This window comes from Curcuma longa, chromosome 7, assembly GCF_044706935.1.
Source record: "Curcuma longa cultivar G26 ecotype Majalengka, Jawa Barat chromosome 7, ITB_CL_G26_1.1, whole genome shotgun sequence".
Taxonomy (NCBI): Eukaryota; Viridiplantae; Streptophyta; class Magnoliopsida; order Zingiberales; family Zingiberaceae; genus Curcuma; species Curcuma longa.
In genome coordinates this window covers 7,222,030-7,281,560 of record NC_133867.1, presented here as the reverse complement: position 1 = coordinate 7,281,560, position 59,531 = coordinate 7,222,030, and the positions used below count along the sequence as shown (strand labels likewise).

The 59,531-nt window shown below is 38.2% G+C and overlaps 9 protein-coding genes and 1 pseudogene across 11 annotated transcripts; 6 read left to right on the top strand and 4 right to left on the bottom strand.

Moving 5' to 3' along the window:
- The first annotated feature begins 9,032 nt into the window (after nucleotides 1-9,032).
- LOC141831856 (9-cis-epoxycarotenoid dioxygenase, chloroplastic-like) lies at nucleotides 9,033-11,338 on the top strand. Its single transcript, XM_074719263.1, has one exon. The coding sequence runs from the start codon at nucleotides 9,087-9,089 to the stop codon at nucleotides 10,923-10,925; it is 1,839 nt and encodes a 612-aa protein (XP_074575364.1). The 5' UTR covers nucleotides 9,033-9,086; the 3' UTR covers nucleotides 10,926-11,338.
- Nucleotides 11,339-21,433: 10,095 nt separating this feature from the next.
- LOC141832050 (dnaJ protein homolog) lies at nucleotides 21,434-23,960 on the top strand. The gene is made up of 6 exons (XM_074719520.1): nucleotides 21,434-21,731; nucleotides 22,334-22,499; nucleotides 22,575-22,719; nucleotides 22,799-23,075; nucleotides 23,169-23,367; nucleotides 23,459-23,960. The coding sequence occupies exons 1-6, from the start codon at nucleotides 21,582-21,584 to the stop codon at nucleotides 23,770-23,772; spliced, it is 1,251 nt and encodes a 416-aa protein (XP_074575621.1). The 5' UTR covers nucleotides 21,434-21,581; the 3' UTR covers nucleotides 23,773-23,960.
- Nucleotides 23,961-26,679: 2,719 nt separating this feature from the next.
- Nucleotides 26,680-28,864, top strand: LOC141832561 (protein YABBY 2-like). Its single transcript, XM_074720051.1, has 6 exons — nucleotides 26,680-26,755; nucleotides 27,853-27,984; nucleotides 28,146-28,251; nucleotides 28,412-28,460; nucleotides 28,547-28,622; nucleotides 28,778-28,864. Exons 1-6 carry the CDS (start codon nucleotides 26,684-26,686, stop codon nucleotides 28,862-28,864), a joined length of 522 nt encoding a protein of 173 aa, XP_074576152.1. The 5' UTR covers nucleotides 26,680-26,683.
- A 268-nt stretch (nucleotides 28,865-29,132) lies between these two features.
- LOC141832303 (uncharacterized) lies at nucleotides 29,133-32,330 on the bottom strand. The gene is made up of 2 exons (XM_074719794.1): nucleotides 31,921-32,330; nucleotides 29,133-29,719 (listed from the first exon to the last, which is right to left on the bottom strand). The coding sequence occupies exons 1-2, from the start codon at nucleotides 32,260-32,262 to the stop codon at nucleotides 29,246-29,248; spliced, it is 816 nt and encodes a 271-aa protein (XP_074575895.1). The 5' UTR covers nucleotides 32,263-32,330; the 3' UTR covers nucleotides 29,133-29,245.
- Nucleotides 32,331-32,482: 152 nt separating this feature from the next.
- Nucleotides 32,483-33,762, bottom strand: LOC141832365 (uncharacterized; annotated as a pseudogene).
- A 149-nt stretch (nucleotides 33,763-33,911) lies between these two features.
- LOC141832258 (putative carboxylesterase 8) lies at nucleotides 33,912-35,266 on the bottom strand. The gene is given in 2 exon segments (XM_074719753.1): nucleotides 33,912-34,296; nucleotides 34,299-35,266. Coding segments are annotated over 2 exon segments (999 nt in total). The 5' UTR covers nucleotides 35,146-35,266; the 3' UTR covers nucleotides 33,912-34,144.
- A 996-nt stretch (nucleotides 35,267-36,262) lies between these two features.
- On the bottom strand, nucleotides 36,263-41,533 carry LOC141831614 (5-methyltetrahydropteroyltriglutamate--homocysteine methyltransferase 1-like). Its single transcript, XM_074719006.1, has 13 exons — nucleotides 41,463-41,533; nucleotides 39,934-40,287; nucleotides 39,764-39,851; nucleotides 39,387-39,514; nucleotides 39,122-39,313; nucleotides 38,841-39,043; nucleotides 38,594-38,757; nucleotides 38,240-38,320; nucleotides 38,001-38,167; nucleotides 37,808-37,913; nucleotides 37,442-37,692; nucleotides 37,158-37,359; nucleotides 36,263-36,883 (listed from the first exon to the last, which is right to left on the bottom strand). Exons 2-13 carry the CDS (start codon nucleotides 40,281-40,283, stop codon nucleotides 36,515-36,517), a joined length of 2,301 nt encoding a protein of 766 aa, XP_074575107.1. The 5' UTR covers nucleotides 40,284-40,287; nucleotides 41,463-41,533; the 3' UTR covers nucleotides 36,263-36,514.
- A 2,594-nt stretch (nucleotides 41,534-44,127) lies between these two features.
- On the top strand, nucleotides 44,128-47,512 carry LOC141831572 (autophagy-related protein 8C-like). Of its 2 annotated transcripts, none has more exons than XM_074718957.1 (6): nucleotides 44,128-44,253; nucleotides 44,361-44,416; nucleotides 45,182-45,237; nucleotides 45,322-45,374; nucleotides 47,038-47,156; nucleotides 47,248-47,512. In XM_074718957.1, the coding sequence occupies exons 2-6, from the start codon at nucleotides 44,380-44,382 to the stop codon at nucleotides 47,340-47,342; spliced, it is 360 nt and encodes a 119-aa protein (XP_074575058.1). In that variant the 5' UTR covers nucleotides 44,128-44,253; nucleotides 44,361-44,379; the 3' UTR covers nucleotides 47,343-47,512. The 2 variants fall into 2 exon arrangements, with proteins under 2 accessions (XP_074575058.1, XP_074575057.1); XM_074718956.1 differs by having other exon boundaries at nucleotides 44,134-44,265.
- A 689-nt stretch (nucleotides 47,513-48,201) lies between these two features.
- Nucleotides 48,202-51,045, top strand: LOC141831700 (heat stress transcription factor A-2b-like). Of its 2 annotated transcripts, XM_074719110.1 has the most exons (3): nucleotides 48,202-48,386; nucleotides 48,980-49,263; nucleotides 50,057-51,045. In XM_074719110.1, the coding sequence occupies exons 2-3, from the start codon at nucleotides 49,054-49,056 to the stop codon at nucleotides 50,825-50,827; spliced, it is 981 nt and encodes a 326-aa protein (XP_074575211.1). In that variant the 5' UTR covers nucleotides 48,202-48,386; nucleotides 48,980-49,053; the 3' UTR covers nucleotides 50,828-51,045. The 2 variants fall into 2 exon arrangements, with proteins under 2 accessions (XP_074575211.1, XP_074575210.1); XM_074719109.1 differs by having other exon boundaries at nucleotides 48,202-49,263.
- Nucleotides 51,046-51,244: 199 nt separating this feature from the next.
- LOC141832288 (peptidyl-prolyl cis-trans isomerase CYP63-like) lies at nucleotides 51,245-58,920 on the top strand. The gene is made up of 14 exons (XM_074719779.1): nucleotides 51,245-51,450; nucleotides 53,686-53,782; nucleotides 53,888-53,942; nucleotides 54,188-54,276; nucleotides 54,522-54,546; nucleotides 54,635-54,673; nucleotides 54,773-54,890; nucleotides 55,048-55,208; nucleotides 55,288-55,636; nucleotides 55,730-55,869; nucleotides 56,886-57,105; nucleotides 57,189-57,533; nucleotides 57,611-57,691; nucleotides 58,391-58,920. Exons 2-14 carry the CDS (start codon nucleotides 53,705-53,707, stop codon nucleotides 58,725-58,727), a joined length of 2,037 nt encoding a protein of 678 aa, XP_074575880.1. The 5' UTR covers nucleotides 51,245-51,450; nucleotides 53,686-53,704; the 3' UTR covers nucleotides 58,728-58,920.
- Nucleotides 58,921-59,531: the final 611 nt, after the last annotated feature.

Genomic DNA, 59,531 nt, shown 5'->3' with positions numbered 1-59,531 from the left:
CTGGATGAAACGGACTCTTTGTAATAATGTGTGTTAGAAAGAAAAGGAAACTAGCACGAGGATGATGTGTGATAGAGAAAATTCAGCTGACAATGAATAGCAACTTGAATGCATGATAACTAATTAACAAAGCTAATTTGGTCAATTTCTCCAAATTAAAGAACTAAAGGAAACCAAAAGAAGACTATTTAATTAGGTTCCTGGACATAAAATTTATAATCCTAATGTTGGAAAAGAGAAGTCTAACACGAATTTTAATCCAAGCTAAAAGATGTTCTTTTTGTGTTGTGTGCCTGAGGAATATGCTCATCCTACCAACACAGACTTCACTATACATGGCTATAAATTAAGTTTACGAAGCGTGCACACATACCATTACTAACACAAGTAGACAGAATGAATGAATGTGGAAATGACGAAAGCAGAGTCAATATATGTATGTACTGAAAAAAGAGGATTTAGTGTTAGGTATAACGCAAAAAAAATTAATTATATATTTTAATTCTTAGCAATTCCATTCGCTCACCAAACAAGTCAGATGTGCGATGTGCTGTAAGCAATAAATTGGCATGCACGTAACTTTTCCACTACCAAGGATGACATATAGATCACCTGGACGAATCTTGAGTTTCTTAAAGAACAAGGGATCATCGAAAGACAAATCATATTATTTTTTAGTAAAGAAAAAGAAATCAAGAATCACATTGGGCAAGGTTAGAAACTTATCTCCAACTCTGGCCGTGCATTGCATGGGTGTCCAATCAATTACCAACCACTCCGTTTCAATTAGACAAGATTCGTGATTGGTGCGATAAAATCTTTGAACATATCTTTGCAGGAAAGTTGTGAACTCTTCGTGACTAGCTAGCGAACTAATAAAAAGTATTAGACTAGTCAAAAGAGATTAATGAAACATGTTTAGCTAAAACGATGCGTCCATCAATAAAATTTTAACCAAAGTTTGGACGGTAGAGACAAGAAGAAGACAGATAATTAAGAGAATAATCTAGCACAAATCGCGCGATTATTGGATTTAGAGTTGGTAAAGGAGGAGAGAAGGTATGATTGAAATATCTAACCAACTGGGACACCAATCAAAGTTTGAAAATGATGAGCATTCAGGAATATCAAACAAAATATCATACTAAGCGCTTGGTCACTATACTAGTAACATTTATCCACTATGATGGCAATTCAAAACTCGTTTCGAAGTTTTGGATAAGTGTGGTAATAGTAATTTCAGGATTAGGAAGGAATTATCAAGTATATATATACTTGTCCAAATCAATGTTTTTGAAATTTAAAATCTGCCAAGAGACCTAGCTTTCACTAGTACAGTTGATTAAACCGAATTGGTTTGTTTCAATAAAAACTCAATATTCATGCATATCGAGAGGAAATGGGCACTTGCTGTATCTAGCCCATGAATATGGTGGCCTGCACGGTCGGTGGTCCCCACGATATAATCAGTGATACACTGATCCAATCCCCCCGTCCAAAATACCAAAACAAAAGATAACATGAGAATGACCCCACCCTTTTGACTGAAAGTATTTGAAGACCTTAAAAACCTCAAGTTTGACAAAATGACACCATTCACCCTTATTAGTCTTGTGAATTTGTCGACATTTTTTTTCTTCATATTTTAAATTTTTTTAGAATCATCAAGCACTTTATAGTTTGTATATACTTTAATTTCCTTCACCCAATTGTTTGAAATTAAGGTCATCAAGCAATTAATCACTTTTAGCAAAAAATATTTGACTACCATAAAAGGTTAAGATTCGTGTTAAATGAGCATTATTATTCCCTTGTTGAGTCTTTGAGTCTTCCATTTTCTTCTTCTTTCACTTAGAGCCCTTTTGGATATATTCATCAGGCACTTTTGATCAAAAACATTTTTAAATAGCTTAGATTCATGTTGAACGAGCACAATTGCACCCATACCAATCCCCTAATGACTCAAAATTATATATAATTTAAAATCTTTTAAGGTCATCAAACAATTTTAGTTAAAAAAACAATTGCATCCTCAGTGACTCAAAATTAAAAGAAAAAGGAGATACACATACTCAAGGAAGCACAAGGTGTGCAATGATACATATTTAATACAAACAAATCTAAGCTCTTTATCATTAAATACTTTTAATCAAAAACTTAAATTTGTTAGGATCAATAAATACTTTTAGCTAAACGTGTTAATAATCTTAAAGGGATCATAAATACTTTTAGCTAAAAGTGTTAAAGAGTCAGGAAGCTTCATTCATGACCTTGGACACGACGTCAGCGATGATGCCATCCGTCACTCACCGACGCCCCGTGTCAATGACCTTTTTCCTTCCTCAATTAATCAAACTATTTTCCAAAGGAAAAGAACAAGGAGTAGTTTCTTAAATGCATGTCCTCGATCATGCATCTGACAGGTAGCAAAAACCTTCCATTCAACGACGCTGATTGTACAATAGAAAATAATTAATAGGAAGGAATGTTAGACTCAGAAACCTCACTTTGAAGTCGTGGCTGCGGATGTTTAGTGCATTGAACTATATATTGGACGGCCAGTCACTACTAGAAAAGTGGTTTAGTCAGCAACGTCTCTCGCCAGTGTCTCCATTTTGTAGACAACCAAAAGTGCCAAATCTTCCAGTTCAAGTGGCTATTGGTTTTTAATTCTATAATAATTTCGCACTTTGAAAAGGGAGAAATCTTGTTCACATACGGAAGAACGTAACTATAGCAAGGGCAATGCTCCAAGACTGGCGCCAAAACACACACACAAGAACACAACAGAATTAAGAATGTAATTGTAGGTACTTCATCTAGATTAAATTTTCTACGCTAGGGTTTTAGGTTCAAAGCAAACAAAGGGAGTCTTAAAGCGAAAATTTCCCCCATGTCTGGATTTATGCAAGTGCCATAGTATCCTTACGCTACCACGTGAGGAGTCAACTGTCAGCTGTCCACTCATATTTATTCAACAATCAAAATTAATCTAAACGAACTCAGTCTCCAACTGGCCTTCACTGCATAACCCCAAAAACGTCTTGAAATATTGTCTTTTTACTCAGTGAGCACGAGGCCTAAAGGGGAGTTATCTCTTACTTTATCCTACTCTGGTGTTTCTGACTCAATGCAGTTCAATAAGTGTAAAGAAAAAAAAAAAAGGAAGAGACAAGGATGGGATTGGTGGGCATTGGGAGTGGTAGTCTTTCTGGTGGGTGTGTACAAGTTGATATAAGGAATCCTTATCATTAGTGAATAAGCAGATGTGACACTGTCCTTACAAGAAAGGAGTAAGTGATTGCCTGTGGGCCTCAAGGAAAGCAAACCACATGAAAGCTCTGCAACTGCCGCCCTGTTACAATATTAATTCCTACTGTGGTAAAGGAACATGCATGTGTTCAATTAATCATAGCCTCTAAAGGCTCAATAATTTGGAAGAAGAGAAACATTCATATGCTTTAATTAGAATATAGCTAGGATTTAGCATTTGAATAATGGATTCGCCAAATCTACCTTTTCTCGAGACCTCTGCCAGCATGTGCCGGCATGTTTAATGTAACAATATGACCGATCTTAGAGTATGATTCTGCGGTTGATTAATGATGGCAGGTGGCCCAGCGGCGGTTTACAGTTGATTTTAACTGAACTAACTAACTAACTAGCTAACTAACAAACATCAAGCATGGGATTTGAGCAAGGAAAGACCTTCCCTAGTTGAGAACCGGGCTAAGATTTGGTTGTTCAAGTGTGCATGTGCAGGAGCACATTGGATTGTTCCCAGCGTGGGGCTGGCTGATCACGAGCTTGGGTACATTTAATTAATGGTGGCCATGTTGATCTTATGACCCCATTGCCCCCAACTACATGTTCGAGGATCGGCCGATCGCTAGGCCAACTCCAGCAATAAACCTAACGGAGGAACATGGTCGACACGTCGTGGCCCTCCATCCGCTGCAAGTTCACATTGAATTGTTGCCCGTTATGTGGACTACTCAATCAAACTGGTACTGAGGTCTGATCAGAGTAATCAAAGTTAGGTTCTGCCTATGGATTTTGCTAGAGGAAGGCTGGCTATTCACATACCTACTATGCAACTGAGCAAAACAACACTTAGAGAAATTACAAAATTACATTGAATTGTTCCAATATTGATCAATTTGAAGGATTTAAAATAATAACAAAGAGAACAGAAGTAAAATCAGTTCTACAGAGAAAATTAATAGGAACTCTTTTAGTTTGATATTTTAGGGTGTAATTATTTAGGAATAGTAGATGTTATAGATTAATTATAGTCGATGCCATGTATTGATATTGAGATGTCATAGTTCAACTTTATTGTATGTTAGCACAATAATATTTGTCAGAATCTAATTACAGTAGACACAATATATAAGTGTTATAGAATTGTTTAGCTGTCATGGTATTATTTGATTTTATTGTATATTGGTAGAACAGGAGAGCGATACAATTAATAGGTGTCGCAATTAGCTTCTAAGAGATGCTCCAATTTAATAATAACACGTGACGTGCAATGATTTAATATTTTGAAAGCGAGATGGGTGAACAATCTATGAAGATAAGAAGTATAGGAAAGTTAGACCAAGCAAAAACTGAAAACACAAGTTCCTTTGACTGAAATTGAAACAATACTAGGTAACCAAGTGAAACAGAAGGGCCTAACTTAGTTATAGTATTTTAATTTAATTTTGTTATTTATTAGAGTAGTCGATAGATGTAACAGTTCAAACTTATAAGATATCATAAGTTAATTATAGTAGATGCTACAATTTAATATATAATAATTTTAAAATTAATATTGTGCTTGTTATATACGATAGTCCTCTTCACTCGATCTTTAGTCAGATAAGAGATCTTCGTATAAGTTTTATCCAGTGTTTAACAAACACTATATATGCACTACACTTTAAAAGAAGATTTTTTGCAAGTGGATTTCATTTTGAAGATCAGGAAGGGAAAATTTAAGGTTGGAACCAATAGAAAACTTGCAAGTCAACCAAGAAGAGAGTTAATAAATTTTGAACCAAAACAATAAGAAATGATGGAAAGGGACACCAAGTGTAACTAACGACTAGCGTGACACTCAAGAATCCAATGCCGAGCATGAATCGATTTTTAATAAAGATGGATGCGGTCAACGGTCGACGGTTAGCTAAGACACCATGGCGGGGTTCAAAACCAAACTCATTATTAGTTAATTGATTGTGTGGTTGTTGATGGAAACATATGACACATAAGTTAGGAGGGAGATGTGCCTAGTGTCTAATGATTGGAAGTTGGGATCCCTTTATAGAATAGTTCATTTTCTCTCCATTTGATGGATGAAGGTTAGTTGGAAGTTGCAAAAGAAATTGGTTAGTTAAATCTGACTCAGATATTTGACTAAGACGTGATAACAAAAATCTTTCTCAGAGACTGTGAGAACGTGCCGTATCTAGAAAAGAACAGGAAACTTGTGAATTGTGTTAACCAGGAATGCATCGACCCATTAAACCTGGTTTTGATCAAATATCTACAGATGGTCGAATCACTTTTTTTTTAAGCAAAAAAAAATCAAAGGATCAAGGTGAAACTGATCGATCGGCCAATTGTACGAACAGAACAAGTTCATGTTGTAATAAATGATTTCATAGCTGCTACGATAGTTATAATTGCTACAATTTCTTAATTACTACAACATAAACTTGTCTTATTCAACAACATCAATATTTACAATAGTTATTAAACTACAATTGTTATAACTAAGATAGCAATTACGAAATCGTAACTGCTACAATATTATAGCGATTGTGATTTCATAGCTACTACAATGTGGGCTTATCATATTCATACAACTGACCACTCGATTCAGGATTTAATACGTCTGACAAGAGATAATCAGGCCGAACAATGTATTTGAGGACAACTGTGTCATTTAACAGGAAGACTGGTGGGATAAGACGCTCTTTTGATTGGTGGGATAAGACGCTCTTTTGATAAAAAAAAAAAAATGAAAGAGGAACGCTTATATGATATGATTCAGGAAAACAAAAAAAAACACTATTTTTGTCCTTTTTTTAGGGGTATAATTCCGGTCATCATCTTTTGGAGAAGGGTACAGGAGTTGAAGTAAAAAAAATAACTTTTATCCTCTATTTAAAAGACTATGCATATATTATCTATGAATTCAAATTTAAATGTAATTAATATACCTAGAGTAGAGGTATTGATGAAGTTGATTGAGCACATAAGGACGATGATGAGTCGTGTGGTGGAGATCAATTGGACTCAAAAAGACGACGATAATTAACATTATAACATGATTTAAGTATTATGGTGAGAACGTTTGGACAACCAATGTAGCTATAGTCAACTAGGTATAATTATGAAAATCAATTTAGCGAGATCACTAGAGCACAATAGTAAGGTCAATTGAGGCTCCTAGAGAGGTTGGTCAAGAGGTGGTTTGAGCATGACAACAAGGTCAATTAGAAATCTGATCTCATAACTTCCCTTTTTCTAATCTGTTTTAACTAGCCGAGGTTGGTCGACCGCTGAGGCAGCCCTGGCACTAGCTGAGGCGGGCCAGTCGATGGGGTTGGGCGCACGCTAGAGGTGAGGGTGCAGGCCTGCGATGAGGTTGGGGCCAAAGCGGCTAAGGTCATTGGCTGATCAGCCTAGCTGGCTGCTGATGACTTGTTTGTTTAGATTGATGTTGAATATGATATTGTAATGATTTATTTGTTTAAAATGATATTAGATATATTGAATTGTTTATTTTGAATGATGTTCAATCGTTAAATATGGATTGTTTTAGAATATTGTTATTAACTATTATTTATATGTAAAGTTGGAGAATGAAATAGGGTTAGATTGGTTTATGTAAACATGGTTGGAAAATGAAACAAGCTGGGAAAAAATTTTATATTTTGAGATCAATTTTATGATGAATATGATTTCGTCACAAAATTATCGTAAAATATTGTATATCAAAACTTTGACGATGAAAATAGATTTTCGTTGTGAAATTGACGATGAAAATAGGCTTTCATCGTAGAGTTTGCGACGAAAAATTATTTCGTCGCCAAACGAAAGTTATTCATCGGCAATTAGTGACGAATAATTTTTCATTTCTAATTGGCGATGAAAATATATTTTCATCGCAGAATTTGTGATGAAAAATATTTTTTATTGCAGATTAATGATTACTAAATTTTACGATGAAAATAATTTTAGTTGCAAAGTTGCAACGAATTTTATGACGAAAACTGAATTCGTCGCTATATTGGCGACGAATAAATAGTTTTTCCTTGTAGAATTTGATAACAAATTATTACCCAAAAAAAAAAATTTATCGTCAAATAATTTTACGATAAATTTTTTTTATATTCATTGTAAATTTCATCATCTAAATTTTATAGTATCTAATGTTCTAGTTCAATATGTTACAACAAGCTTTGACAGAAAAATAACAACAAAATAAATAAATTATAATATTAACTTTCCAAATGAATTATTAATTGCCATCATCAAATTATATTTATCCTAATTATTTATATTTAAGGCTGCCTACTCCAAATAAACTGCTGAGTCGAGATAATTAGCTAAACTCTGCTAACTACAGTCAGTGTCGTTCAAACCACAAAAGCTTCTTCTCATTTACTATATTGTTTCTCAAATGATGGATGTCATGAGAAGGCACATCAAGAAGATAAAACAATATATAATCCACCGCGAGGGCCATGAGGGTTCTTTTTCTTTTCTTTTCCCCTTAATTTATCCTGAAAAAATGTTTCGACTCGCAACTTTACAACGTCGGTTCTAATTATCTAGCTAGTAAATCCATAATGAAGAAGTTGATCCAGCACGAGGAAGGTTAAGAATAGTGTGCAAATTTAGTGACCTGATGAAATATTGTCGGAGCACCGAGGCAGCATAACGGATTGATAAAGAAGCCGCACCAAGAGCGACAATTAGTAAATAAATTAACAAATGAAGAGTAAGTGAGAAATGTGGGCGATATACATCTGTGCTGGCATACGCCATGAATATATCTGAAAGGTGTCGAACTCTGTCGCCGTTCCTCTTTGGCAAACTAGGTGCTTTAACAAAACTTCTGAGACATCCAAAATGATTAATCTATCGCTAAGTTGGATCCGTTTATTAGAGTTTGATCCGTTTCTAATCAGCAAAACATATAATCATATTTAGGGAACAAAATATTTTAAATCGAGCTAACCTTTTGCTCGATCCAGCGGGGGGCTCCCTTAAAGCTTTGGGCCTCTCACACGAACTCCCTTTGAGGTGGAGCATTTTACTCGTTTTGATAAATTATTAGAATGTAGGCGAAGCTCAATTTTATAAAGAAGAATCTGAGCAGACAGGCAAAATTCTCCAATGTGCTAGATGGAGTTCAAAGTAGTGCTTGATCCGGCAAAGATGGATTAGAATAATAAAAAGTTAGAATTAATATTTTTCTTTAAATTAACTGATTTTATTTGGAAAGAAAGGACTAAATAACAAATTACCCCCGCCCCTGAGTTGAATATAAATGACAAATAGAAAGGTTTAGGACAAATGGGCTATGGGCGGCTAGAAGGGCACAAAAACTGCAGAAACTTAATCCTACCCACAGGAATCCATATGCTCTTCAGGCCAAACACGCGTAGTCAATTCTAATGATTATTCGGAAAAATAGCGTTAACGTACACAAATCACGCGCTACACAAGGAGAGGGTATGTGAGATGCCAAGAGGGAGGGGTAAGGCAGAATGAATACTCGACCAGTTCAACATAGAAATACACCTGAGCAACAGTCAGTTGTGTGGGTCAACCGTCAACCCCGGGAGAACGTATGTAAATAATTATGGCCCCTTTCTCACTCTTGGTAATTTACAGTCGACCACGTGGATTGTGCAAGGTGTCGAGGTGCTAGTTGCACTAACTATGGCCGCCCCCTTCCAACTCTTTATCTATAAATACAACCTTCTGACCCATTTTCTCATTTCAAATCAAAACACACACCTCTCCGCTGCTGCTGTCTTCCTAGACGGTGGTGTAGATCGCCATTCAGGAAGGAGAACAATATGGCTCCTGCCATGGCTTCTACCCTGCAATCTGCAGGCAATCCAACCTCCCAAATCCACCCATTTAACTCACAACTGCGACCTAAATCTGTCCAAGTTCTAAGAAACCATTCTTCTAGAATACTCTGTTCCGCCTCCTCCAACTCCCTCCTGAACCTGACGACCATGACCGGAACCACCCCGGCCTTCTACCCAGCTCCTCATCGGCGAGAGGCGGTAGAGAGTAGTATCCCTAAGCCGGCCATTAAGCCAGGGCCTTCAACGGGAAACGGCGACGCAAGGCTGAAATGGAATTTGTTCCAGCAGCTGGCGGCGGCTGTCTTGGACAAAATCGAGGAGGGTTTCATAGCCGAAGTGCTCGAGCGGCCGCACCCCCTGCCAAAGACGGCTGATCCTTCTATCCAGATAGCCGGCAATTTCGCCCCAGTCGCCGAGCACGCCCCTTGCTACAACCTCCATGTAGAAGGCCGCATCCCACCGTTCATCAACGGGGTCTATGTCCGCAACGGCGCCAATCCTCTGTTCGAGCCCGTAGCCGGGCACCACTTCTTCGACGGCGATGGCATGGTGCATGCCGTCCACCTCCGTAACGGCACCGCCGCCTACGCCTGCCGGTACACCGAGACTGAGCGGCTCTGCCAGGAGCGCGCCATCGGGAAGCCCGTCTTCCCCAAGGCGATCGGCGAGCTGCACGGTCACTCGGGGATCGCACGGCTGCTGCTCTTCTACGCGAGGAGCCTTTTCGGTATCGTCGACGGAAGCCACGGGATCGGCGTGGCCAACGCCGGCCTAGTCTACTTCAACGACCGTCTGTTCGCCATGTCGGAGGACGACATCCCGTACCACGTCCGGATCACTCCCTCCGGCGACCTGGAGACCGTGGGGCGGTACGACTTCCACGGCCAGCTCCGGTCCTCCATGATTGCACACCCGAAGGTGGATCCAATCTCCCGGGAGCTCTTTGCGTTGAGCTACGACGTCATCCAAAAGCCTTATCTCAAGTACTTTTACCTCTCCCCCGACGGAAAAAAGTCCCCCGACGTGGAGATCCCCCTTGACCAACCCACCATGATGCACGACTTCGCCATAACCGAGAATTATGTCGTCGTTCCCGACCATCAGATGGTTTTCAAGATGCAGGAGATGATCCGCGGCGGATCTCCGGTTGTCTACGACCGGAAGAAGACCGCCCGCTTCGGAGTCTTGCCCAAGTACGCTGCCGACGCCTCTGATATGCGGTGGGTAGACGTCCCCGACTGCTTCTGCTTCCACCTGTGGAACGCGTGGGAGGAGCCCGCCACCGGCGAAGTGGTGGTGATAGGCTCCTGCATGACGCCGGCCGACTCGGTGTTCAACGAGTGCGAGGAGAGCCTCGAGAGCGTCGTCTCTGAGATCCGGCTCGACCTCATCGCTGGCAAGTCGACGCGGCGCCCCATTCTGGCACCGGAAGACCAATTGAACCTAGAAGCTGGAATGGTGAACAGGAACAAGCTGGGGAGGAAGACTAGGTACGCGTACTTGGCGATCGCCGAGCCGTGGCCCAAGGTCTCGGGCTTCGCCAAGGTCGACCTTTCCACGGGGGAGATACAAAAGTTCATTTTTGGAGACGGCCGGTTTGGAGGCGAGCCGTTCTTCGTGCCAAGGGATGAAAACTCACCCAGGGAGGACGACGGCTACGTTCTGTCCTTCGTGCACGACGAGAAGACATCCAAGTCGGAGCTGGTGATTCTGAACGCCGCCGACATGCTGCTCGAAGCCACCGTGAAGCTGCCGTCGCGCGTTCCCTACGGCTTCCATGGGACATTCATCAACGCAAAGGACATGGAGACACAGGCCTAACGATTCTCCCTCTTTCTGTGGCCGGAGGAGACTTCCTGAGGATGCCTGTCGAGCAGCCCGGAGTCTGCTCTGTTCTAGTTTGTTGATAGTTTGTGCTTCGGAGCTCTGTTTTTTCATAATTTACGTTACAGTTAGTGGTAGTTAGGACCGATAGAGAGAGTACATGGGGCGAGACCAGCTTGTAGTTTCTGGGGTTGTTTAGGTAGGTGCCTGCCGAGCTCAGCTGGTCTTTGTTATTATTATTTTTTGTTTTACCTACAGATAGATAGTGATACCGAGTTACTCCCTATAATAACCACCTACTCACCGTCATGCCGTTTGTGCATCGAGTGAGGAGGTTCAAGGAGGGCCTCCCCCTGAACCTCCTTTGTTTTTGTACATTGTTCAATACGTGCAATAAATATTGTTGTCTATTCCTCCTTCGCAACCATTCTTCTTTCTTTGAATGATCTTTTTGGTTGCAACGACTTTCTTAGAAATGGACCGCAACGAAAACCCTAGATAATTGGAAAGACTCAAGCTGCGCAACTTCAGAACTTGGGCCAAGCATTAGGTGGGGCGAAGGGAGCAAGCGGTGGCTGACAAGGTCGTTCCACGACTTTGAGATGAGAAATTGATACCTGATGCAAATTGCAAACTTTTTGGTTCCATTGGATTGTAGGGACGCGTATGGGTAATGGGCGGGTTATCTCGTCCCTTGCTGTGTTAAGTGGGGCACGTGCCCTGCACCTGAAACGTTCCTGTTATTGGTGGTCCTTGGCGGCCACAAATGCTGATAGAAGAGCAGCCGTTTCTTTTCAAAGTGGACAACTCATTGAAAACATGATACATTTGATCCCTAATGACTAGGAGATTCTTTCAACGATTGGAAAGGAAAAAGTTCTTTGCTTGACAAATCAAAGGCGAGATTAGTCCAAAATGAACAAGGGAAGATATTTTCTCGTGGTACCAATGATCCTATTGGATCGCGCTTTAAATCAATAACATCCAACTATTGTAAGTGGTGTGAAATCAAGATTATCTGACGAAGAGACTGAATCAGGACCGATTTGAATTCTTGAACATCGAGTCCTGGATGAATGTTGGACACCTTGCGTGTTCCCAAGATACCTTGATTGGTCTGATGATTCTGCATTGATTTTACTTACCACAATGCACTACACCTCCATGATTTAATATGATGTTCACTACTCAGATTTAAACGATATTGGTTCGTTAGATGACAAGCATCACCACCGTGATAGATCTAGAGAATTCACATCATGAGAAGTAGGGTTGAGGCTAAGGGGAAAGGAATCCCACAATCATAAACAAAAGCATGAACTTAAATGTACAAGATGTCAACAATGATATTAGTTGGGGTATCAATGATCAGGTGATTTCCAAAAAGGGAGAAGAGAAGATGCATATGATAAACACAGTGAATTAATGCCAATTATAATTTGATTCACTCACTCTTTTTGATATCTTGCACTCCTTTTCTTCTCTTCCAGCAAATAATGAACCTTATGAATCCTCTCCTCTCTCCCTTCACTCTTGTCTTTCTTCTCTCCCTCTTGATTCTCTTGGTCAAAGTAATCACAACTTAATTTAGAGCTTAAAACCATACAGAAAGATGCAATAATAAAGATTAGTATATTATTTTAATTTGATCGCTAGATATCCTTGTGCCACATTGGATGTGAACCTATGTTCATTGCAAGTGAGGACAATGTCAAATTGCTGTCTATTTTTTTGAACTGGGAGTCAGGTTTCTAAAGTCTGCAAAAAGACAGTCTCGGAGTCCTAGGTGGCAGGAAAGTGGTCGTCATTATAGGCAGATTTCTAGAGTTCAAAGGCTTGACTTTGGGTGTCAATCACTGTGAAACCTGATCATTGAAATCCACTTTAAGATCAATTGTACGAGTGAGATCGTAATAGAGCACCAATTCTTAAGAGGAGCACATAGCATCCTAATTTAGTCTAACTAGACAGTTCAATCTGAATTTCAGTGCACAATTTTGGTTTCATCAAAAAATTTTACAATTTTTACAATATAAACAGAAAAAATTCTGGATCATGTGCAGAAACTAGTCGACTGGGCTTGATCTGAAGGGTGGTGGGCCCTTAGCAAGGAGATAAAGCACCCATCCTTGTCTAGCGTCACATACGCACCTTGACAAACACAGCTCTGGTAACTACTACATGCGCTTGCTTTCTCTCTCACTGCTAAACACTCTGCTGCCAACCTTACAACACCTGATTTACGTCAATCACACTAAACTGTTTCTGATTAGTCAATCCACTCTTCTCCATCTGAAAGCAAAGTAAGAAGGACAAACAACTTGTCCGCCAAATTGTTGGGCAAGTTGTTGTCCACATATCTTCCTCTATAATTGGAGGTGCCTAAACATTATTCCCACTTGCGTAACTGGTCATCCTCTACAATCAATGTCGGTAATGTAGGTCCAACACCCCAACACAATAAGCAAGTGGACTGCCTAATAACTTTGTGGAATTTATTAGTCGTGTACTATGAAAAGTATGTGAGTTATTACGTAATTGCTCAATTAAATAACTCGGAAGTTAAATCGCATGGACTAATGATTGCACATTTGAAAGTATGAGAACTATCTTTGAGAATCCTATGAAGTTGGTTTAGCCAGAGCAGGAGTTCACGTGTCGTCTTAATATTAAGCATGTGTTTGAAGCACGGCCCTTAGTTAAAACAAACTTTAGAATGCTTTATTTGAAAAGCGGAGATGGCACTTTAAAGGATGAGGGTTTATGAAAAGTGCCCATTCTTGACACATGTCAAGCTGAGACGGTGAGAATAGATCAATTGGAGAAAGGAGCCTAAGCTAAAGGAGACCATAGCCTACAAGATGATTAAGCCTAGAGTCGGTCTCCGAGATGGGAAGAAAATTTAAGTTGCACAGCATAGATCTAATAAACAAGTTAATCAGTTAAGTTCAGACCTAAACAAATTGCTACAGTGACCAAGAGGTAATTCAATGTGAAATAAACACATCTTATAAATAAGTAAAGCAAAAGGTTCACAAGATTGAGATATCTAAAGAGCAAGTTATTAAGAGTAAATTTCCAATGATTATCCAGCAATGCAAAAAGTCATCACCTTCAAAGATTCTCTTCATTACTTCTCCAAGGAGACAGCTAAATACTAATTCTAAACTTGCAATAAACAATTGTTTTGTGGTTGTGTATAGCTCTATTGATGTTGATTCCTTTATGTATAGGTCCTAATTGTCTTTGCGACATGATTCCTTTATTTGTTATTTCACTTATCAATCTTGGCAATTACCTAACTATATTAGCAGGACACTAGTTCTTAAGAAAATTAAAGACATAAAACATAGTCCTTAGTGATGTCGGAAGTGCTTAATCAATCATTTAAAAATGCAAAGGTAATTATCATAATGCTTAGCTTAGTCCTCAAACAAAGGGTAATAATCACTGTTTAATCCTCCAAATATCAGTTCCAACAACAATGCCATGTGCAATCAAGGTTATTTGTATCACAAGAGCTACTATGTGAAAAACCTTCAAGAGTGCTCATGTTGTACCGCATCTACATAACATCTCTAAACTTATTCGCCAAAGTGTGCATCTAGTCATTGCTTTATGACAGCAAAATGGGTTTATTCTTCTGTCTCTGTCACCTAGTGAAAAACTCCATAAAGTGATAGGCTAAATGAACAAAGCTTGGAATTGAGTCCCAAGGGATGCACGCTTAAAATTATCGTGCTACTCCTTTCAAGATTGTTGGAAAAAGTTCAGCACATCAATGCAAGAAGCATTGTAATAATCCATCTTGGTTGATAATCTTGCAAATGTTAAATTGGATCCATGGATTTATAGTATTAACCATCAAAGACCTGAACATTGATGGAATGAGAGCTTCTACATTTACTAATACTAATATTCTCTTCTCTGACATTCCAATCTTATTTAGTAATACTCTTGTAATGCTTCATCCTCTTACCCTCTCATCTTCTCCTCATATTGGCTTTTGATTCAAGTTAGAAATTCAACTAAATGACTGTTTTGATTCTTCCTATTTGGTATTTTTGTGCCTTTGAATAATAATCGCACTTCCTTGTTACTCACTTTTGATTGTACACAAGTAGTCATGGGTTTTAACAATGCTGGAATCACCTCTAGGTTATTCTGGAGATTATAGAACAAGCTAAGCCACAATCCTTATTATTCCACCAAATGGCAACACTACTGGATATTATAACATGGGAGTGAGCTAAGGAAATCTTAGCAAATCACCCATTTGCGCATATCGGAAACTTAATTGACCAAGTATATTAGAATGATTAAAATTAATTTGAGCAGAACTAATGATATAGTCATGCCTTAAAGTTACGGATGAGATTTATTTAATGAACCCAAATAGTAAGACTTACCGGACCCAAACATGATTACGAGACAAGTTTGATAGAATCTCCTAGCTAGGCATACTTTAGATTCACGTTTCTAAGTTAGGTCCTCCATCAAACACAAATGAAATTTTGCAAAATGGAATATACGTCGAATGTGTACACAACAAGGTCAAACTTTGATGCTCAAATTAGAGCATAGTCCCAAGAAGAGAATGGGAAAACTATGATATCGTTTGGCGCTATTTAGGAGGAGGCACTAAGAGAAAAGAAGGATTTACCGGCAAAAAAAAGGTCTGATAATCCTAAGGACTGATACTTCTAGGACTAGATCTGAATATAACATATATATAAATAATTTGCTCTTGTAAAGAGACATTGAGCTTAAATCGATGTGTACATTTTGTAGGTCATGTCCCAACCTCGTATTTGATATGACACTTAATTAAATCGATAAGAAATTATATCTTCGATCCAGTTTTCCCTCACTAACACGACTCCTTAATTTCAAAAATTTTCCATTCAGGAAAAAAATAGCTTCCGCAAAATTGTAAATAACTAAACTATTTCCTAACCCAAATATATAATTTAGACTATGTCATAAATTAAGCGCCTCACTTCACATACGGGGAAATGTAGGGAAACTGATGTCATCATAGTCCAAATGAACAGGAAGAGCTATAATAAAATAAGGAAAGGATCAACGTATTAAAATGCCGGGACATTGATGCCATCATAATCCACATGAACAGGAAGAGCTAGCTATAATAAAATAAGGACACAATCGGCGTGGCAAAACGCTAGGAAATTGATGACATCATAGTCCACGTGAACGGAAAGTGTTATCTATGATAATGTAAAGGAAACGATCGGCGTGGCAAAAAGCAGCGAATCCATCATAGCCCACATGAACAGAAAAAAATTTATTACTCCCCGTCTCACGTAATTAGCATGGCAATGTGGTCTTTTTCTTTTTTAAGTTTATCCATATTCACACTATTGGCATACTAGAAGACTGAAATAGCAGTCATTTATCCCTTGGTATATAATCATAACTCATCACTTTAGTCGAGATTAATCGATCCAAAGAATTAAACATTTAATATCAACTAAACAAACGAATGGTTATTTTGTTATTTTCATATAAATTTTATAATAAATATGAACAAAGATACACATTATCATTCAAACCTTATCAGATTACTTTTATTTGTTTGTTCCATTTACCGTGAAAAGGACGCACGATTCATGATTATATTCTATTAAAATTTTCCTTCTAAGCCTGCTGCATTCTCATACTCCTGCTCAAAAAAAAAAAAGCCAAAATCCTACCTAACCACTATCATCGATATGTGCGTGTTAAACCAAATTCGTAAGATAGTTTTGACAAAACTAAATAATTTTTAAAAATATATATATATAATTATAAAGAGTAAAGTGACGTATTATTTCATAAATAAAATTTTAAAAAATTATGTTATAAATTCTAAATTCTATCATATAAATAAATAAATTTAAACATTTTTAAAAATAATACAAAAATATATCTTTCAAAGGACATAAAGATCAAAGAGATAAAGTTTAAAAGCAAATATAAATATAAAAATATAATAATTTTGGTCTTATATAATAACTACTAGATCAATTTACAAGTCTAACCAAAATTATTATATAACTATTTTTAATTAAAATTAAATGTTAAATTAAATTTTTTAATATAAATAAATAAATTCACTCTGTAAAATGATGAAGGAATCAAACAATTTAAAAATAATATAAAAATATTACATAATTAATTTGGATAATATTTTTCAAATTTGTATTATAACAAATTTATATTATTATTTTTTACATTTTAAAAAAACTTGTATAATTTTTATAATTTATATGGATAAATTGCTTAACCATTTTTTCTGCAAAAGGTGAAATTCATCACCCTAGGTCCTACACGATTGGTCCTATGACCATCTGTGAGGAGATAAATCAAAAAACTACAATTGATCACGACGAATGAAAATTTTATCTTAGCTTCATCAAGATTAGAACTCTTGTCCTCTTTTACTTAGTCATAACTAACTCAACTATGCCCTGAGGGTTAAATTGTTTAACCACGTGCATTATATCGGTTGTTATACAAAATTTTTATTTAGACGGATTTATAAGAATATATTAGAATTAAAAAAGTAAAATTGATTAAATAAGCTTTTCACCTTAATGATAATTTTTAAAAAGCATGATTTAATGAAGTGCACCATTTTGATTTTCGTCTATAAAAGTACGTCTACGTAATTATTTAATTGTCGGCCGGACGTGCTTTTATTCAAAGGTCCTATCTCAATCTTATCCTACTCCTTGGCTTTCTCCTCACTCATCATCGCCTTTTAGCCAGCCAGGTGTTAGTGCTAGTGCAAAACTGCAAATAATGCGGGGGATTAGGGATACGTGTCCCTCCACGCGTCCGTTGATACTTTTCAGTTGTGGTCAACCAAGACGGAGATAAGATGCATGGGGTCGAAAGAATATTGCGTTGCAATATGAAGCTCTATATAGAGTATGTCATCACATCAGCAAAATTCACATGATTTGCTGATGGCAAAAACTAATGCAAACAGCAGAAAGATAGACATCCATCAATCAAGGATGACACATAATGAGCATTGCCCAAACTGCCATGTGCGTAGACGACTAGGTTGATAAAGTCTTAATGTTTCAGTGAATTATATGGAATTGAAACTGAAGCATAGATGACATGCGTAGACCTATGGTCAAGCTTAATTATCAGCCCATGGACATCCAAAAAGGTGTAGGAGCCATTTTAATCAAGCCCATAGATTTGGGGGATAGCAAAGAATTTTTCCCTACAACGATCCTCATATTCTCCCAAAAACGAGGAATTGGATATTTTGTTATCTTTACTCCAAATCTTACACTTCTAGTCTGAGAAGTTTACTTGGTAAGATGCAGAATGTATATATGCATCATTTGCACGGAGTTATAATTAAAGCATTGTAAGATACTCATTGCGATAACTGAAAGAAAAAATAACTGAAGCAAAGTGGGAATGGATCGGAGATACTTACATGGAAATTGAAAGAATTCGCTATGGACAAGTTGTAAAGATGTTTATCCTCAGTCCTTTTCGACTACTAAGATAATGAATTATCTGCAACAAATATTAGCTCTTACTTTATTTTAACTAAAAAAACTCAACCATTCACTCACAGAAATGTTACAGGAAGCAGAATACACACGGCAGCATAGACAACAAAACAAATATGAAATGAATGGAAAAATGGATTATTTTTCTTGCTTTAACATCTAAGATAGTCCACATATATCCCTTTCATCAATGCTAGGAGAAACCTTGAAAACATGGGCAAGGTGCAGTAAACCATCAATTATTAGTGATCACTTGAGTGGCATTTTGTACTAATTAAGCCAAGAGATGCTAAAACATTGATATTTGCATTCACTACAAGTGCTTAGATTGGATGCACTCTCATTATTTGCATGATAACTCTAGTTTAAATAGTCGTAGTCCAAAGCATCAATGTTTTTGCTGATGTTTGAATAGCTTAGTATCTATCAAAAGTGTCAATTTAAGTATCTAATGTGTCTATTCTTAAAGTTTCTTATAGATAATCAATTGAGATAACGGGTTCCCGTTCTGAGTGTTGGTGTTTTGATGGTGATCCCTGACACAGATTCAAGTGTCGGAGTTCCTAGATACTACATAATATAGGATAATACTGAATCTACCAGGCATCTTGTTATTGAGTGCTAATGGGGGTCCATTAAAGAAAAATGAAAAGATTCCAAATTAAAGAGGAAATAGTGATGCAAAGACAAAGACAGAAGATGATTCCGTTTAGATGGCTGGAGTTTCCTATGGTTCAATTACGAATTAAAATTGATTAGTCATTAGATAATAGGATCAAATTTCATTACATAAGCACGATAACCAAATTCAAGCGGAGTTACCAAGCTTAGTAAACAGTGGCAAAATGTATATCTACTCAATTGAAGACTACAATGTCAATACTGTTCTTATATATGGTGCTGAACCAGAAATTCCACCTTCCTTGTTTATATACTAATCTATGGCAATAACTAAAGTAGAAGAACAAAATAAATCAGATCAACATAGTTAAACGTGTTTGTTGCAGCTTCTAATAGGCTAACTCTTAGTCCTCATCTAAACTTAAGTTGATCTAGAATTTTTGAAAAGTGATTTCCTGAATACATCTCAAATCTGGAAACAGTGTCCTCTGAATTTGTCCATATAAGTATAGCAAAAGAGCAGTTACAAATCACCCCGCGCGTCACTAACAATAGTTACTGTATTTTACATCCCTCGTATCAAAACGTTGTTGTCTTAGACTAATGATAAAGCTTCAGCCAGAATAAGAATCTTGCAATCTATATTTTCAACACAAATTTCGGGAGGGAGGTAACTGCGAACTCAACAGTATTTATTTATCTGTATTAGGATAGCAGATTATAAACAAACAAACAAATACGAGATAGCATTTTGCTAATGGAAGTGTAAGACTATAAATAAACGAACAAATACGAGATAGCATTTTGCAACGAGAGAGAATAAACTAAGTCAGTCAAATGGAGAAAACAAACCTTAATCTCTATCACCAGCGGCCAACGAACCGTCGTGATTCCGTATCATCACTAGATAAAATATCACAATACATAAATCAACCCTGCGATCAAAAGTAGATAGTATCAACGAGTTAAACATTCAGCGAAGAAGAAGCAAGAGCGACCGGTCCAGAAGAAAAACTCAGACAAAATCATTAAAAAAAGAAAAAAAAAACGACGGAAGAAAAAACAGATCTCCTGAGCTTACCGCAAAAACTCAACGATCGTATCGCTTCCCCGATCAACATCCCAGCGAATGAAGACAAATAGTATAAACGAGAAACACTTGATGATGAGGAAGCAAGAGTGATCGATCGAGCAGAACAACTCGAACAAAATCAGTAAAAGAAATAAATCCGACGGAAGAAAAAAAAACAGATCTCCTGAGATTACCACAAACACTCAACGATCTCTATCAACATCCCAGAGAACGGAAAAAAAACAGGATAGAGATTGATCAAGAAGTACAACTCGAACAAAATTATTGAGAAAAAAATCCGACGGAAGAAGAATAGAGACCTGAGCTTACCACAAAAACTCACGATCGTATAGCTTTGCTGATCAACTTTTCAGAGAACGAAACTAGATCACATCGAAAAAATATAGATCGGATCGAAAAACAGGCGGCATTGGCCGAAGGAAGCGACTACTTCCACCATCTCGCCGCTGCCTCATGGCAGAGGAATAAAAATAGGAGCAACCGACTCTAACATCGATCATGCTTTCTAATATATAGGCCTCCGCCTTGAGTGAGGATTGTATACACACGATACCGATATCTCTATACTTACAATTCGAGCGTGCGCCTTTCGATTTGTTCTAGCATCGGATCTGCTCCGTCCATGTTGTGAGGCGATGCAAGGAAAACGACTTGATAATGGAATGGACGTCTGTGATATACGGTAGAACAAATCGAGGGATGTGATGAGTTCGTACTAATTAGGTTCCTTCTAACTTTTCAGATAAGGCTCAAAAATATCTCTATTGCAGACTGTAATGTTTATATTTTTATTATTGTTAAAAGAGATATATATATATATAATGTTTGATTTTTGTTAATTATCACACATTCATTGTCATACATGAAAATCGTTCTTTTTGCTTTGTCATATATATGAAAGTCTCGACGTCGTACAGTTGGCAGATTACCTGTAAAAAAAAAAAGTGTTTTGCTTTAACATTAAAAACTGCAAATTAATAAAAGTTCCAATTTAAAACTTACTCTACTTTTTCCACCTGCTAAACAACCACCCAATCGATCACCCAACCAAACCACTCTTTCAAAGGAAGGGATGGTCAATGGAAACCTCTAGAAGCATACCATCCAACCGTCCATCTTAGGCTCAACGATTAGGGTTCGCTCCCAGGACACCAACCAGAGGGGTCAACTTCTAGAGTCTTCTTCTCGACCACCAACACCGCCTTAAATTCTGAACGTGCCTCCATCTGTCTGCGTACCATTTCATGAGTTAGGGTTTCTTTCGATCGCGGCTTCCTCACGAGATCAGGCAGCTCTCTTGCGTAATTGCAATAATTTGTGAGGCAGAATCAGGACTCGTTTTCTTGGTGCTTCGTTTGATATCGTTCTCGGCGAGATCAGTAAGGTTTCGGCGCCAAGATGTTCGGGATGGCGCCGAAGAAGAGTGATAACACCAAGTACTATGAGATCCTCGGGGTGCCGAAGACTGCATCGCCGGAGGACCTCAAAAAGGCGTACCGGAAGGCCGCCATAAAAAACCATCCTGATAAGGGCGGTGACCCAGAGAAGGTAAGAATTTGATTGTTCTCCAGTTCAATAGGTGGGATCGGTGGTCTAATTTCTGATTTATGTTAGATAGTTACCACCGTTAAAATTTTTGTCGTTATTCATAGGATTCCATAGATCTATCACCAGTGTTAGATGTGTAACTATGCTAGCCTCATGCAGTTATTCTCCCTACGTTCGTTTGTTGATTAGTTGACGTCTAATTTGGAATCCTATCTGGCTGTTTTGTTTGATTTACTGTTTCCAAGGACATTATTTTTAACAATGGTTTGTAGATTGGTGAACAGGCAAAAAAATGCCTTCTTTTTAATATGAAAATTGTTCCACCGCTATGTTTGTCCTCCTTCCTGATCGGGGATAAGTGGCACCCAATTTCCATAGATATCTAATAATCTTCTCTCGGCCATCCTTTCTGGAACAATCAATGTTCATCATCGAGCTTGTGACAACATTCTCTAGGCATAATATGTTTCTTATTTTATTGGAATTTCACAAAATGAGCTTATTTTGGTTGTTATGCATCAGGCTTTCGAGAGGTTATGTCAGTGATAGTTTGTACCATGAAATTTGAGATGCTGATCAGCTATTTATCATCTGCTTTACAGTTTAAAGAGTTGGCTCAGGCTTATGAGGTTCTTAGTGACCCTGAGAAGCGTGAAATCTATGATCAGTATGGGGAAGACGCTCTCAAGGAGGGAATGGGTGGGGGCGGCGGTGGCCACAGCCCGTTCGACATCTTTGAGTCATTCTTTGGAGGGAACCCTTTTGGAGGTATTTTATCCGATCACATAATTCCACAATTATGAAGCAATGTTGTCCTAAACAATTGGTTCATCTCCCATGCAGGAGGCGGAAGCAGCAGAGGAGGACGAAGGCAGAGGAGGGGAGAAGATGTTATCCATCCCCTTAAGGTGTCCTTGGAAGAGCTGTACAATGGAACTTCCAAAAAACTTTCTCTTTCTCGGAATGCCATCTGCCAAAAGTGCAATGGGTGAGATATCTAGTAGTCTCCATTGCCTCCATCGCATTTGGAACAACAGGATGCCTAATAAATTTTGATTCTTCTGCAGGAAGGGTTCAAAATCTGGTGCTTCGACGAAGTGCTCCGGCTGTCGAGGTTCAGGCATGAAGGTTTCGATGAGGCAGTTAGCGCCTGGCATGATCCAGCAAATGCAGCACCCTTGCAACGAGTGTAAGGGGACAGGGGAGACGATTAATGAGAAGGATCGCTGTCCCAAATGTAAAGGTGAGAAGGTTGTACAGGAGAAGAAGGTATTGGAGGTTGTGGTCGAGAAGGGAATGCAGAATGGCCAGAAGATTACCTTCCCAGGCGAGGCTGATGAAGCAGTATGTTCTGCTCGATCATTCCCTACCTTTGAACGACCACAATACCTATGACTGCATTATGTGACCTTCATCCCTCTTTGTTTTTTTTTGCAGCCTGATACGGTGACCGGAGATATTGTGTTTGTCCTTCAAGAGAAGGAACACCCCAAGTTCAAGAGAAAGGGAGACGATCTCTTTTTTGAACACACTCTCTCACTTACCGAAGCACTCTGTGGCTTCCAATTTGTCTTGACACACTTGGATAACAGGCAATTGCTTATCAAGTCAAACCCTGGTGAAGTTGTGAAACCTGGTAAGATAATAATACCTTTTTGATGTATCAAAGCAGAGCTAGAATTTTGCTGAACTCAGTTCTAATGGTGAAAAAATTATGGCTGATCCAGACCAATTCAAGGCAATAAACGACGAGGGAATGCCCATGTACCAGAGGCCCTTCATGAAGGGGAAGCTGTACATCCACTTCACCGTGGACTTCCCTGATTCACTGACACCCGATCAATGCAAAGCGCTCGAGGCAGTGCTCCCGCTGAAGCCTGTATCGATGATGACTGACATGGAACTTGATGAGTGCGAGGAAACAACGTTACATGATGTTAATATTGATGAAGAAATGAGAAGGAAGCAATCCCAGGAAGCTTACGATGAAGATGACGACGCCCATGGAGGTGCTCAGAGAGTGCAGTGTGCACAACAATAAGTTCCCTACTACTGCTTGCTAGTAGATGTAATCTCGTGTTTTCTTTTTGTTATTGTTAGCTATTTACTCAGTCGCATAGAAGCTCCAGACTGTCTTAGATATTCTTGTCCTTGATGTCTCAGATAAATTTCCGATATATTACATTATTTGACCTACGTATTTAACAAATAATGTTTTAGATTCTTGTTTCTTTCTTTCTGACCACTGATAAAGGTTGCTAGCTACCTTGCGTACGTGTATACCAACAAAACTCACTCGTATCACGAATACCTATCACAAAAGAAAGTTCTATTTTTGATGTTAAGATGTTTGGGAGATCATTGTTTGAGGTTGTGAGGAACATTGAGATGAGATTTAGGATAAACGAAGGATTCAAAGAGAGACGATTGTGTTTGATAGTGAGACGGATAAAGACTTCTTCCTTTTCTTTTATCTATCAAGCCATAGATGAGGCTACGTTTCAAGAAGGTGTATGGTGCCATAACTCAAGCGAGCTTGGATTTTACTCCAAAATTCATATAAAGTGAAACGAGTTCTTCAATCCTTGAGAGGAAAATTTTGAGCATTGAAGAGGTTTGAGCTTCTGTGGAGCTATTGGCCAAGAGTGTTGGCCATTATAAATCAAGGAAAAACAGCAACGAATTTGAAACTATTCGGGTGGGGTGGTGGAGAAGATCCTATGATCTTTGGAACCTTCTACTATTGTGGTGGCCATTGAGATTTCTAAATATGCAAAAGACATGAAGTTTGGATGAGCTTATAGGTTTGTTCTGAGAGACTAGCATCACTATCATTGTTCAAATTGCTTCTCAGGGTAAGTTTGTCAATATGCCCTTCAAAATTTAAAATCTCTAGCCTATTCACTCTTTAACCACTAATACTATCAAATTATCACTAATAAATTGATCTCATGTGTTTATGACCTCATGGATCATCAAATTATTTAACAATGTTAATGATTGAGAGATAAAATAATAAAAATTTTATGGCCATTTAATGATTTAAAATTTTAAAAGATATCTTTTTGGAAAATAGATAAACCATTGAAGGTGAAATAATAATAAGTAAAAGTAGTATACTTGCTACAAAATTCATATTTTAGTGAAGGCGAACTCAATGAAGTTGTTGATAAGTTGCTTCATGTCTTCTTTTCCACTAATTGGTTAGCATGTCTAATTACTTGGAAAAGCCACATGACTTGTTACCCTAAAGACAAGCAATTGATAAACCTTCAATTGTGTTGTCATTGTTCAAAGTTTTCACAAGCAACAAGCAATCTACAAATGCAAAAAAGAAAGGGTAGACATATACAATCTCAACTGATAAAGCAAATCAATCTAAATAAAAAAGTAGTTTTATCAAATTATTGGTTCAATCAATGATGTTAATAATCTAAATCTGAACTTTTACTCAGTACTGATGTTAATTAATCACATCCTTCATGCTAATAATTAATTATTAATTAAATATGTATATGTGACACTACATGATCAATTACCCACCAGATACTTTAAAGCCTGTCTATATGCAACCATCACTTTAATTAATATCTAAATGGTTTGTTTTTGTCCCTTTTTTATATAAGTAATTAACTATATCCATGCACTAATTACTGCTCACAATAACTAATTGTTTCTTTTCAAAAGTAGTGCCAAGAACTAAAGAACAAATACAAATGACAAGTACGCAAGTCATGTCACACCTAAAAGTACCAGAAAAACAATTTTAAGCTAAAACAAATGTGAAAAATTTGGAACCTTTTCTATATGAATCCTGTCATCAGCAGTCATTTTATGATGCATCCCTTACAAAAATAATAATATTATCAGTTTAATGACCATTCCATTTTGCTCTTCAGTTTAATGATTATAATATTTGATGTATTGTGTATGATAATCAATAAGGTTATTATCACAAACATACTAATAATGATGTTTCTAAATGTTCTTAAGTTATAGTTGTTATATTTTCAAGATGATCTTATGACAATACTCTATAACATGCCATTTTTTTACTTGTAACAATTAAATTAGTAGTCAAGAATAAGAAATATATCAGAATAGATATCAATGTTACTATTTCTTTGAGTGATCTTTGTTCTTACACAGCAATTTTCCATAATGAAACAAAATATTTCTCTCTCAAAATATCCAATCAAGTTTTATACTATTCAAAATGACTATAATTGACTTAATTTCATTTATTGTGTAACTTAATTATGTGTTAACAATTAAATAGCTATAAAATTTCTATTTAACTTTTTAAAATTTTATTTTTACAAAAAAAAAATATAAAAATGAAAAGTTTTGCAACCCAAATAAGACACTTAATACAACAACTTTACATGCATGGAACCCTACCTAGCTAATCACTAGCTATCAAACATACTATGTGTTATATATAATATCAGCATATATCCAAAAACTTGAAATTATTTAAAGTTGACAAAAAAAAGTATTTGTTTTTTTTTGGCCAAATTCATTAAACAATAAGAAAACAAAAGATTAAAAAAATAAGGTGGTGGCATCTTTCTCTCTCTCTTTCTTTTTCTCTTTTTCCTCTCCAAATTAATGCAGCACTGGCTCTCCCCTTCCCCCATACACACATTGCCACATTGCCTTGTGAGTTACAGAGATTAATGTTAAGGCATCAAGGCAGTAGAATTCCTCCCACCCACTCCAATTCCACTTCTGAGCCACTACCAATCTCCATGCCCCACAGTACTAGCTACCATTCTCCTCTCTACACTTTGAGCCTGCAGCTATCTTCTATCTCAACACAATTAGGGCAGGTGAGACATAAGGGATCGGATCCCCTTCCCCTTTCCTATATATCTAGCTGTATTCTTAATTTGCTCCTCAATACTCACCTCTTTCCCTCTTGCGATCCCTTTGCTCATGTAGAGAAATCAATGTCAAACCAAGCTTTGCCTGATCAACGCATTTGCTATGTCCACTGCGACTTCTGCAACTCCGTTCTTGTGGTACAAACACTTTCACACATTTCTCTTTTCGAGATTCATTTTAGAGGTCAAGACTGTATATAATAATACTCAGAGATATAAAGGAGCCAAAGTTTCATTCAGTACTATTCAAGTACTCTTTTTAGCTAGGTTTTCGTCTAGGGTTCTAGCTAGGGTTCATCTTTATACATAGAGAAGTAAATGGAGACAGCACCATTTGACTGGTATATTAATTTCATATAAAAACATACTATATATGTACTGTCGCAGTGAATTAAAGGAATTATGATTATATTCATGATGGTTTGATAGAATAATCTCTTGAAGGTGCATGATCTCCACATGATTTTTACAGTTTGCTATTTGAATGACAAGTATAAACTCCTCAGATCTAGATCAAAACTTTGTTCTTATTTTGCATCTCTTACTTCTTTTGTTGTTGTTGTTGGTTGGAAGAAATATTATTCGATAAACTGAAAGAGAAGAAACAAAGAAATCTCTTTTCTTCTTCATCCTCCTCCTCATCATCTGGTGACATTATTGTCTTCTTTTTAATATTTATCGTCTTGAAACAGAAGTAACAAAGCCAAGCTTCTACTTCTTCTCCTTCTTCTCCTCCTCTTCCTCCTTCTCTATCATTAACGTTCAACCATTTTTCTTTTCATATTCTGAATTATTGTCTAGATCTTTCTTCTAATGTTCAAACTTTTGTTAAAAAAATAAAATTCTTCTGACTGATCCGTGAGCTCAGAAACACATTGATTTCCGAGAGCTAGCGAGTGCAACCCTTGTTTCGATCCCCTGATAGAAATAGCCTAAAAGACGAGACCTTCAGGTATATTTAGCTCCAAAAAGTAGGTATTGGGAAGGAAAAGGTAAAGCTTACACATCTATGCAAATGAAATAAAAGAAGAGATCGACTCATCATCTTTCTCTTCCCACAATGCTTATGATCATAGACCACCATGACTGCTCTTGCACTAACGTAATAAACATCATGTTCATTAAATCTTGTGTACGTAAACGAATTAAGGAAGCAGATATTGATTAATATAATAAAATGTATATATAGAATTAATTCAAAGAACAGTGAAATTGAGAGGATGAAATTTGTGCAGGTCAGTGTTCCTGGAAACAACCAGCTGGTGAGCAGTAGCGTTGTGCCAGTCCGATGTGGGCATTGCTCAAGCTTGTTATCTGTGAACATGGAAGCCTTGCTTCAGACACTCCCTTTTCATGATCATTTTCAGGTCTACCAATTTTAATCCAATCATCTTGGCATTGTTAATAGATAGATAGATAGATATGTAGTAAAACTTAATTAAAGGATTAAAGAAAAAAATGTTCAGTAATGTTAATTATAATTGAAAACAAGAGAATTAATATTAATTGTCATGATTTGTTGCTGCAGAGAGACAACATGGGATCTCATCAAGAACATAGGATGGAAAGTGGATCACCTTCCTCATTGTGCACAATGCCAAAGGGCCAAGAAGAAATTATGCTCCAAGCACAGTGTTAGATAATTATTTGATTGACTAAGATAAAGAATATTTTGGATATTATGTTAACTATTATTGAAATTTAATTTGTAGTTATTACGAGTTTCATATTCAAATTAAATTAGCAATATAATTTTCCAGCTAACTTAACTCTCTTTTTTACTGTATTAATTAGCATCAGAGAAGCGAGAACGTGTTCCCTCTGCATATAACAAGTTTATCAAGTGAGTTTTATGCATCTATTATGCTAAAAAAATAATAGTTTAAATGTAGATATATTTTCTTAAATTAAGTAGCTGAAATTATACAGGGAGGAAATACAAAGGATAAAGGCTAATAATCCAGACATCAGCCACAGAGAAGCTTTCAGTGCTGCAGCTAAGAATGTAAGTAACAATAGATAGATTGTTAGTGTATAATAATAACAGGAAATCATCATAATTATAGTGCTAAATAATGTGCTTTTGATTGTTTGTACTAATTATTTAATGTTTTAATTATTTTGTTGCAAAATATATTTTCTAATTAGCTTTTGTTGCAGTGGGCTCACCTTCCTCACCTCCATTTTGGGTTAACATTTGATAGCGACAAACAAAAGGAGATTGATGAAGCAATGGGTTCACCATGAATTAGGCCATCAGAGTTTCTAATTAATTCTGAATTATATATAATTTAAATTGCATGAATAATATCAAATATTTATATGCTGCATTAATATCTGCTGAACTGAACTTGTCAATCTTTATGACATTTGTAATGGAGAGAACTTAATTTGTTACTTGATGGCATTCAAAAGAAATTAATTATTCTCCTGGTTATTGTAATATAATATCACACATTAAAACACTGTTTACTGCAGTGATAAACTTAGTCATACCATTCTTGTTTTATCTCATCAATCAAATCTAAATTTGCATATAAATAAATATAATGGACACTAATACATACTTAAATATCACTCTAAATTTTCATTCAAATCGAGAGAGAAAATATTATTTCTAATTTTCGATCAGTAAATGTAAGGCAACAGTGCCTTGATTCCTTTAGGGAAACTCTCAAACTTGGAGATGTACCATCTTTTGGTGGCCCAACTCCTGCCCATCAAGTAGAATGCTGAACCAAGCATGAAGGAGGAGGCATTCAGAGTCTGCGCCATGAGTGCGACCCCAACCCAGATGAGTATTTCAAAGAGATAGTGTGGGCAGATGACTAGTCCAAACAGCCCACCCTCAGGGATCTTGTAGCTTAATTCGTCTCCCTTCTTTCTCAGCTTCGAGAGGAGGCAGTGATGGTACAAGTTGCCGAGCATTCCGATAGCGAACACGACTGCGCCGGCGTACTTGAGGTCCACTGCCGGCTCCGGTGCGCCCAGGGCCAGATACTGAGCGTAGAGAATGCAAACGGTGTGGATGAAATAGCTGAAGGATATCGAAATGGCTGAGTCCAGCATGATGGCCCCGCTGAATTGGTGAACGAATAGTACCTGAGGTTAAATTTATTTGTCAATCAGTCCGACAAAATCCAAAATCGATCAAACCAGTCGACTCGACCAACTAGTCTAACTAGACTAGATTAGATTAGAGTGAGTGGCTCAAGGAAATATAAGAATCATTATTTTTATACAAAATTTAAAAGGAATAAAATAACTATTCTTGTGATAATAGAACACTTGCAAATACTAATGAGAAAGTGAAAATATAACAACCCGTGACCATAAACACAACTTCTCAGTATATTAACAACTGAACACATAAATAAATAAATTTATTTATTAAAAATTATTTTGAAACATCTATGGCATAATTTATTTTAAAAAGTTTAATTAATTTTCCTTCTTACTATTGACATGGAAGTAATTTTATTTGGTCAAAAGTATATATATATATATATATATATATATTATATATAATACGTCATACTGATACTTGATTTTTTTTATCGAAAGAACATCCCACTATCTTATAAAATGATATAATTATTCTTCAGTATTGTTCATCTCCCGTCTAAATTTTAAACTAAATGGGTGTATTGTAACAGTTAAGAAGTCGTAGCTATTATTCAGTTGTAGTAACTATGATTTTATAACTGTTATAATATAAAAAAAATTAAACAAAACTCAAAAGGATGTCCCTTTTAACTAAAATTATTTGGAGTTTTCGAAAAGGATTTAAACGATATTTTTTGAATCTAAAACTTAATCATTACAGGTTTCATCCTATAATCAATTATATTGTAGATGTCTGAATGAACTTCAATTTGATATATTGTGTATTATGTGATCCAATTCGAGTTAAAAATTATAATCTCTCAAATTTGAAGTGTAACATTCACGTTGTAGTAGCTATAAAACCATAACTACTACAACTATGTAATAATTACGATTTGTAACTACTACAATTGAGTTGTCATGAAGTTATAACAATTATATATAATTTTATAACTATTATAATCTGAACATTAAATTCTAAATTTTGAAAAGTCATAACTTTAATTAACTCAACTTGAATCATGAAATCATAATATATCAAATTGAAACTCATTCAAAAATATATGATAGATGCAACCCGTAACAATCAAATTTCAAACTAAAAAATATCATTTAAAATATTTTCAAATACTCCAATTAATTTTAATCTTAACTTTTTTTTACCATATTATAATAGCTACGGTTTTACCATTGCTATAACACCCAACTAATTTAAGATTTTAACAGAAGAGATGAAGTATACTAAAGAAGGAAATTGATCAGCCGCGCACCTTCCCTACGCGATCCCGTCCGCACCTTCTCCTACCCACGCCCACTGCCGCCGCGATTTCATCGCCGTCCGGCCATCTCCGGCCGCCGGACTGGACCCAATCGACGCGCCACTGGCCGGCGCGTCGACCGGCGTCGGTCCGGCGGCCGGAGATGGCCGGACGGCGGCGAATTTGGCCGGAAACCGAGACCACAGTGACTGGCGCCGTTTCCGGCCAAATCGCGGCCGGAATTTGGCCGGATTCCGGCCGCGATTTGGCCGGAAACGGCGCCAGTCACTGTGGTCTCGGTTTCCGGCCAAATTCGCCGCCGTCCGGCCATCTCCGGCCGCCGGACCGACGCCGGTCGACGCGCCGACGAGTGGCGCGTCGATCGGGCCTGGTCCGTCGGCCGGAGATGGCCGGACGGCGATGAAATCGCGGCGGCAGTGGCTGTGGGTGGCAGAGCTGCGGATTCCGGCCGAATTCGCGGTCGTCCGGTCACCGGAGGCCGCCGGACCGACGCCGGTCGATGCGCCGTCGAGTGGTGCGTCGATCGGGCCCGGTCCGGTCGCCGGAGGTGGCCGGACGGCGGAACGGCAGCGGCGGCAGTGGGCGCGAGTCGGGTGTCGCGCACGGTTCGCGGACGAGGATTCGCGCAGTAGATCACTTCTCTACTAAAGAATATATCATTTTATCCCAAGTAAGATGTCTTTTAATAAAAATAAATAAATTCTTTTAATAAAAAATCAACCTAACACACATAAAAAATACATACTTTTAATAAAAAATCAACCTAACACGTTTGCCGTTTTATTTATAAAGGTGTGTCCAAATTCTAGCTGTTATCACAATCACGAATAAGGAAAACACTAAAGAACAATGTAAAGACAGCTAGCGCACAGTTTGGCCTTACCTTCTACGGTAGGAATTCCCAAATCTGATTCTTACCTCGAGATCCCTCTTGAGGAAATGAAGCAGGAGGGCGAGCGCGACCAAGAGGCCCCTCTCGTCGGCCACGAGGCCGGGGACAGCGAAGGCTGCGGCGGCGGCGAGCAGCGCGGGCGTGTATAAGAAGAGCATCCCGGCGCGGCTGGAGATGCGGACCCGATCGGCGCCGCCGCCTCTGGGTTTGTTGGCGTTCCAGAACTTGGAGTAGGCCAGGTGCTTGCCCCGCACCTCGGAGACGCCGATGAGGGCGAGGGAGGTGCAGCTGATCGCCGACATCGCCGTGAGGAAGATCGAAGGCGGCGGAGGGTAGAAAAGGCCCAGGCCCGTGATCGCCGACGGCATCTTCTCGCCTCCTACAGATTTGATGAAGAGGACGAGAGAGAGAGAGAGAGAGAGAGAGAGAACGTGGAGAGATGGCGAACAGAGAGGCAGACACAAAGAGAACCCGCACGACGCCCATTTGTAGCGAGCAAGATTTTAATATTTATTTATTTTTATACGGCACGTAATTTTACAAAAATAGGGAAACAATAATTATTTGAGTCAAATATATCAATTCAAAACACTTTGCCTTGACCAAATAAAATAAAATTAGTTGTTTATAAAACATTATATTATCACAAATCTATGAAAAAAAACCCATTTTTATATCTTCAAAAGACTCCTTAGAAGTGTTTCTTCAAGTTTAGGGGTGTAAATAAACTGAACCAAGTTTATAAAGCAGAGCAAATTGGAGCACTTAGACAAGGCTATTAAATATACTCTGTTCTTCCACAATGTTTTGCCCTAAAGTGAATACGGCAACAAGTAAAATCCAAATGCAAATCCATTTGTGATTACTCCCGAAGAAAATACCAAAAGAGAAGTTCAAAAATTAGTGCTTGCTGATTAACTTACTAAAGTCTAGAATACGTAAGGAATCAAGGCCTTGACATGGCTCGGGAACTCCCCGTGAAACTTGGCGAGATACCACTTCCTTGTCGCCCAGCTCCTGCCCATCAAGTAGCCCAAGGTGCCCAGCAGCACTCCCGAAGCAAACAGGGTCTGCGAGATGAGGGCGATCCCAACAAACTCAATGGCCTCGAAGAGGTAGTGTGGGCAAGCCACCAGGCCGAAGAGCCCCCCTTTGGGGATCTTGTAGGGCTTGTCCCCCTTCTTCTTGTTGTTGTTGGTTCTTAAGCCGGCGAGGAGGTGGTGGTGGTAGAAGTTGCCGGTGATGCCTGCGAGGAAGAGGAGGATGCCTGCGAGTTGCAGGTCGAGAGTTGGGGGGTGGATGGCGAGGTTCTGGGCATGGAGTAAGCAGGCAGTGGCTGTGAGGTAGCCAGCGGAGATTTGGAGGGCTGTGTTGAGGGGAACGTGGCCACTGTACTGGTGGATGAAGAGAACCTGATGAAAAATTGTGTTGTGAATATCACATCAATCTTCTATCGAATACAAGAAGATAAAGCATGAGGAAATAAGGAGGAGGAGTTGTACCTCTAGAACTCGTTTGAAGAAATGGACGAAGAGAATGAAACAGAGCAACCAGGACCTCTCGCCGGACCAGCGCTCCAGGGAGGAAGGCGGCGGCCGCGGCTGCTACCAGGGCCGGCGTGTAGATCAGTAGCATCCCTGTGCGGCTGGGGAGAAAGCGGATCGAGCGCTTGCCGCCGGAGGAGGCGGAGGGGGAGAACTTGGAGTACGTGACGTTTAGGCCCCGGGCCTCGGTGAAGCTGACGACGACGGCGAAGACACAGCCGGAGGCGAACATGCCGGCGATGAAGACCGAGGGGAGCAACGGGTAGTAGAACAGGTGTTGAAGGATCGACATGTTGACGATTTCAGATGTGTGAGTGAGAAATTGAGAAGAGAAGACTTTTTTGGTTGGTTTATTTATAGACCATGAATGGATGGATGGTCCAACGCCGTTCAATTTACGGATACAAGGAATATAAATATTTGTTTAAAAAAAGCAACAAAATCAAGTCAATTTTTCTAGAAGTTTGATCTGATTTTGTAAAAAGCTTTCATAAACTTCAAAACACGTGGAAAAGAAGCAATTTTGCAGTGTTTTTCTAAGCACAGCCAAAAGACCAAGAATAGTGAAAAGCAAGCTTTCATAAACTACGAGAACCAGAAGAAGAAAAAACTACTGTTAAAACATCAAACACATGGAGAAGAACAAGCAAAAGAAGCTCAGAGCTTGATGACGATGCTCCAAGGATTGCCTCAGGAAACAATGGGCTCACAGTTTCTGCAACGCGATCACAGCAGCAGCAGAAGGTGCAATTCCATCTTCACCGCAGACGAATCTCTTTACCTCCGCCACCGACTCCTCTTCCTTGCTGGGATCGAATAGCTCCACGCTGTGACAGCCGTCGGACTCCAAGCTCGCCACACGCTCACGCCTCTCCTCTCCAACATTCTCGCGAACTCCCTTTGCCGATCGAAGAGTGGATCTCCCGTGTGCCCTCTCACCAGGCACCGTGGGAAATTGCGCAGCCCTGCGAACAGCTTCTCCTCGTTCTTCAGCGGATTGGAGTACTCGTGGTCCCTGTCCGCGCCATCCGGCAATGCCAGCTCCCACATCAAGTCGTTCGCCGGCAAAGGTATGATCTTGTCGTCCTTCAGCCTCAACTCGGACTCAGTCCGCTCGATTCCTCCGAAGTAGGGCTGGTCCAGCACCAGCCCCACGATGTTCACGGGATCCAATGGCTCCGGGAGCGCCGCCGCGAGGACGGCGGCGTGGAAGGCGATGGCAGCGCCGGCGCTGTTGCCCATGAGAAAGCAGCGGGAGAAGTCGGCGCAGTCGGTGAGTGGGAGGGGGAGGTTTCCCTCCGTCGAGGCGCCGGTGGCATGGGCGCGGAGCCAGAGAAGGGCGTCGATGGCGTCCTCGAAGGCGGCGGGCAGGCGGTGCTCCGGGGCGAGGCGATAGTCGACGGAGAGGACGAGGGCGGGGAGTTCGGCGGCGAGGCGGGCGCAGGAAGCGTGCACAGGGCCGGAGGCGGAGCGGAAGAGGATGAATCCGCCGCCGTGGAAGTAGACTATGACGGGGAGCTTGGAGGCGGAAGGCGGAGAAGGGGAGGGAAGGAAGAGGCGGAGAGTGGTGCGGCGTGCGGGGTTGAGGGGGAGGTCGCGGCAGAGAACGCCGGCGTCGGAGGAGGGAGGAGAAAGGGGGAAAGAGAGACCTCTGGTGATGGAACCGTCAGGGTTACGGGAGATCCTCAACACCTTGTAGGGATCCATGGAGGCGCAGTCAGTGTTCTTCTAGATCCTTGCGCCACTAATCACAGTGAAGTTCGATTCTTTGACAGGATGATGAACTGAGGAAGATCCACGAAGGAACAGCTCTTGATAGAGAAGAAGTTTAGGGCATGCTCCTGCCGTCCTGTTTCTGCCATTGTCGGCTAGATCAGGAAGGGTAAATGATGGGTCGCTATCTTGTTAGTTCAATAGTTGAGAAATTGTCTATTCGCGCAGTTAACCATTGTCGGCCATGATTGCACTGTCAGTAGCTGTGATTTCGCAAGCAAACCATCAAGAAGATGAAAACATATTCGGGCTATAGTTTTTTTTTTTTTTTTTATATTAGATAAACAATAAAAATTGTCTTAGTTCTTGTGCACTTTCTTTGAAGTAAACAGGAAAGTAAAAAGGCCATAAGAAGAAGAAGGGTGCAAACCATACAAGGAAGTCAATCCATATTTTGTATTGGCTAGCATAGTAGATTATGAATTCTTAGGGGTTTCTTAAAAATTTATAAAATGGGCAAAGTATATTCTATGCCAATAATATGATCATTTAATTTTTATTTTTTTTAAAAAATGGTTGACCTAACTAGAAACCACCCAAGTTGAGCCAACTAAATCCAACTAGAGTAGTGTGTTGGTTGGTGGGCAAGTCAGTAACATGTATATCTAACACATCTTACCTCCTCATCATGAACTTAGTATGAAATGGAACACAATTGTCTCATGAGACAAGTCATACCTCATTGTTTCCGCATGTCATGATAGTCAAAGAAAAAATAGCCAACGTATTATACAATTCCAGTGTTCATAGTGACATAGAAAAAAATACCACAAATGATATTAATTATTCTACACTATCAGCAGTTCACAAGCCTAAAATAATGATCGCAGTCGAAAAACAAACAGGCTTTTCGGAATATATATATTTGCACTCACCTCATGATTACACAAATGCAATTTTAAACCAAATAACATCCATTCACAACCGGACCGTGCGAATGAGAGCTCCAACTGCAATATCAAGAACAAATGCGTATTTTACCCTCCGCAAGCTTAGCGGATGGTTTTCAGTCTATTTCAAGAATCCTCAGTTTATGTGAAAAACAAAAAAGTGAAATCAGAATCACCTAAACAAGCAACATTATTAAGAAAAATTGATAGGTAAACCATAAGTAGCACTGAGCAATATACCTAGGAAACTGATGAACGAGATGAGAACAAGGGGATACGAGGAAGAAAATGCATGAAAGAAACTTCAAGCAAAAACGCGGCCTAATTGACCAATGACTGGCCTAGGAATCAGAATAACCAACACACAGACAACATGATTAGGAAAAATTGGGAGGATAAGACGCCTACGTCTTTCACTTGGCGCTTGCCAGTTGACTGCGGAGGAGCTTGGCAGCTGCGACCATGTTGCTAAGAGCAGGCTTCACCTCACCATACTTGCGAGTCTTGAGCCCGCAGTCAGGGTTGACCCAGAGGATGTTGGTCTCTAGGACGGCCAGCATCTTGTTGATGCGGTCGGCAATCTCCTCAGTGGAGGGGATCCTCGGGGAGTGGATGTCATACACACCAGGGCCAATGCCGGCGCCGTACTTCACTCCCTCACGGAACACCGAGAGCAGCTTCTCGTCGGATCGGGAGTTCTCAATGGTGATCACGTCGGCATCCATGTCAATGATGGAGTGGATGATGTCGTTGAAATTAGAGTAGCACATGTGGGTGTGAATCTGTAAATGCAAGATGACGAATGGTTGACAAAATAATCAAAGGATATTATTCCTACACCATAAAACTTTGAATAGATTAATCATTTTTTACCCCAAAAAAAAGATTGATCATTCTCTTATAAATCATTCTTAATGGTTCCTTTTAAATCGTTCTTCCACGAAGCAAACTAATACATATCCTTTTTCTAATTAATGTTCTTAAAGTAACTATTTTATTTCACATCAAATAGGTTGAACAAACCATGTGTTATAAGTGTAAAGAGTTGAGGAAAACCTGGGTAGTGTCCTGGACGCCACAGTTTGTGATCCTGAAGGAATGAACAGCCCAGTCCAAGTAGAAAGCTTGCTCGGACTTCCGAAGAGGAAGGCCTTCACGTAGAGCAGCTTCATCGATTTGGATGACCTGTATACCAGCAGCTTCTAAATCCTCAACCTCTTTCTTGATAGCAAGAGCAATTTGGTAGCAAGTCTCAGACCTGATGGTATATATTAGGGCATTAATTAGATGCATAAGGTGAAGTATATGTCTATCTCTAGTTTATAGTGAAATTGGCTCACCTGGGTTGGTCATTCCTTACAAAGGACCAGTTGAGAATTGTGACAGGACCTGTCAACATACCCTTCATTGGGCGAGAAGTCATGCTTTGAGCTGTTTTAGACCAGAATACAGTCATTGCGTCGGGTCGGCTAACATCACCATATATGATGGGAGGCTTAACACAGCGTGAACCATAAGATTGCACCCAGCCATTAACAGTGAATGCGAAGCCCAACAATTGTTCCCCAAAATATTCAACCATGTCATTTCTCTAAGAGGAAAAGAAAACAAAATTGAAATCAGAATGACATGGGTTCCACGCTAAGCTATATGTATTCTCAGACATTCCTAATTTGAATCTAAGATAATAAGGCTCCCATGCTCACCTCAGGCTCTCCATGGACCAAAACATCAATATCGAGTTCTTCTTGGAGCTTGACAACTTTGCTGATTTCCTCTTTGATGGCCTTCACGTATTCTTCCTTAGAGATCCTGCAATATATCCAGGTGTTGAATACAAAAAATGAAAGTTCAAAGAAAAAGTTAAATAGAAGAGTAAATTTGTTGGAAAGCACCCACTTGTTTGCCTTGTATTCTCGTCGCACTCTTCGAAGATCCATTGTTTGAGGGAATGAACCAATTGTAGTAGTGGGAAGAATTGGAAGGTTGAGCTTTTTCTGCTGAGCATCTAGCCTGGCACTAACATTAGTGGGTCGGCGATGGTCAGATCCCTTCAAGGCAGCAGCCTACGCAAACCATCATTGAATTTGTTAGACATTCTGAGAAACCATAAATCAACCACAGCTTAAGATACTTACGTCTCTCTGAACTTCTTCATTGGTCACGCGAGGGGAGGACTTTCTTGAGGTCTGAGCAGAAGCATTGGCGGAGAAGAAACCCTGTTCATGCAAAACAAAAATGCAATATAAGAAAACATGTGGAAACAAAACTGTGCATGGTCAACTGATCAAGATGGCATCGACGAAAAGCATATCGCTCTAAGATCAACTTTCATGAATGACCAAAAGCTATACAAGATGTGCCAGAGTACCACCTCTGTGCCATGACTGGCACAGATGCTGTGCCATTTGATTCTATGATTCCAGATATCATAAGCTTTTGTCATCATTATGAAACCTAGAAACAGGAATCACTTTTGTAGTGAGAACTACCTCATCCTTCTCACCAGCCAACGCTTTAGCCAATGCATTTACTTCAACAACTTTTTGAGCCGCAAAAGCAAGCCATGACTTGATCTCACTATCCAGTTTTGTCTCGTTGACAAGGTCGACAGCAGTGTGCATGAGTGAGCATGAAGTTGAGACAACAAGCTTATCTACAGACAAACATTAAATAATATCAGCTGCATTTTCAACAAAAACAATAATTGGAAAGAAAGAAAAGGCACGCCACTAATACCTTTTCCAACAATGGCCTCAAGACCCGCAAGTGTACTGAGAGAGGATGCAAGATCATTTGCCCAAATGTTCCTTCCATCAACAACTCCAGCAAAAAGATATTTGCCAGCAGGGAAGCCAGCAGTCTTGATCAAGTCAAGTGTCTGGGTTCCACGAACAAGATCAAAACCAAAACCGTGGACACCCTTCAAAGCAGTAACAGTCCTGAAAAGTACAAAACGATCATGAATTCTTCCAAGAAGAAAGATCCAATATGGTATTAGTAAATATAAGCCAACTAACTTGTATGCTTCTGCAGGGATATCAGCAAAGTAAGTCTCAATGAGCACATTCAAACCACCAAGAGATGATTCTAGTTCTGCGTAAGCCTTTGTGAATGCCTCCAACTGATGAGACTGAAGATCTATGACAAGGGTTGGCTCATCAAACTGAATCCATGTAGCACCAGCTGCCTTCAGCTCAGCAATAGCTTCCCTATGTTTTTGTCATATTATAAGTACAAAATTACAAGATAAAGAGAACGTATAGAATGGTTTACAATGCTTACTTGTAAATGGGCAGAATGCTTTCCAAAAGTGAAAGGGGAGAAAATGACTTCTCGACACCTCTAGCAGGTTTTGAGAGCAACAAGTATGTTACAGGACCGATGAGAATAGGGACAGTCTCAATTCCCAACTGCATGATTTAAGAAAGATAATAAACTCAGATCATAGAATAAGTTGCTTAAAAAATTTACAGTATATAAAGCTAAAATTAACACTTTCTCCTATCTCCAATCATGATAACTCTTTGAATAGGAAGTAAATATCATGCTAATAGGATATCTAATTCATTGTAGACCTAAATCCAATATGATACTTCTAGCATTGGAATCACAAAAGAAAATTCAAATTTAACTAAAAAGAGAAGGAACCAGGCACATACCGCCTTCGCTTCCTTGTACTCAGACACTGCCTTGTGAGAGGAGTATGAGAATTTGGTGTGCGGGCCCAACTCAGGTACAATGAAATGACTATGAAGGAAATCAAACTATGTTAGTAAAAAAAAGAAGAAGAATCAACAATTTCAATCAAAAGAAGCTCAAAAATGCTTACTAGTTGGTGTCGAACCACTTGGTCATCTCCATAGCAGGAACAGAGGCATTTCCCCTAGCCATAGAGAAATAGATATCAAATCCAATCTCGCCACCAGTATAATTGTACCTCTCAGGTACAGCACCAACCATTGCTGTGGTATCAAGCACTTGATCATAGTAAGAAAATGTATTGCTGGGGATGTATTTGATTCCAGCATCAGCCATTTGCTTCCATATGGAAGATCTGAGTTCAGCTGCAACCTTTTGCAAATCATCAGCACTGCTCCTCCCATCCCAAAATGATTCTAAAGCAAATTTGAGCTCTCTCTTGGGACCCATGCGAGGATATCCAACAATGTGTGACGCCATTTTCCTATACATGTCAAGAAAATGAAACTAAGTTTTCAGGAAACAAAGTTCCCCGTCAAATGGATCTACACAATTTGTAAATTATCACTTTAATAGAAACATGAAATGATAACATCCATAACAAAGAAAGAATTAATAGCACTACACGCCCAATTAGCTACTTCAAAACTCTGGAATGCATCTAGCTTCTTATTTCACATTATCACATATGAATACCAAGTTGTTCTGAATTTAAATTAATGAAGCTATCTTTTCAATAACAACGAGGATATCAGAAAGGTGCCAACAATGCCAGAGCAATAGGTCGATCCTGTACATTGTTACCTCGTCCATCAATTGCGCAAGCAAAACCCATTAACGATAAAAATATATCATTATAATATTGTGTCAGCAGTCAAAAATTCACAGGCAACGTTAATAGCAACGAAAAACATAATGGAACTGATAACGAAAAAGATGGGGAAAACTAAACAAGGAAGCAAAGTCATCGGGGCGACAAACAGACAAAATAGGTTGAAGGTAGCAATGCCGAATGCATGTTCAATAAAGATCTGATGTCCTCAGTAATGAGACTCGAAAATAGGTAGCCCAGAGAATTGGCATAAAAACTAATCATGAACAGAAGTAAATCAAATCAACTAAGCAAACCCAGATCTATACGTTACGATACTGAAAAATGATGGCACGTGAACTAGGCAAAAAGGATTCACTCTTTTTTAGGCAAAAACGTCAGATCTACGTCGTTCTAATCATGAGTAACCCAGAAAGATGAGTGGATCTAACATTTCAATTGAGCAGAAAGGTTCGCCGGTCAGCTCGAAAGAATATTCACGATAAATAGTTGCATTCAAAAACAGATCTGGAAGCAAACAACCTACTCATCCAGATCTAGAACGAACAAATACAGATCCAGAGTGGATAAATCTCCGGAAGAAATTCCGCCAAAAAGATAGCTCATAAAACAAAATGAAGAAGATCCACCACATGATGCAGAAATCAAATCTCAAATCGTTAGCAAAGATCACTAACCAGTAAGACCTCAACGAAACCAAAGTCAAGATGCTTCTAGGTCGGATCATACCGAGAAAAGTGCTCTACTTAGATCTTAAAACGAAAACTATGATGGAAGGAGAACGCGGATCGAGTGGAGACCGGAAATCGCGAGAAGAGAGAGCTCACCTTGGAGAGCGGAGAAGGAAGCGGTGCCAACGAAGAGCAATGGATCGCGAAGCGACAGGCGCGAGTGTGAGAGGGGGTCTGTGGCGCCTTTTATAGGCAGCTACTCAGATGCATCGCACCAACAAAGGTAATAAAACCAAATGTTTAATTATTATTATTTAATAAAACATAACTAAAATGGGTAAATGTAATGTAATTTGCAAATAAAAAACTTCACTTGATCTTTCGCGCTTTAATTAACTTTTTTTTATCGTTTTTCCATCTAACTATTATAAATTATTCTTTTAAATTTAATCATTCTAATAATAATAAATTGGTTTATGTTGCACACTTTAAATAAATTGAATATTTATTTATATCCATTCAATATAAAATTATTTAAAATAAATAAATTTAAATATATTATTAAATTAACTATATAAATATTTATTAAGAATAATTACGAATTATTCAAAAATAATACGAATAAAAATTATGAATTATATTCATACTAAATGAATAAGTTTATCAAACTCATTAATCAATCAATTTAAACAATCAAAAAATCCCAAATTGAAATCTCAAGAACAAAACGAACAACTTCACTAAATCAAATTTAATCAACTGTTTTAGCAATTTAATTTATTTTAATTTTGATTGAGTAATATAAAACTTAGCTCAACTTAATTATCTCGTTTATGGCCCTAAGGTTCAATCTAATTTCAACATACTAATAAGGAATTGGTGGATGGTAGGTGGATGAGTTGGCGAGATGATTAACACTACCGGTTAAGAAAGAATATTTAGTCCACAATTTAGCAAACACAAATTAATTAAGGTGAATTAAATAGCTCACTACATTAGTGGTATAGATCAAAACAATTTTGTTATTAGAAACACACACTAAAGGTTGGTCTTCCTTCTTGGCGTTTCATCCTGCTTTTGAAATCTTGCTTCTGATCTCACATCTCAAGAGGTTGCAACTCTCCAATTTGCATTGACGCTACTACTCTCCGATTGGGACAAATAGTTTCGTTCTGAAACCTTACTAAAGTTTCAACTAGTGAATTAATAATTGGGTGATGTTGGGATAACAATCAAAGTTCCACATTGGAAATATATGGAAAGATTTATAAGATGGAAAATATCTCATTGGTATGAGACTTTTTGGATAATATCTAAAAATAAAATCATGAGGACGTGACCCTAAAGTGGACAATATCAAGGGGGTGGGTCCGTTGGGACTTAAAGACGGATCTGTTGGATCCGTATCCGTTAAGGTAGTATTTCTTTGTCAAGATTTCTTTGTTTGAGGATAGATTGAAAATATATGGAAATATATTTTTATTGGTACGAGACCTTTTGGATAATATCAAAAAATAAAATCAGTCAAAAGTGGATAATATCGTACCATTATAGAGATATATATAGATTCTATCGGATCTAACAGGTGATAGTTCCTAAAATAGAAACTGAACCAATTTTTAAATCTTTATTACATATTCTCATGTTTCTGTGTTATCACTCTCACCTCATTGCTGAGTGTGGCCGAAACATCGCCTTGCAGGTGCCAGCGGATTAAAACTGATTTCACCTTCGAATACGATTTCCTCGAGGATGAACTCGTTGTATGAAGTTGCTAAATGCTAAAGAAGATGAAAGGAAAATGGTAGTTCTGGTATGATGTGTTTTCCCTTGCTTAGTTGATTATAAACAATTGTGAAATAATCGTAATGTTACCTACTTTGGTTGAATTTATTGAACAGGAAGTTATTCCAATACTTCGAATTTCATTCCCTTCGCAGATGATTTTTTGATACCCTGAGCAGAAGCTTTAGCGTACGTTGACGATGTCAAGTAACCTTGCGTCGACGCTTCAGTTTTTGAAGAAAAAGTTGAATCTATGTTGCGTATCTTATTTTACAATCCATTTTGTTTCTAATTTGCTTGTGTGTGTATATATATATATATTGATTTGGATATAGAACATTTTGATAACGAAATGAAATTTTTTTTCTAAGCTATTTTGATATTTTATTTCTCTTGAGCGATCCTGCAATACATGAATGAATTAGCTGAGAATTGACTACAAATGTAATACATCACATCGTGAAGAAGGCAGTATCCAGAAGGATACCTCTTTTCAATTTTGATGTTGCTTGCTGAGCATTTCAAACAATAAAAAGTAACATTTATTTATTTTTTTCATATTTAAATATTCAGATTTCGCTGGATGATTTTTCTTTTTGATTTATTTATTGGGTATATTTAAAATATAATATATTTAGAAGTTTATTTTTAAAATACTTGTCTGATTTATTTTTTATTTTAATATATCGTTGTGGTTCAATTGGATGATGTTTAAGTTTAATAATATAATAATAAAATAAAAAATAAAAAATGTTGGTAGTCATCAGAAAGAATAAAATTTTTTTTTAAAGCAGCACTCCACGTTATCCTAGCACGTGCTCTCTGCCTATCGTTACCCATTAATCAACCAGCTTTGCATTGGACTACAGCAGGGTCCTTTCGACACTAAATCAGGTAATAATGTGGGTGACTCGGGGATGGAGCAGTTGTCGTATAAAGGCATTGGCCTTGTCTCCATCTCTACTTACCCACCCGCACACTCGCGTAGATATTTGGGGCCTTTCGATAATAAATCACGTAGTTTTCCTGGTATACACGCAAATAAAATCGACTATTGGGCTTGCATAGTAATATAAATCCACACGCTATTTGCCGATTTCCCCCAAATCGCGTCTTTGGCTTCCCCGATCATTCGATTTGCGACTTTTCCCGTCGTCTTCGTGTAATTTTCTAGGTTTTTGATCTGCATCAATGAGATTCTACTTGTTTCCTTTCTGTTTTATTTTCTGTTCCATGGATTTGACATCGGAATTGTTTTTGGAATCGCAGGGCGAAGGCCGAAGGGACCATGGCGAAGAGTTCCTTCAAGTTGGATCATCCACTCGGTTGGTTTCCTTTCTTTCCCCCTCTTTTAATTCAATAAACGGAGGCAATTCGATTAGGGTTTGACCTATTTGTCTTCGCTAGAATCCGACACTGGGATTCGTGCTATTACATTTGCAAATGTTCTCTGATGGTGTAACTCTACTTATGGTACTTGACCCGGAGAATCGGGATTCAGCATTCCTCCCTGGCCTTTGAATTTTTTCAGAAAAATTTAATTTTAGTAAGATTGCAATTTAGATGAATACGGAAAGGCTCATCGCCAACATACTTCAGATCATGCTATTGTTTTACCTATCATATGTTTGTAGAAGATCGATCAGTTGCTTGATTTCACACATGTTTTTTTTTATAATTATTTTAGCTTATTATGGGTTCTAGATACTGATGTGTAAGATAAATCCCTTGATAATTCCTTCGTCATTCTCTTCATTTTATCAGTTGATGCTTTTAGGGTTGGACTAGGGAGGAATCAGGCATTGTGCTATGATAATGATGCATAATAGTTGTGAAAATGTTATATCCTTTTAGCCGCTTTTTGGTGATGTCTAGGACTTGTATAATTTTTGGATGTAATGCATTTTTTTGTCTGTGTAGTTTTTCTCATTATGTAGTTTTTCATTAATTTTTTCCTCACACTTGCTTTCAAATAGACAAGGCAGGACGTTAACTTTGAAGTTCAATATTTCACATGCAATATGTACAACTTAATGTTTTCTATTTGAGTGAGATATTCTGTGAGCTTATTCATGCTTTCAAATATGCAGAAAGGAGGCAAGCAGAGGCTGAGCGGATCAGGGAGAAGTACCCTGATAGAATTCCTGTGAGTAAATATAATGTTACACTGATTTTCCACCATTGGTATAACTAGTTTGTTATGTGTATTATCTTATTGTTTGAATCATAGGTGATTGTGGAGAAGGCTGAGAGAAGCGATATACCAGATATTGACAAAAAGAAGTTAGTTTTCTTCAACACATTCCTCTCATTTATTTTGCCACGTTTTCACATGATAATTCTGTCATTCTTGAATCATATGGGTATTCATCTGAAATTTGATATAAAATATTTCAAACATAAAATTCCCACATATTTGGTTACACTAAAATTCACTATTTGTTTATTGTGAGTGTGGAGCCTCCTTTATGTGGTTCTCTGTGAAGGGGGTGTTTAGTATACTTGTTCTTCAATAGTAGATGCATCTTTTTTTATTGAATATTAGGTGTACCTTTCTTTCTTTAATACTTGGAATCATGTTTTCAAGTGTCAAACATTATTGGTTGGTATAATCTGAATGTATAGTTTCAGTCATAAGTGAGAGAGCGTCTATCTCGAATGGTATCATTTGGCACCTCTATGTTGTTCAGTATCATTTGGTTCCATCTATCGTTTTTGGGAGGAGATGAAACACTAAAGAGAAAGGAAGAGGAAGAGAGAGCACCAATCCAAGGACCAACAACAACAAAAAGCAGTGCAGGCATAGATAGAAAGATCGAGATGGATCCGTTATCTTGTACCTGTGTAGGTTTCATTTCCAATTGTGCTAGTCCAATCAAACTAGAACCAATCAAACTTCTAGTCATCAACCTAGATAAATTAACAGACATGTAGAAACCTATTTCTATATTAGATGTTCTAGAAGCATTACTTAATCTGGGGTATTAGGAAATAATAATAATAATAATATGAGGATGATTTGTATAGCACTATAAGAACAAATCCTCCTTGCTGATGTAAGGCAATTTGAGATGGCTATTATATATTTGTAATTTTGTTCTTTCGTAGTTTGAAGTCAATTGATTCTTTATATGTTATAATGCTATAAGAACAAATTTTTCTATATGATGCTTCACACTCTTTTGTTATTTGTAAGGTATAATCATTAGTTGACATATTTATTCTATTTTTATAAATTTTTATCTAAAAGTTTTAATTCGATTGACTCTTTGATTGCTATAAACTTATATTTAAAACTAACAAGCTACGTGGAAGGTGATCATAAGATTAGAAGTTATTTGGATTGATCTTGGCACATTTTAGAGAGTCGACACAACATAATAATGAAATGATACCATTCTTGTTGGAGATAGGAAGTTCAGTACAGCACATTATTTTAAACCTTGTCAGATACACCTGTTTTCAGGTTAGTTGTACTTATTTTTCGTATTGAACTTTAAAGGAGGTTTGCATTGAGGTGCATACCTTCAAGGCTGCAACATCTCCGTGAAGGGAGCCTGTACACAAATTTCCTTTTCTCCATGAAAAGGATTTGTAGTGAAATTTTATTCTTGTCGAATACTATTGAAAACTGGTTGCTACTTTTAACTATTCATTGTTTGATTCATGTGTGGGTAATTTGTTCTAGTTTCATAATGCTGACTATTTCTGCATTGTAAACCAATTCCATGTGGAACATAAACAAGTTTTAACTTCACATAGCAAGGCGAAGATGTCATCTTACCAAGTTGATTATGAAATTGAAGCTTGCTTCCATACAACATTTAAAAAAATCACATTGCATAGTAAAATGAGATTTGCTGAGCTTAGCTCTTCATATTCGACGATGTTATTCAAGGTTGTGAGCTGAATCATAATACAGAAACTTGAACACAATTGAATTCAGGTACCTGGTTCCTGCCGATCTCACAGTTGGGCAGTTTGTTTACGTGGTGCGGAAGAGGATCAAGCTCAGCGCGGAGAAGGCCATCTTCATCTTCGTCAAGGACTCGCTGCCTCCCACAGGTAAACATAACCCTAAACAATAAAATCAAGTCAATTGATTAATAACTCAACAATGAATAGGTCGATTAATTTTCCTTCCCTTCCCTTCCAGCTGCAATGATGTCTGCCATCTACGAGGAGAACAAGGACGAGGATGGCTTTCTCTATATGACTTACAGTGGAGAGAACACGTTTGGCACCCTCTGAGCCAAAAAGATCATATTGTGTAAGTAACATCCCAAAACGTGTATATTCTTCTTCACAATATTCTATGTTCCGTCTCCACTCCGGTATATTTGGCTGTATCCTAATATTGTTGCAGACCAATGGATCTATATTTCCTGCTTATAACTGACAAAATATTTCCTTTATAATAATCTATATCTCCTTGGATGATCTTGAATGAAACTCGAATGATTCGGTCAAGTTGCACAAACCACCCAGCAATTATGTAAATTTTATTTCTTACAAAACGGTCGTTGCTTTACTTGCACCTCTTTGCCATCACCACTTGCGAAGAGAGGACCAGCTCGGCTATCGGAACAGGACGATAGAAGAGGACTCCCAATAATGGATGATATGAATCTTATCGGTTGAATTACTGTGATCGATTACATCCGTTGAATTAATTAGCAGTTGATTTGATTTGTTAGTGGATAAATAATAGATAAATTTAATTAGATGTGATTTTTTAAATATCAAATTAAAATAGAGCGACTTAAAAAGAAGAAATCTTTCTTTTATTTTTTTTTCTAAATTTTTTTGTCATGATAAAGAAAGAAAAATTACCCTAAATTATCTGAATAAAAGATCTAATCGTAGATATCCAGCTCACCGCTTCCAGAATCTTCTACCATTTCCGTTGCTATCTGGTTGAGCGCTGTGAAGATGACACCTGGGTCCTCTAGAAAGTTCCATGCGTCATTTCTATATTGCGCGCTATGACGATGACACCTGGGTCCTCTAGAAACTTCCAAGCATCACACTTCTATACGGCGCGCTATGAAGATGACACCTGAGTCGTCTAGAAACTTCCAAGCATCGCTTATATAGCTCTAGAATCTTCTATTTCAAAGGAGGAGAATTGCCATTTTGAGACATCACGTCCACCCTTCCTCTTCTCCTCTTGGCTCATGATGCTTACGCGGCAGCTCTCCCGTTTCGATCACTCCACCTCACTTCAGCTCACTCTGGAACAGAGCTAAGCGATCCTAAACCTGCATTTTGTTCGACTCCAAGCAAGAAGATTAGGTAAATTCAATTCTTTCGTTCGTCGGATCATTCTCTCCCTTTTGTTCTTCTTGTTTTTCTTCTGGAGAACCGATGACTGTTGTTAATCCTCACTCTTTTCCGTCGGTTTGGTGGTAAGACATGATAACTGCTGCCTCATTTTCATCGGGATCCCATTCGTCACGTCAAGCTCTCTGCTTGTATTGTTTCTCCAATTTGTTCTTTGCAAAGCGTTGTCTTTCTGTTCTTTTCAGCTGAATCTTGCCAATCTAATGGCGTAGAGGACAGACGATTTTGGTGGTAAACCTACCGTCGTTTCTGTTTCTGATTCGTTTTGTTCTTTGCTTGCTGTCTTTGTTGACTAATATCTTCGAATAAAAATCTGATCAGATTCCTGTTGTAAGCAAAATTTCTGCTAGAAAGGGAGCATTTTGCTTCCTGTTCTGAGTTTGCCTCTCTATCTTCGATCTATATTTGTCAATCTGTGTATCACAAACTGTTTACCCTTTATCTGCTGCTCTTCGCAACTTTGGACTAGTCACTTCCACCTAATCACTTGATTTCCAATTTTCCACTCTCTTTGCGTTCATCCATGAATCATAATGTGATGCCAGTGAAAGAGGAGCACTACGATTTCTCTGATGCATCCTCTGGCTCCGTCGATGGTGCTGGGGATCCTCCTAGGCCAATGGATGGGTTGCATGATGTCGGTCCGCCGCCGTTCCTGACGAAGACCTATGAAATAGTTGAGGATGCTAGCACTGACGAGATCGTGTCATGGGGCCCTGCCAACAACAGTTTCGTTGTCTGGAATCCTCAGGCATTCGCAATGACTCTTCTTCCAAGATATTTCAAGCACAACAACTTCTCCAGCTTTGTGCGGCAGCTAAATACATATGTAAGTATTTTGAATGTAGCACATTCAGTCTACTACTTCACTGTTAGCTGCAGATGAATTTGTTGTCAACTTGATATTTAGTCTGTATTCATTATGCTGTGTTATCTTATCAGTTATTTGTTACTAAAATCTTTTTTGCGTGTGTGTTGTATCCCACATTTCTGTTTACTATTGGGTAGGCAATGTATGAAAAAGGAAATCAGTAGTGTTTTGAGTTTCAACACTTCAGTTTACTCGGTTGTCTGCTAATTGCAGTCTTCGTGCACAAAAAAAATGCTCGACAGTTGCAATCATCTTTGTATTTTGCTGAATGGTTTTTCATTTAGAATATAGTTTGACTTGCAGTCAAATGGTAATAGTATTTGTGCACTGATTTAGTTTATGTCGAATTCTTCTGTCTCTTCAATGAGGTTAGATGTGTTCACCAGATAAGATGATATCTTCTTCATTAGCTTCTTGAAACTTCCCAACAGTGAGACATTATTCTCCAATGCAGAATCATCCTTGTAAAGCTTACAGTGAGAACGCAAATAAAAGTATCTTGGTTTGGCAAAGAAATTGGCTCTCTCTCTGTTAGCTTTCCTTCTAATCTTGGGTTGTATTGTAATACAACTTGATTTGGACATTAAACTGCGTTATCTGCATGTTTTTCCTAACTTATTTTCTTCAAAGTTCTAATGCTTTCGTTCACCAGAGCTCTTAATTTTATTTTCTTGAAGTCATTGTTGATTCACAGTATCATTGGTTTCATTCACCATGGTTCTTATTTGGTCATGTTGTATATTTGACGCAGGGCTTCAGGAAGGTGGATGCTGATAGGTGGGAGTTCGCAAACGAGGGCTTTCTGAGAGGCCAGAAGCATCTTCTGAAGACCATAAAGAGAAGAAAGCCAGCTTCTCATCTTCCTTCACAGCAGCCTCTTGGTTCATTCCTTGAAGTCGGAGAATTCGGACTCGAAGGCGAAATCGACAGGCTGAAGCGCGACAGGCAGCTACTGCTAACGGAGCTGGTGAAGCTGCGGCTGGAGCAGCAGAACACGAGGTCCCGTCTTAGAGCCATGGAGGAGAAGCTGCACCAGACTGAGCAGAAGCAGCAACAGATGATGGAATTCTTGGTGCGGTTGATTCGGAACCCCGGCCTTTTACACCAGCTGGTCGAGCAAAAGGAGCGTTTTAAGGAGCTCGAAGAGGAGATATCAAAGAAAAGGCGACGTCCGATCGACAGAGCTCCAGAGAATTACGCTGGAACTAGCAGCGTCGGCCGAGAAGTCATTGGCATTACGGTCAAAGCCGAAAACGATGATCAACAGGACTTCCACGCGGAGGAAGAAGCACTGGGTTTGGGCGACTTGGCCCTGGAGATGCACGGACTGGTGAGTGAGGACGGTTACCAAGAACAATTGAAGCTGCCGGAACAAAAGTCAGATGAGGATTTGAATGAGGAATTTTGGAAGGATCTGCTGAGCGAGAGGATCGACGATAGCCGCAACGATGAGGCAAGCAGTAGTGATGATCTGAATACTTTGGCGGACAAATTAGGCTTTCTTAGTTCAACCAGTCCCTGATAGGATGCCAAAATAACTTGTTCATCTTCACTGTCTTCGCGTCTGTTGTAACTTGCTTGAGCCATCTAGTTCTAACTGCTGAATTATGTTGGGCACTGTTTGGAAGCAATTCTGGTGATCATGACAAGAAAATATTGATGTTATCGAGTTTGTGGTAGTTTGAAATTTTTAGTTCAGCTCGTGGTAATGGATGCTTTGGGTGAAGCTTCATGCAGATATTTCAGACCATCTAAAGGAAATGATATTACAATTTGATGTTAATAAATTGAGGATTAAATGACAAATTTTGAGAATATAAAGGCCGTTTTGATGAATTTAAAACTCAAGAGATAGTATTTAGGACTGAAATGAAAATTTCCCAAATTAAAAACCCTAGGCTTAGGTGCGTTTGTTCCCTCGTCCGTCGGTGTTTCCGACTTCGCTTCCGTGGCGGCGCCGCCACCCGAGCTGCTTGTTCCAACACCCTTCGGACGGCAATCGTCTTCTACGACCGCCTTCCGATTCCGACCCCGCGCCATCGATTCAATATTCCGACGCCGTCTCATTGGTCCTTCTGTCCGACCATTTCAACGCTGCGGAACGCTCTTTTTTGAGTGACGGGATACTCTGCGTTTTCCTTCTAGGTAAATTGAGGCCTTAATTTTCCTCAGTACCTTGTAAGAATTGGATCCGTACATATCTGAATCCGGGAAAAAACAAAACATCTAACGTGAAATATCGATGTTCTTCTCGCCTATTAGTGCACATTTGGGAGCACGATTCATGCAGAGTAGTTTCAGATGTAGACGTCTGCAACACTTTCATCTTGCAACTGCTCTAACAGCCGTTGTTTTAGGCGTATTTAGAGTTGATCATCCATGGTTTTGTTTCCAGTTCCACAATTCTCTCTTTTGCTTGCCTAACCCACTTAGTGTTCCATGACAATGACATTCTAAGAGCTAAAGTCCATGAAGTTGCCATTGCCCTGTGTGGATCTCCTTTTTGTCTGTTGAAATGGGATCCACATCTGCAGGATAATTCCCTAATATGATAGCTTTGAGCATTGACAGAATAGTTGTGGTGCTAGAGAATGTTCTTAACATGCCACCAATCGTGTATATATATAATCATAATGTCAGTAATCTAAACTGAACAACAGAATTTGCACAAGTATAATTAAGAGGAGTGTCTGACAAAAAAGGAAACTAACAACATTATCCATCCCATGTTCCAAGAACACGCTTATATAAGGTCCAAATATGATACATGAACTTTAATAAAAGAAAATTGATAATATATGAAATAGATGCCAAAACTGTGATTTACAATAGCCTCAAAGTGTCATGTTAGCTACCCTCTATCTTGCGTCTTGCCATCTCAATGACCTCTTATTGACTCAAACTTCTCACCCTCTTATTGATCTAGAGGCGAAAGGTAAAGGAAATCAGTAGGAAAACATTGAGTAGAATTCAGCAAGCATAATGGAAATGCGTATAAGTTAATATTGAAGAATGCAACAACATCATTTATCCTACAACCCACTCAACCACATAAATGCAATACCACTGTAAATAATCACATTATTTCAACAAACCAACAGGAGTGAAAACAATACTAATGGCTGATATAACTGCATGGGTTACAACTTTACCAACAGATGTGCAATCTACTTATACATTGACTCGTAAGTTAATAGCATGTAGGAAAACTGTGCTCTTCCTGTACTTGTCGAGTGGCATCATGTATCACTTCAGATATGAATATATGACTACCTCATGACTCAGCAGTCTGCCATTGCTGTGTCCAACATAAAATTGACAGTGTAGAGTGGCAATCTGAATGAGAAATTATTTCAGAAATTTGATTTCTGTTTTCTTTTAAAATAGGCATCTTACTGTCTTAACAACAATGATGCAGAGTGAAATGCAACTGCCAGGCAGAGTGGAGTGAGAGACTGTCTGTTAGATTGATCAACAGATTCACTTGTTTTAGAAGTTGGATTTTAGCAATTAGAAAAAAGGCTAAAGTGGCAACATGTGCTCTTATTGTCACATCCTTAAATTAGTGGTGGGGGAAAAACCTGGTCCAATGGATATATGACCTAATTAAATCTGAACCAAAAGTTTTGATGATTTGGATTATTTTCTATCTAAGCCAAAATACAAATTAGCCTTGCCTGACCCAAGTTTAATTATATGAAAGATATAATTTACTCAAAATTTAATTATAAATCACCCATTATACTTCCTTATTAATAATTAATCTCAGTAATTTATTCAACGAACTCCGTATGTATTGATAAATTCTAATAATGTTAATAGTAATAAAAGAGTACCACTAAACAATTAAGAACCATATCATTTTAGTTTGGCCTTGGTGACTAATTCATTGTACATAATTGTATGATACTATATATTAATATGTTATATAATTATACTTATAATTGTATGATACTAAATATGTTTTTTGATATCTTTTGTTATGGATTTTTAATTTATAAAATTAAAATTTATTTTTTATTGCATGAAGTACCTTTTCTCGTATTAACATTAGTAAGTAGTTTGGTGTGACCTAAAAACTGATAATCAACCTTCTCTGATCTGACTTTGGTTGGTTTGATTCTACCGTATTTGGTTTTGGATACGGTTTTGGGTTAATATTCATTGATCCGGACATGTTGGGTTGGATCAAATTTTGTTTGAAAATCGACCTAATCCAGCACTTGATTCCCCTACCTTAGATATGATCTACAAGCAAGGCCATGAATTTGAGGCTTTAATTTTATCTTTTTGGAAGCAATTTACAGAAATAATGGTTGAACTTGCAATAAATATTCTGGACTACTATTTTGAGAGGGATTTTTTGACAATTAAATGCAGCATTTTCAACTGAGGAAAAATGGCAATGAAGAAGAATCCCGTTGTTTTTCTTGAGATTTCAGTGGATGGTAAGCCTCCTGAGAGAATGGATATAGAGGTAGGTATTCTATTGGTTTTCATGACTGGGTTTACTTTTTTCAAAGTTATTTGGTTAAAATGTCATACCCTTTTGTCTTACCTTTTTTCTCACTTGATTTTACAGCTTTTTGCTGATGTAGTTCCAAAAATTGCAGAGAATTTTCGAGCACTTTGTACTGGTATGTTCTCCATTACCATTTGAACTCTCTGCAATGAGATATTTACTAGCATTTTTAATAAATATTAATCCTCTCAACGATGAATATTCTATCTGGTGCATCTTTTCTCTAGCATGATCATATTGTACAATATGTAGATAGTAGAAAGTGCCTTATTCACTTATCTTAATAGAGTGATAAACCATGACATTTTACCAGAAAATACTCAAGGACTTTTTTAATTCATCAACTTTTGTTTTGTCTAGGCGAAAAAGGCATTGGAGCTTCTACAAAAGTACCATTGTGTTACAAGGGTTCAACCTTCCATCGAATTGTGAAAGGATTTGTTGCTCAAGTATGTTTCTTTCATTGTTCATTGTTGCTAAAAAATAATCTAGAAATGCTTTCCATATCCATTCATTGGGATGCATCCTGTTGATACTTTTTTGTTGGGTTGTTTCTTGCATTTGCATGTTAGTTATGAAAATATGTATTCCTATTCATCATTTTCAATGAGTTACTACAATTTGGATTGATTTTTTATAATAATGTCAAATAGTTGGTCATTATCAATGGGAAATGATGTTTATTTTTATACAGGGTGGCGATTTATCAAGACAAGATGGTATTGCTTTGTTATGTCCAGGCTTCTACTTTCCATGTGACTTCTTGCTAAATATACTTTGAAAGCCCAATTAATGTGCTATTTCCAGGCATTGGTGGTGAGAGCATATATGGAAGAAAATTTCCAGGTATATGATGGGAGGAGTGGACCATATGATTTCTGACATGCTATTCTATATTTGTTAGTCATGAAACATGTTTCCCTGATGTCAATCTTTTCTGTATAGATGAAAATTTTAAGCTCAAGCATGCAGGACCTGGGTTTCTGTCATTGGCAAGCTCTGCACCTAACTCAAATGGATCTCAATTTTTTATTACTTTCAGGGCTACTCCAGAGCTTGATGGGTAACACTTTCCTTTCTATGAACTTTATATGGACTATGATATATGAAGATTTTGGCTTTTGTTTACTGTCTATTTAGCTGTGCAACCGGAAGGTTATTATGGCTGCTGGTTACTTTTTACCCCTGATTCTCACAAGATATATCTGCATGTTTTTCAGCAAAAATGTTGTGTTTGGGAAGGTACTAAGTAGTTCAGCATTGTTGAAGAAGATAGAACATGCAGGTACTGAGAAAGGAAAACCCCTTTACATGGTAAAAATTGTTGATTGTGGTGAAGTTTCTGCTGGTAAGACTCAAGTTGCAGCAAGAAAAGAGAAGGGTAAGATCTGAAGCAAGCATGATAACACAAAGGAATGTGTGTTTTGTTAGTTTGTCTGACACATCTGTAGTTCTTGCAGAGAAGCTTAGAAAAGCCAGCTCAGATAGCTCTTCTAGTGATAGTTCTGGTGGGGAACAAAGGTCAAATCACAAAAGGACTGTTAAAGAGGAACTAAAGAAAAGAAAGAGAAGACATTCATCTGATTCTTATAGTTCGGATTCTTCTGATTCTGATTCCTACTCATCTGATAGTGTTTCTAGTTCAGAGTCTGACTCATCATATACAAGTTCCTCAAGTGGTTCTAGGTACACGAGGAGAAAGAGAACATTAAGAAAAAACAAAGATAAACATGGTAGAAGAAAGAATGATCACAATAGAGATAGGCGGCAAAAAATTCACAACAACAGACCTACTCGTAAATCAAAACGGTACGTTGGTTAATGTCAGCTCTGGTATAAAGGTAATTTTATGTGCTGCAAAAGACAGGCAATTTTTTTTATAAAATGTGCTCCATTTTGTAGGATCTCAATAAGTTCCAGTGATTCGGAAAGTGGAAGTACCAGCAATAGTAGCTCTGGTGGAGAAAAACCTAGCCCTCATGATAGTATTAAGAACTTGAAGCAATCACCGCAGCATACTAATATCTCTGCTAAAAACGATGGTGTGCAGTTGCTCTTTGAAGTTTCTTCTATCACATTTGATTTATTTTCAGACAAAGTTCTTTCACATTAATTAATATGGTATCCTACATCTTTCAATTTTCTATTATTTCATGCATTTTTATGCTTCTTGTTTGTTTTGTTATTGTTTGTTGTTTGCCAACCTAGTAACACATTTTAATGCGGTTCTTTCACTATTTTGGCCTTGCGACTTTCACTCTGTCCTTCCAGACACATCCTGTTATGACACCTATATGGCATATAATAATCAATGTTTTGCAATATTTTCAAATTCTTGTGCTAATGAAGGTCCATTTGTTTTCTTATTTTTGTAAAAGGTAAAAACTATTAATTATTAACTTGTGGTATATGCCTTGCTTAAGTATGCCATATGTTTGGTTCACATCATTTAGGCAGATGATCAATCTTGTCATTATCTATATGAACCAGCATATCTATATCCTAAAGAATAATTTAATTTTATTTGAATATTATTAGTGATATACTCTTCTATTTGTTCAATCAATGGGTAAGTTCATGTAGTCAACCCCAAGTAGTTTGGGCGGCTTGATGATGATGATCTATGAACTAGGGCTCACACTATATCCCAAAAGCAAAACTATACTTACATTTCAAAGGCTCCAAAATAAAGATTACAAGCTTGGGCTTCTTTTCATTCTATGTACCCATTTTCTGGAAACAGAGGTACTGCAAACTCTTTTGGTTTCATGCAAGAATATTAATTAATTCGAACCTCAGTTTTAGTGATCTGGCGTTCATCAAGTGTACAAAATACATGTAATGATTGTGACCTAAGTACGTTAACAGATATTTGTTAGACTCATGATTGTTTTAATGTCAAATGGCTGATTGTACTTTCTGCACTATAAACATGGATTTTTTTTGGTCACTTCACATTTTCGTTAGCATTGTATATATGAAGATAGCCAGATTCCCCCTTTCCAGTTGTTATTTGTGTTGGTTTTCTGAAATGCTGAGCATCTTGCATGTTCAATAGGAAGGAAACAATCTCTTCCAGCAGCACCCATTAAAGCAGTAGCTACTGGAAACCCAACCAAAAGTGGAAGGATAGATCCTAATGTTGATGCCTCACATGAAGCAGGACATGCTTTTAAAGAAAAGAGGGATTATCCAGAAGCATTGAATCACTCAATCGTCAAATTGAATGAAAGGACCAATCAACCTCCCAATTCAATTGAGAGGTCAAGACAATCCAGGTATTACTTGTGTATGTACATATACTGGCTCTTGCATTTGCAGTCTCATCTGTAATTGGCATTATATGCAATTTGTTATGCAGGAGCCCAATCAGGCCTAAAGAATATTCAATTGGAATTCCTAGGGTTCCCCTAATTGTGGAGCGTACATCAAGCCCGATCAGAGCTCAACATTCTGGTGGTGCTGACCAAAGTTTGGACAAAAGAATAAGTAGAAGAAGCAAAAGTCGTTCAAGGAGTCCAAGGCAGGAATTAGATTCAATTAGAAAGCCATCACCTACTGGCCCTCCAAAACGCATTAGGAAGGGACGTGGTTTTAGTGAACAGTATGCGTTTGTAAGGAAGTACAGGACACCATCACCAGAGCGTTCTCCTGTTCGCTCCCACTACTACAGAGGCAGATATGAACAAGAAAGAGAAAGAAATAGGTTTCTGTGGACTCAAAATAATTTGCTTCAATCTTGGATAGATCTTCTGCAAACATTGATGTAAATTCATCTTATAGGTACCCAAGGCGTCCATTCTACACCGATCGTTCTCCTGTGAGACGGTACCGAGTCTCTCCAAGAGGCAATAGTCCACCCAGGTACTTGCTGCTTATGCACTTTTACATTTGTTTATTTTTTTCCTTCTATTAGTTTTTCTTTTAGGTATGATTATTGCTTTAAGTTGATTGAGCTTGCTCTTTGGAGTCAATGAAATTACTAGAGTAGGAAAACTATTAATATTCCATCTTTCTTTAGAATCTGGGCGTCTTGTGGAGATTATGTAAGAAATTTTAAGAAAACACATGACAAATGAATTATCTAGGAATGATTTTGGTTTCACTGAAAATGAATTGAATGCGCACTTGAAGTTACAGTACGATTATTGCAATGTTAATTTTGATCCCTCAACTTTGATGCTGCTAGCTTGGCCTTGTTACTCATGATACAACTTGACTTGGAAACTCACCCTTCTCCTTGTCTTAGTCTCTAGTTCAAGAGAGAACATCTCTTCCTCTTTTGTTTACTTGGATAGACACTGTTGAACAAGATAAATGAAATAGGTGAGATTAAGAAGATACAGTTCACTTTCTTTTCATTTTCCGATAAAAAAAGACCTGAGGAGAGGGATGAGAGAAAAATATGAGAAATTGAGCCTCATGTGTAAATTTGTGATTCTCTTCCCCTGCCAACTTCCATCCAAGTAAACGAGTCTAAAAAAATGGTTAAAACTAGTACAAGGGACCTTCTTCCTATGTTTCAGTCTCACATTCACTTTGTGATGTTATTCTCTTTATTAGATATCGCACCAGAAGGGATCGAAGCAAGAGCTTATCACGTAGTCCTGTTCGTGGCCGGCAGAGGTATCGGAGCCAGAGCCGAAGCCGAAGCCCGTTGGACAGGCAGAAGCCTGCGCTAAGCAGTCAGCTTCAATCTCGCCTTGGTCCACAAAGAGATGATCTTCCCTCAGCTAGAGGGCGATCAAGATCAAAGAGTCCTGGCCGTTCGAAGTTTAGATCTGATGCAGAACACATGGACACTGCCGACAAAGGAAGATCTCGAAGCAGCTCTCGGTCCGGCAGCCCTACCGCAGTCAATGGACTGGTTGCATATGGAGATGGGAGTCCGGATAGGTAACTTCTGGGCAGAATCAATGTTGTCATCTGAATTATGGTTTTGCTACTGCAGGATTGTCAATTTGTCTTTGCTTAGAAAATTGTCCAGGACTCAGTGAGACCCCCCTTATTATTGCAAACTTGGAACTGAGAGTTTGAATGTTTTTCCTCCTTGCTTTTGCATTATCCACATCTTTCGGGTGTTTATATTCTTATATATATTCTTATATTTGAATCTTAGAACCTATTTTCCTGTGCCCTAGATACGGTTTTCTGTTTCTGAGAAGCCAAAGGGACGACAATTTATCAAAACTCAGTTGTATTAGTGATCTGTTCGGTTTCATAGAAGTTTCTTATTGACTATTAGAGTAAATTGAGAAGTGTTTATGTTGAGGTCATCGACAGTCGTTATAGAGCTATGTTCCCTCTGGATAATAGAATCATGGGTTGTAATAACAGTCGATTTTCACGGTCGATCCATTGTTATAGAGATACATGTTCTATCTAGATAAGAATCATGTGTTGTAATATAATACTTCTGGAGTATGGTTGAGTTGGTTACTGCAGGGTAGAATTGTTGAAGTGGATAAGAGTTGAATCTCAACAAATCTGAGGCAATGTCCTTTCCATAGTGGTCAATTATAATTTTTCGATTTATCTCTTTACATATGATTGTGGGATCGACTGTGCGGGATCGTTGGGATGACGGATTTCATCTTTGTTGAAATGGGTTGTAATATGATCGTTTTGTCAAGTGTTCATTCGTTTATCAACGGGCCATATTGTGGGGGTAGTTATTCATTTTAGTAAAAAGTGAAATTCGTCA

Excerpts from the sequence above, each read along its gene's own strand:
- LOC141831856 (XM_074719263.1), top strand. The coding sequence starts at position 9,087 with ATGGCTCCTGCCATGGCTTCTACCCTGCAATCTGCAGGCAATCCAACC.
- LOC141832050 (XM_074719520.1), top strand. The coding sequence starts at position 21,582 with ATGTTCGGGATGGCGCCGAAGAAGAGTGATAACACCAAGTACTATGAG. Across the intron at positions 21,732-22,333 it reads AGGGCGGTGACCCAGAGAAG|TTTAAAGAGTTGGCTCAGGC; the intron begins GTAAGAATTTGA and ends TCTGCTTTACAG. Across the intron at positions 23,368-23,458 it reads TGGTGAAGTTGTGAAACCTG|ACCAATTCAAGGCAATAAAC; the intron begins GTAAGATAATAA and ends TGGCTGATCCAG.
- LOC141832303 (XM_074719794.1), bottom strand. The coding sequence starts at position 32,262 with ATGCCGTCGGCGATCACGGGCCTGGGCCTTTTCTACCCTCCGCCGCCT. Across the intron at positions 29,720-31,920 it reads TCCTCAAGAGGGATCTCGAG|GTACTATTCGTTCACCAATT; the intron begins GTAAGAATCAGA and ends ATTTAACCTCAG.
- LOC141831700 (XM_074719109.1), top strand. The coding sequence starts at position 48,958 with ATGAATCATAATGTGATGCCAGTGAAAGAGGAGCACTACGATTTCTCT. Across the intron at positions 49,264-50,056 it reads TGCGGCAGCTAAATACATAT|GGCTTCAGGAAGGTGGATGC; the intron begins GTAAGTATTTTG and ends TATTTGACGCAG.
- LOC141831572 (XM_074718957.1), top strand. The coding sequence starts at position 44,380 with ATGGCGAAGAGTTCCTTCAAGTTGGATCATCCACTCG. Across the intron at positions 44,417-45,181 it reads CAAGTTGGATCATCCACTCG|AAAGGAGGCAAGCAGAGGCT; the intron begins GTTGGTTTCCTT and ends TCAAATATGCAG. Across the intron at positions 47,157-47,247 it reads GGACTCGCTGCCTCCCACAG|CTGCAATGATGTCTGCCATC; the intron begins GTAAACATAACC and ends CTTCCCTTCCAG.
- LOC141832561 (XM_074720051.1), top strand. The coding sequence starts at position 26,684 with ATGTCAAACCAAGCTTTGCCTGATCAACGCATTTGCTATGTCCACTGC. Across the intron at positions 28,252-28,411 it reads AATTATGCTCCAAGCACAGT|CATCAGAGAAGCGAGAACGT; the intron begins GTTAGATAATTA and ends TGTATTAATTAG. Across the intron at positions 28,623-28,777 it reads TCAGTGCTGCAGCTAAGAAT|TGGGCTCACCTTCCTCACCT; the intron begins GTAAGTAACAAT and ends CTTTTGTTGCAG.
- LOC141831614 (XM_074719006.1), bottom strand. The coding sequence starts at position 40,283 with ATGGCGTCACACATTGTTGGATATCCTCGCATGGGTCCCAAGAGAGAG. Across the intron at positions 39,044-39,121 it reads ATCCCTGCAGAAGCATACAA|GACTGTTACTGCTTTGAAGG; the intron begins GTTAGTTGGCTT and ends TGTACTTTTCAG. Across the intron at positions 38,168-38,239 it reads ATGAAGAAGTTCAGAGAGAC|GCTGCTGCCTTGAAGGGATC; the intron begins GTAAGTATCTTA and ends TGGTTTGCGTAG.
- LOC141832288 (XM_074719779.1), top strand. The coding sequence starts at position 53,705 with ATGGCAATGAAGAAGAATCCCGTTGTTTTTCTTGAGATTTCAGTGGAT. Across the intron at positions 55,209-55,287 it reads TGCAGCAAGAAAAGAGAAGG|AGAAGCTTAGAAAAGCCAGC; the intron begins GTAAGATCTGAA and ends TAGTTCTTGCAG. Across the intron at positions 55,637-55,729 it reads CCTACTCGTAAATCAAAACG|GATCTCAATAAGTTCCAGTG; the intron begins GTACGTTGGTTA and ends TCCATTTTGTAG.